Raw genomic sequence first — 63617 nt, 5'->3', positions numbered from 1 at the left:
TCTTAAAAAGAGCGTGGGCCGTAATTCGGAATCTAATACTTTATTCTTTTGGAGGTTATCTATCTTTTATTGCATATGTATGTAAGTCCAAACTAAGAGGGTGAATGCATGCTCACAGTGAGATAGATAGCAATCAAAAGAGATAGAAAGAGAACTTTATTCATTCCAGACAGAGGGAAATTCACTTATCCTGAATGCACAGAGCACAAGGGAGAGTGGTTTGCAATGAAATATGTTTTTTATTGTTTCATTTAGTTTAGTTTCATTTCATTTGTTGTTTGTTGATGAGTCTGAAAATTGTTTATGCTTATGAGCTGCCTACCAATACAATCATGTGACATGAGCCAGCATATACAGAACTACAACATTTGCCTGTATGAAAAAAAGATGTCAAATGTTCAAAATAACGATTTGGAAGAGGCAGATTATTGCATGAAAACCCTGCTCACGACCCCTGACCCCAGCTGGTTTTACAAAATATTCTTTTCAACCATCATGTGACATAAAGTTCTATAGTTCTAAAGATTAAGGTTGTGAGAATGGTTCTCATGCCATTTTTCAATTATGTCATTTTTCATGGGTATTAGTTTGAACAACATACTCATTATACTTCTTGAATTTGTCAACATTTCAAAATCAACCCATCGCTAAAGGAAACCATATTTAAGTACAATATACTTCAACATCTGTGACGTTAGGAGTCCACTTTATGAATCACAGACTTTCACAATATGGAGCAGTCTCTCCCAGGTTTGGAGGGGGGCAAGATGTTCAAAATCATCCTCCCCTTTTTTGGTACCAAGGTGATAAAGTTATGGCTTCTTATGGCTCCTTGCTGTTAATGAAACCAGGTGGATGACACTGTGCAGCACTGATGTAGATACTGAGTTCATAGCATGCCTACTGGCTAATGGATAACAATTCCCAGGAACGATCTCTGCTAACCTTCTGGGAATGACCAAATCACCAAATCTTTCAGATTGTGTGCATTTGACAGTTATTATCATCCATCAGGATCATCACCTTTTCTGGAATCATATTCCACATCTTGATTCTTAACTGCAAACATTCCTCATTCTAAGTCTACCAACTATTTGTGTTGTCTAAATTCATATTATTACCTTCTCAATGTTGACGTCTGCGAAAGAGGAGCAATACTCAATCCCCAGTGCTTTCTACAAAACACGAGCTACTTGTGCCCTCTAGTGGGAACTGAATGTAATGGAAAATGCTTTGATTGTAAGTTTTATTGCCCCTGCTGACTCATATGTGACAGCTTTTGCCATAAATAATGGCTTCTATATAAATGCAGTAGGTGCTGTGGTGTAATTATAATAATGTTTATGGTGTAATTATTATAAATCTAATGGTACTGGCTCTAAACAAATGCAGCTCAAAGCCATTTCAAGCATAGTCAATAGTCGTTTAATGCATTGTCAGAAAAGAACATACAGTGGTACAATGAAAACTCATCAATGTTCAAATACAACGAGACAGGCAAAGCGTTTGGTTTTGGTTATTATTATCAGTAATAATAAGCAGGTACAGTACACAGACATGTGGTTTTGCTTATTATTATTATCAATAATAATAAGCTGGTACAGTACACAGACATGTTTTGGTTATTATTATCAATAATAATAAGCAGGTACAGTACACAGACATGTGGTTTTGCTTATTATTATTATCAATAATAATAAGCTGGTACAGTACACAGACATGTTTTGGTTATTATTATCAATACTAATAAGCAGGTACAGTACACAGATATGTTTTGCTTATTATTATGAATAATAATAAGCAGGTACAGTACACAGACATGTGGTTTTGGTTATTATTATCAATAATAATAAGCAGGTACAGTACACAGATATGTTTTGGTTATTATTATCAATAATAATGATAAGCAGGTACAGTACACAGACATGTGGTTTTGGTTATTATTATCAATAATAATAAGCAGGTACAGTACACAGACATGTTTTGCTTATTATTATGAATAATAATAAGCAGGTACAGTACACAGATATGTGGTTTTGGTTATTATTATCAATAATAATAAGCAGGTACAGTACACAGATATGTTTTGCTTATTATTATGAATAATAATAAGCAGGTACAGTACACAGACATGTTCTGGTTATTATTATCAATAATAATAAGCAGGTACAGTACACAGATATGTGGTTTTGGTTATTATTATTGATAATAATAAGCAGGTACAGTACACAGACATGTTTTGCTTATTATTATGAATAATAATAAGCAGGTACAGTACACAGATATGTGGTTTTGGTTATTATTATCAATAATAATAAGCAGGTACAGTACACAGACATGTGGTTTTGGTTATTATTATGAATAATAATAAGCAGGTACAGTACACAGATATGTTTTGCTTATTATTATGAATAATAATAAGCAGGTACAGTACACAGACATGTTCTGGTTATTATTATCAATAATAATAAGCAGGTACAGTACACAGACATGTGGTTTTGGTTATTATTATCAATAATAATAAGCAGGTACAGTACACAGACATGTTTTGGTTATTATTATCAATAATAATAAGCAGGTACAGTACACAGACATGTTTTGGTTATTATTATCAATAATAATAAGCAGGTACAGTACACAGACATGTTGTTTTGGTTATTATTATCAATAATAATAAGCAGGTACAGTACACAGATATGTTGTTTTGGTTATTATTATCAATAATAATAAGCAGGTACAGTACACAGATATGTTGTTTTGGTTATTATTATGAATAATAATAAGCAGGTACAGTACACAGACATGTGGTTTTGGTTATTATTATCAATAATAATAAGCAGGTACAGTACACAGATATGTTGTTTTGGTTATTATTATCAATAATAATGATAAGCAGGTACAGTACACAGACATGTTTTGCTTATTATTATGAATAATAATAAGCAGGTACAGTACACAGATATGTTTTGGTTATTATTATGAATAATAATAAGCAGGTACAGTACACAGATATGTTTTGCTTATTATTATGAATAATAATAAGCAGGTACAGTACACAGACATGTGGTTTTGGTTATTATTATCAATAATAATAAGCAGGTACAGTACACAGATATGTTGTTTTGGTTATTATTATCAATAATAATGATAAGCAGGTACAGTACACAGACATGTTTTGCTTATTATTATCAATAATAATAAGCAGGTACAGTACACAGATATGTTTTGGTTATTATTATTATCAATAATAATAAGCAGGTACAGTACACAGACATGTTTTGGTTATTATTATCAATAATAATAAGCAGGTACAGTACACAGATATGTTTTGCTTATTATTATGAATAATAATAAGCAGGTACAGTACACAGATATGTTTTGCTTATTATTATGAATAATAATAAGCAGGTACAGTACACAGACATGTGGTTTTGGTTATTATTATCAATAATAATAAGCAGGTACAGTACACAGATATGTTGTTTTGGTTATTATTATCAATAATAATGATAAGCAGGTACAGTACACAGACATGTTTTGCTTATTATTATGAATAATAATAAGCAGGTACAGTACACAGACATGTGGTTTTGGTTATTATTATCAATAATAATAATAAGCAGGTACAGTACACAGATATGTTTTGGTTATTATTATCAATAATAATAATAAGCAGGTACAGTACACAGACATGTGGTTTTGGTTATTATTATCAATAATAATAATAAGCAGGTACAGTACACAGACATGTTTTGGTTATTATTATCAATAATAATAATAAGCAGGTACAGTACACAGACATGTGGTTTTGGTTATTATTATCAATAATAATAATAAGCAGGTACAGTACACAGACATGTTTTGGTTATTATTATCAATAATAATAATAAGCAGGTACAGTACACAGACATGTGGTTTTGGTTATTATTATCAATAATAATAATAAGCAGGTACAGTACACAGATATGTTGTTTTGGTTATTATTATCAATAATAATAATAAGCAGGTACAGTACACAGACATGTTTTGCTTATTATTATGAATAATAATAAGCAGGTACAGTACACAGATATGTTGTTTTGGTTATTATTATCAATAATAATAATAAGCAGGTACAGTACACAGACATGTGGTTTTGGTTATTATTATCAATAATAATAATAAGCAGGTACAGTACACAGATATGTTGTTTTGGTTATTATTATCAATAATAATAATAAGCAGGTACAGTACACAGACATGTTTTGGTTATTATTATCAATAATAATAAGCAGGTACAGTACACAGACATGTTTTGGTTATTATTATGAATAATAATAATAAGCAGGTACAGTACACAGACATGTTCTGGTTATTATTATGAATAATAATAATAAGCAGGTACAGTACACAGACATGTGGTTTTGGTTATTATTATCAATAATAATAAGCAGGTACGGTACACAGACATGTTTTGGTTATTATTATCAATAATAATAAGCAGGTACAGTACACAGACATGTTCTGGTTATTATTATCAATAATAATAAGCAGGTACAGTACACAGACATGTACAGTACACATACATGTTTTGGTTATTATTATGAATAATAATAAGCAGGTACAGTACACAGACATGTTTTGGTTATTATTATGAATAATAATAATAATAAGCAGGTACAGTACACAGACATGTTTTGGTTATTATTATCAATAATAATAATAAGCAGGTACAGTACACAGACATGTTTTGGTTATTATTATCAATAATAATAATAAGCAGGTACAGTACACAGACATGTTCTGGTTATTATTATGAATAATAATAAGCAGGTACAGTACACAGACATGTGGTTTTGGTTATTATTATCAATAATAATAATAAGCAGGTACAGTACACAGATATGTTGTTTTGGTTATTATTATCAATAATAATAAGCAGGTACAGTACACAGACATGTTTTGGTTATTATTATGAATAATAATAATAAGCAGGTACAGTACACAGACATGTTTTGGTTATTATTATCAATAATAATAATAAGCAGGTACAGTACACAGATATGTTGTTTTGGTTATTATTATCAATAATAATAATAAGCAGGTACAGTACACAGACATGTTTTGCTTATTATTATGAATAATAATAAGCAGGTACAGTACACAGACATGTGGTTTTGGTTATTATTATCAATAATAATAATAAGCAGGTACAGTACACAGATATGTTGTTTTGGTTATTATTATCAATAATAATAATAAGCAGGTACAGTACACAGACATGTGGTTTTGGTTATTATTATCAATAATAATAAGCAGGTACAGTACACAGACATGTTTTGGTTATTATTATGAATAATAATAATAAGCAGGTACAGTACACAGACATGTTCTGGTTATTATTATCAATAATAATAAGCAGGTACAGTACACAGACATGTTTTGGTTATTATTATTGATAATAATAAGCAGGTACAGTACACAGACATGTTTTGGTTATTATTATCAATAATAATAAGCAGGTACAGTACACAGACATGTTTTGGTTATTATTATCAATAATAATAAGCAGGTACAGTACACAGACATGTTTTGGTTATTATTATGAATAATAATAATAAGCAGGTACAGTACACAGACATGTTTTGGTTATTATTATCAATAATAATAATAAGCAGGTACAGTACACAGACATGTTTTGGTTATTATTATGAATAATAATAAGCAGGTACAGTACACAGACATGTTTTGGTTATTATTATTGATAATAATAAGCAGGTACAGTACACAGACATGTTTTGGTTATTATTATTGATAATAATAAGCAGGTACAGTACACAGACATGTTTTGGTTATTATTATCAATAATAATAAGCAGGTACAGTACACAGACATGTTCTGGTTATTATTATTGATAATAATAAGCAGGTACAGTACACAGACATGTTTTGGTTATTATTATTGATAATAATAAGCAGGTACAGTACACAGACATGTTTTGGTTATTATTATGAATAATAATAAGCAGGTACAGTACACAGACATGTTCTGGTTATTATTATTGATAATAATAAGCAGGTACAGTACACAGACATGTTTTGGTTATTATTATCAATAATAATAAGCAGGTACAGTACACAGACATGTTCTGGTTATTATTATCAATAATAATAAGCAGGTACAGTACACAGACATGTTTTGGTTATTATTATTGATAATAATAAGCAGGTACAGTACACAGACATGTTTTGGTTATTATTATTGATAATAATAAGCAGGTACAGTACACAGACATGTTTTGGTTATTATTATGAATAATAATAAGCAGGTACAGTACACAGACATGTTCTGGTTATTATTATCAATAATAATAAGCAGGTACAGTACACAGACATGTTTTGGTTATTATTATTGATAATAATAAGCAGGTACAGTACACAGATATGTTTTGGTTATTATTATTGATAATAATAAGCAGGTACAGTACACAGACATGTTTTGGTTATTATTATTGATAATAATAAGCAGGTACAGTACACAGACATGTTTTGGTTATTATTATTGATAATAATAAGCAGGTACAGTACACAGACATGTTTTGGTTATTATTATGAATAATAATAAGCAGGTACAGTACACAGATATGTTTTGGTTATTATTATCAATAATAATAATAAGCAGGTACAGTACACAGACATGTTCTGGTTATTATTATTGATAATAATAAGCAGGTACAGTACACAGACATGTTTTGGTTATTATTATCAATAATAATAAGCAGGTACAGTACACAGACATGTTCTGGTTATTATTATCAATAATAATAAGCAGGTACAGTACACAGACATGTTTTGGTTATTATTATTGATAATAATAAGCAGGTACAGTACACAGACATGTTTTGGTTATTATTATTGATAATAATAAGCAGGTACAGTACACAGACATGTTTTGGTTATTATTATGAATAATAATAAGCAGGTACAGTACACAGACATGTTCTGGTTATTATTATCAATAATAATAAGCAGGTACAGTACACAGACATGTTTTGGTTATTATTATTGATAATAATAAGCAGGTACAGTACACAGATATGTTTTGGTTATTATTATTGATAATAATAAGCAGGTACAGTACACAGACATGTTTTGGTTATTATTATCAATAATAATAAGCAGGTACAGTACACAGACATGTTTTGGTTATTATTATTGATAATAATAAGCAGGTACAGTACACAGACATGTTTTGGTTATTATTATGAATAATAATAAGCAGGTACAGTACACAGATATGTTTTGGTTATTATTATTGATAATAATAAGCAGGTACAGTACACAGACATGTTTTGGTTATTATTATCAATAATAATAAGCAGGTACAGTACACAGACATGTTTTGGTTATTATTATGAATAATAATAAGCAGGTACAGTACACAGACATGTTTTGGTTATTATTATGAATAATAATAAGCAGGTACAGTACACAGACATGTTTTGGTTATTATTATCAATAATAATAAGCAGGTACAGTACACAGACATGTGGCATTTAGTGGAGCCACATTGATTTAACAGAGCAGTGCAATAAGCAGACAGTTGTGCAGAAGAGGAGTCAGAAAGCAGAGGTCATTCCGGGGTCAAAGGTTACGGTGATGTCATACAGCAGGGTCGTTCTTGAAGCTGTCCGGGTAAAGCAGGAAACCGGAGAAGGTGCTGTCATCCTCACTGCTGGAGTACACACCGTTCCAGTCCCTCAGGGTCTCCAGCCACACCTGGTCGCCCTCAAATAGGTGCATCAGGGCCAGGTTGGAGCCCTGATCAATGTCCTGGCCGTACAGCGAGTCCCGCGTCCGCAGCTTCCGTATCCCATTCACCACCAGGGCGGCGCGCAGGGGCCGGTTCCGCACGGTGATGTGGTACGTGAACAAGTAGACCCCCGAGAAGGTGACGTTGAACTTGGCGATCGTCGTGTCCCAGTGCCCCTCCCCATTGTAAAATATCTTATCGAACTTCACCGGCGCGCCTGGCGGGGGGAAGGACTTGCTCGGGAACAAGCCCACGCTGAAGGCGGAACGTAGTGGCTCCATGATCTCACCAGCCATGCCTTTAGGGCCTCGCAGCCCGCGTACGCCTTTCCCACCTTTCCCCCCCGGCTTCCCTGGTAGGCCCCTCCCACCCAGGGCACCTGGGGGCCCTCTGGCCCCGGTACCCCCCTTACCTCCCGGAGGGCCTCTCACTCCCGGTGCACCGTTGGTTCCATTCGCTCCGGCTGTGCCTTGCTGAGGTAAACACTCTCCCTTTTCACCATTCTCCCCCGCTCTCCCAGGGGGACCCTCTATCCCAGGGCTCCCGTTAGTCCCACGCTCTCCAGGGTCTCCTTTTTCTCCTGGGTCGCCCTTCAACCCGTCTTCCCCTCTGAGGCCTGCCTCACCTGTGTGAAGACGTTCTGTTGTCTTAGCAAACAAACCAAGCAAAATCATTGACTTTTCAAACGGTGATGCACAGTCTCATCATCGCTTTCATTCTAAAAAAGAAAATCTAATTCAGAATATGCAACTGAAACAGATGATGATTTAACACTGACTGACTGTCTAATCAAGCATATGGCTATAGCTAGCACTGGTAGCATACCTTTGTCTCCTGGAGTAGGAACACCAGGCAGTCCTTGATCACCTTTGTCACCTGTTGAACATGAAAGTATGCATGACACATTGGAAATATAATGATGCTTATAGGATTGTGTGCATCACCACCTCATTATGGGTGGAACAATGACACCCAGAAGGTATTTACTAGTGTTGGAGTCGAGACCACCTAACCCGAGACCGAGACAAGACCGAGGGGGGGGGGGGGGGGCGAGACCGAGACAAGACCAAGACAGAGGGCGGGCGAGGCCAAGACCACGACCAAGACCATTTATACGCGACCATTTAACCTTTAGACGGGGCGGCTGTAGCTCAGGAGGTAGAGCGGGTCGTCCACTAATCACTTTGGATAAAAGAGGCTCCTCCAGTCTCCATGTCGAAGTGTCCTTGGGCAAGATACTGAACCCCAAATTGCTCCTGATGGTGTGCCAGCACCCTGCGTGGCAGCCTGCCGTCATCGGTGTGTGAATGGGTGAATGTAGCTACTGACTGTAAAGCGCTTTGGATAAAAGCGCTATATAAATGCAGGCCATTTACCCTTTAGACTAGTGCTCTGCTAACAACTACATAAATCATTACATGTATTTACTATCTAGGAATGATAGTCAAATATAAATGGCTGTACAGTGTACTGTATACTCAGTGACAGAATGATAGTCAAATATAAATGGCTGTACAGTGTACTGTATACTCAGTGACAGAATGCAATCCTTTGATCTGAAACCCTTTCATATCACTGACCTTCAGAAAGGCTCGATAAAGTGCACAGAATGAAAAACACCTGATGACCTATGACTCCGCCCCCTTTGTGGTTTGTCTCCAGCCACCTTGTTGACCTGTGTTGTCTTCCTTTGTGCATGAACGTGAGGGGAGGGGCTACAGCGTTAGAAACTTTCAAACTGCAAGCTTATTGGCTGCGATTGAAGGAGGGATTTTTACACCCAATCACAGTAAAAAAATATATATATATACACAGGCAAGGAATGATGTCACTGCAGTTGTGGTCTCGGCTGGTCTTGAAATAAAATCCAGAGTCCGGCTCGCCCGAGACCGAGACCGATGGAGGGCGATTCCGAGACGAGACCGAGACCATCAAAATGTGGTCTTGAGACCGGTCTCGAGACCAAGACCAGTCTCAAGTAGTCCAACACTAGTATTTACACAACGCAGTGACCTTTTATCAATCCACAAAAGAAACAGATCAGCAGCAGCTGTACACCACGGTGCTGCTGCCGTGTGCCGTTGTACCTTTTTCACCATTGAGTCCGGGGGCTCCCAGAAGGCCTTCTATGCCTTCAGCACCTGCGGGCCCCAGCTCCCCCTTCTCCCCCTGCATGCCTGGGATACACAGAAGAGTAGAAGAAGGCACAACAACACTTCAATGCTTCAAATGTGTTTCTTAGACAAATAGAAATAAATACATATACATTAAGTTAAGTTATCAAGTGAAGTGATCCTTTATTTATCCCCATGGGGAAATTCATCCTCTGCATTTGACCCATCCTCTACTAGGAGCCTTCCTAGAACTAGGAGCAGTGGGCAGCCGCAGTGCAGCGCCCGGGGACCAACTCCAGTTCTTTCACCGGTGCCTTGGTCAGGGGCACTGACAGGAGTATTAACCCTAACATACATGTCTTTGATGGTGGGAGGAAACCAGAGGACCCGGAGAAAACCCACACGAACACAGGGAGAACATGCAAACTCCACACGGAAAGGACGTGGGACGGACCGGGGGTTCGAACCCGGGACCTTCTTGCTGTGAGGCAACAGTGCTAACCACTGAGCCACCGTGCCGTCATTGTCAAGTTGATCCTATGTATGCATTTTTTCTCCAAAGCCTTTGCCTTTCCATCAAGACTACTTCATAAAGAATGTCAAATATAAGATAGTTTAACACTTTCACTGCATCATTCCACTTTTGATTCTAAAATGTAAATACTACTACTACTATTACTACTCAGCTCCCCCCACAGTCTCTGGTCAACTGCCTCCACGCCATAAAAACCTGGATGACAACCAACCTACTCAAACTCAACAGCAGTAAAACTCATGGTTGTGGCCCCCAAGCCACTGCTCCGGAAGGTTGGAGATCTCCTCCTCCACGTAGAGGGCTCCACCATCTCCTGAAGTTCGCAACCTGGGCATCATCATTGACTCCACCCTTTCCTTCCAGTCCCACATCAAATCCATCACCAAGTCCGCCTTCTACCACCTCAAAAACATCTTCCGTCTCCATCCCTCACTCTCAGACTCCGTGGGAGAAACCCTCATCCATGTATTCATCACCTCCCGGCTGGACTACTGTAATGGAGTCCTGTCCGGGGTTTCCAGCAAAGCCCTGGACAGGCTCCAGTACGTGCAGAACTCAGCTGCCAGGGTTCTCACTCACACCAAGCTCTGGCAGCACATCACCCCCACCCTCATCCACCTGCACTGGCTCCCGGTCAAGTTCCGCATCCTGTACAAACTCCTCCTCCTTCTCACTTACAAATCCCAAATGCACTCGCCCCCCAAGACCTGTCCGACCTCCTTCACCAACACACTCCATCCCGGAACCTGCGGTCTTCAGACGCAGGTCTGCTATCCATCCCCCGTACCAGACTCAAAACCTTTGGGGACAGAGCCTTCAGCGTGGCTGACCCCACCCTCTGGAACGCTCTCCCTGCCGAAATCCGTAATGCCCCGACCCTGAACAGTTTCAAAACACACCTCAACACACATCTTTTTTCCATGGCCTTTCAAAACACACCTCAACACACATCTTTTTTCCATGGCCTTTCAAAACACACCTCAACACACATCTTTTTTCCATGGCCTTTCAAAACACACCTCAAAACACATCTCTTTTCCATTGCCTTTCCACATGAGTTAGTTCAGTTTAGTTCAACCATCCCTGTTGTTTGTTTTGTTTGTTTTTCCTCCCCCTCTCTCCTCTATCTGTATCCCACTCTTGTGAAGCGACCTTCGGTTTTATGAAAGGCGCTATATAAATTAAAGTTATTATTATTATTATTATTATTATTATTATTACTACTACTACTATTACTACTATTACTACTACTACTACTACTACTATTACTACTACTACTACTACTACTACTACTACTACTACTACTACTACTACTACTACTACTACTACTACTACTATTACTGCTATTACTACTATTACTACTAATAATAATAAATACATGTCTCCGAACTTTTGACTGGTAGTTTAGGTTATATATATATTTTAAATGCTCATAGAGACGTGCACTGCACTTGTTCTTTTCTTATCACCATCGTCCTAAATAATGCCGGCCTGTCTTTACCTGGAAGGCCCCTCTCCCCTGGTGGTCCAGGCGGACCATTGAGTCCCATGGGCCCCACAGGGCCTACCTGTGGCGGGCAGCAATCGCAAAAGTTGAAGAAGCATTCATTGTAGTCGAGGGTAAAATTCCCAAGGTTGCCCCCGGGGGGAGGCACGGCATCTGTGGGGAAGTCCGTGGGGAAGGTGTCGGTGGGGTAGGTGGTGCTGTCTGTGGGGGGCAGGGAGTAGGCATCCATCATGGCGTCAGTGGTCTCTGTGTGCATGGAAGGGGTTGCGGTGGTCCGCTTGGCTCGAGGAGGCTTGGTCGTTTGGGGTTTGGCCGGCCAGCGAGTGCTTTTGGCACAGGAGGTCAGGGTGGCGAGAAGGACCACAAGCAGAGTGGTCAACAGGAAGAGCAGGCGAAGGTACGTCATGCTGAGGGGTTGGCGCAGTGTAGATCTGCTGTGGGGAGGGGAGGGGGGGGGGGGGGGGGGGGGGCCGGGAGTTAGTACAGATTAGATAAAAACCACCACCACTATATTACTTCTTACTACTACAGTACTTTGTACTGGTTGACAGTGTCACTGATTTTTTTTTAGCAAATGTGATTCCTGAATTGCTACATACCGATGATGATGTTGATTAGATACCTTTCTCAGCACGATCCATGCTGTCCCTCATACTAGCTCCAGATAGTCAAAAACCAACCAGTACAAGGTCAAAGGTCATGCTCCTGTAAGCTGACTGAGGCTCACTGACATGTCATCCACAGTGCAATCAAAGCCTCAGTCAGCTTCAGTCAGCTTCAGTCAGCTTGCACAGCCAGGAGTGTGACCCCATTGGCCTTGTATTGGTTTGTGGCTAACTATCTACGGTGGGGGGTACGGTGGCGCAGTCGGGGGGTACGGTGGCGCAGTCGGTAGCGCTGTCGCCTCACAGTCAGAAGGTCCTGAGTTCGATTCTCGCCTGGGACACTGTGAGCGCTGTGGTTGTGTTCCCCCCCATATCTTCAGTGCCCACTGCCCAGGTGGGTTATCTCGTCGTAAGGGCCTTTCTCTCTGTGTGGAGTTTGCATGTTCTCCCCGTGCTCCCCCAGGGGGTTCCTCCGTATATAACCCCCCCCACTAAAAACATGCAGAAGATCAGATCGTCATCGTCATCCGACCAGTGACGACAACATCCAAAGTTGGTCCCCGGGCGCTGTACGAGAAAGCGACCACTGCTCCTGGCCTGCCCCCCCGGAGGAAAGGACATGCCTGGATGGGTTAAATGCAGAGGACACTTTTCACCGGCCACCGTCAGCATGAGTGTGTTGTGGCCGCATGCATGTGTTGTGGTGTTCGTGTGACAATAAAAGACGGGCTTGTCCGTTACGAGAGTTTTAATCTGGAGCTAGTATGGGTTACAGCATAACAGCATGGGTAGGTAGGTATAGTAACAGCATGGGTTGTGCTGGGAAAAGAATCTACTAATGATCATTGGTAAGTAGCAAATAAGTTAAGTTATTAAGTTATTTTAAGTTAAGTTATCCTTTATTTATCTCCATGTGGAAATTCATCATCTGCATTTGACCCATCCTCTACTAGGAACCTTCCTAGAACTAGGACCAGTGGGCAGCCACAGTGCAGCGCCCGGGGACCAACTCCAGCTCTTTCACCAGTGCCTTGGTCAGGACCACTGACAGGAGTCTTTTGTTTTTTTTGTAAATAAAGTTTTTATTTATTTACACACATAGACAGCATAAACATAAACAAACATTTTTACTTTCACTTATACATTTCCAGGCCTGTAATAAATGAACATACTTGGTTCCGTGATATATTCACAACAAAAAATAAATAAAATAATTAAAGCAATATAATGTAATATAGCCACATCACAGTGTCCCAGTCGTGCTATGAGCAAAGAAGCGGCCCCATGCAATTTTGAAATCCTCATTTCTATCATTGACTCTTGCCAACATACTGACAGAAGTCTTAAGGCCCAATTATACTCCATTTTCATCCGTAAATAAGGGCGTCCGTTTCAAACGGTGTAATCGTCACTGCCCACATACTTCCATGCGTCTTTCACGTTGGTATCATGTTAAGCAATACATCCACCAGTGGGCAGTAGAGAGTCAAATGTATGAGTGTGTATGTGGTTCTGGTCCATTTCATGCGTATCCGTAAGCTTTCAGATGACGGACAGAAAACGGACGAAATGAACGCAGAGTACGGACAGAAGGCTCTGTCCGTCTTCGTCTCCGTCTTTAACGTTGAGTATAATTGGGCCTTTAACCCTAACATACATGTCTTTGATGGTGGGAGGAAACCGGAGCACCCGGAGAAAACCCACACAAACACGGGGAGAACATATGCAAACTCCACACAGAAAGGACCTGGGACGGACCGGGGTTCGAACACGGGACCTTTTTTGCTGTGAGGCATCAGTACTAACCACCGAGCCACCAATAGGGCTAGGGTTCCAAAAATCTGAACTATCCCTTTAATGTCATGCATTTTGCCTGTTCTTTTACGCTACACGAAGCTGGTCTTCTTCACTTTGTAATCTTTTTAATGTCTGTTTCTTTGATCTATTTGATGTGAAGCACTTTGCATGGCTTCTGTGTAGCAATGTGCTCTACAAATCAACTCCAACTGGCCACTACAATGAAAACAGCTGATGAAAGAGAACGTGACAGGTGCAGCTTACCTGCTGATGTTTGACGGTGCTGCCTCTTCACTCCATCCCCCAGTTGGTGATGGATGCAGGCTTCTCCTTTCCTTATATTGCTCCCGGTAGTCCCACTTCCCCGCCGTCAAGCCCACGAGAGAACAAGGGACAGAAAACACCGGGGTCACGAGGGGTCAGGTGGCTTGGCAAGAACATATTAGGTGACTCCTGGGGGATAGGGATTAAAGCAGGTTGCATACAAGGGATAGGGAAATAATGCAGGTTGGATAGGGAATAAAGCAGGTTGCATACAAGGCTAGACTCATTCATTCTTTGTGATATTGGATCTGATTCCAGATCAGGGCCCGAGAGCACAAACATGGCTGCCGCGTCGCACACATGCTGGCTTTGTACACAAACAGGAACAACAACAAAGCTCACAGAGATGTATATGCATAATGTGGAGCCACGCACACATCGCGCAAACTCAAACGCATTGTGAGTAGCCTAATGGATAACGTCTCGCATGAGAGTGGCTAAAGAGTGCAATGCCTTGTCGTGAGTACACCGTTTGGCGTCACTTCAAACCCAAAAATGTGCCCGCCACAAACCCAGCGGGAGCAGGATCGATGTCCCCAAACAGGCCGCATCGCAACATTGATCTAAGCGCTCACCTCCTTCATCTAACAAACTCAAAGAGTCCCGTAAACCCAACAATGCATAGAAACCAAAGCCAGCGCCGGCAAACTTCAAATGTCTCAGAACGCATTGTAAGGTAGGATATAGACAGATCTTTGACATGAACTCTGAATGGCTGCTGATTTGAACCTCCTCTGGTTTATTGCTGAGGTTCCACGCAAAAACTGAGCAGGCCAGGAAAGATGGGGAAGAGAGTTGATCAAGTGAAGTGAAGTTCTCCTTTATTTATTTATTTATTTATTTATTTATTTATTTATTTATTTATTTATTTATTTATTTATTTATCCCCGTGGGGAAATTCATCCTCTGCATTTGACCCATCCTCTACTAGGAACCTTCCTAGAAGAATTAGAAGCAGTGGGCTGTGGGCAGCTGCAGTTTGATTGCCAGTCAGGCAATTGCTGAATTGATTGCTTCATCAGCGGCAGTGAGTGACTATTAACATTAACATAGCCTACATGTCTTTGACAGGAGTATTAACCCTAACATACATGTCTTTGACAGGAGTATTAACCCTAACATACATGTCTTTGACAGGAGTATTAACCCTAACATACATGTCTTTGACAGGAGTATTAACCCTAACATACATGTCTTTGACAGGAGTATTAACCCAAACATCCATGTCTTTGACAGGAGTATTAACCCTAACATACATGTCTTTTAGAAGAGTATTAACCCTAACATACATGTCTTTGACAGGAGTATTAACCCTAACATACATGTCTTTGACAGGAGTATTAACCCTAACATCCATGTATTTGACAGGAGTATTAACCCTAACATACAGTACATGTCTTTGACAGGAGTATTAACCCTAACATACAGTAGCCTACATGCCTTTGACAGGAATATTAACCCTAACATACAGTACATGCCTTTGACAGGAGTATTAACCCTAACATACAGTACATGCCTTTGACAGGAGTATTAACCCTAACATACAGTACATGCCTTTGACAGGAGTATTAACCCTAACATACAGTACATGCCTTTGACAGGAGTATTAACCCTAACATACAGTACATGCCTTTGACAGGAGTATTAACCCTAACATACAGTACATGCCTTTGACAGGAGTATTAACCCTAACATACAGTACATGCCTTTGACAGGAGTATTAACCCTAACATACAGTACATGCCTTTGACAGGAGTATTAACCCTAACATACAGTACATGCCTTTGACAGGAGTATTAACCCTAACATACAGTACATGCCTTTGACAGGAGTATTAACCCTAACATACAGTACATGCCTTTGACAAGAGTATTAACCCTAACATACAGTACATGCCTTTGACAGGAGTATTAACCCTAACATACAGTACATGCCTTTGACAGGAGTATTAACCCTAACATACAGTACATGCCTTTGACAGGAGTATTAACCCTAACATACAGTACATGCCTTTGACAGGAGTATTAACCCTAACATACAGTACATGCCTTTGACAGGAGTATTAACCCTAACATACAGTACATGCCTTTGACAGGAGTATTAACCCTAACATACAGTACATGCCTTTGACAGGAGTATTAACCCTAACATACAGTACATGCCTTTGACAAGAGTATTAACCCTAACATACAGTACATGCCTTTGACAAGAGTATTAACCCTAACATAACATACAGTACATGCCTTTGACAAGAGTATTAACCCTAACATACAGTACATGCCTTTGACAGGAGTATTAATCCTAACATACAGTACATGCCTTTGACAAGAGTATTAACCCTAACATACAGTACATGCCTTTGACAGGAGTATTAACCCTAACATACAGTACATGCCTTTGACAAGAGTATTAACCCTAACATCCATGTCTTTGACAGGAGTATTAACCCTAACATCCATGTCTTTGACAGGAGTATTAACCCTAACATACATGTATTTTAGAAGAGTATTAACCCTAACATACATGTCTTTGACAGGAGTATTAACCCTAACATACATGTCTTTGACAGGAGTATTAACCCTAACATCCATGTATTTGACAGGAGTATTAACCCTAACATACAGTACATGTCTTTGACAGGAGTATTAACCCTAACATACAGTAGCCTACATGCCTTTGACAGGAATATTAACCCTAACATACAGTACATACCTTTGACAGGAGTATTAACCCTAACATACAGTACATGCCTTTGACAGGAGTATTAACCCTAACATACAGTAGCCTACATGCCTTTGACAGGAGTATTAACCCTAACATACAGTACATGCCTTTGACAGGAGTATTAACCCTAACATACAGTACATGCCTTTGGCAGGAGTATTAACCCTAACATACAGTACATGCCTTTGACAAGAGTATTAACCCTAACATACAGTAGCCTACATGCCTTTGACAGGAGTATTAACCCTAACATACAGTACATGCCTTTGACAGGAGTATTAACCCTAACATACAGTACATGCCTTTGACAGGAGTATTAACCCTAACATACAGTACATGCCTTTGACAAGAGTATTAACCCTAACATACAGTACATGCCTTTGACAGGAGTATTAACCCTAACATACAGTAGCCTACATGCCTTTGACAGGAGTATTAACCCTAACATACAGTACATGCCTTTGACAGGAGTATTAACCCTAACATACAGTAGCCTACATGCCTTTGACAGGAGTATTAACCCTAACATACAGTAGCCTACATGCCTTTGACAAGAGTATTAACCCTAACATACAGTACATGCCTTTGACAGGAGTATTAACCCTAACATACAGTAGCCTACATGCCTTTGACAGGAGTATTAACCCTAACATACAGTAGCCTACATGCCTTTGACAAGAGTATTAACCCTAACATACAGTACATGCCTTTGACAGGAGTATTAACCCTAACATACAGTACATGCCTTTGACAAGAGTATTAACCCTAACATACAGTACATGCCTTTGACAAGAGTATTAACCCTAACATACAGTACATGCCTTTGACAGGAGTATTGACCCTAACATACAGTACATGCCTTTGACAAGAGTATTAACCCTAACATACAGTACATGCCTTTGACAGGAGTATTAACCCTAACATACAGTACATGCCTTTGACAAGAGTATTAACCCTAACATACAGTACATGCCTTTGACAGGAGTATTAACCCTAACATACAGTACATGCCTTTGACAAGAGTATTAACCCTAACATACAGTACATGCCTTTGACAAGAGTATTAACCCTAACATACAGTACATGCCTTTGACAGGAGTATTAACCCTAACATACAGTACATGCCTTTGACAAGAGTATTAACCCTAACATACAGTACATGCCTTTGACAGGAGTATTAACCCTAACATACAGTACATGCCTTTGACAGGAGTATTAACCCTAACATACAGTACATGCCTTTGACAAGAGTATTAACCCTAACATACAGTACATGCCTTTGACAAGAGTATTAACCCTAACATACAGTACATGCCTTTGACAGGAGTATTAACCCTAACATACAGTACATGTCTTTGACAAGAGTATTAACCCTAACATACAGTACATGCCTTTGACAAGAGTATTAACCCTAACATACAGTACATGCCTTTGACAAGAGTATTAACCCTAACATACAGTACATGCCTTTGACAGGAGTATTAACCCTAACATACAGTACATGCCTTTGACAAGAGTATTAACCCTAACATACAGTACATGCCTTTGACAAGAGTATTAACCCTAACATACAGTACATGCCTTTGACAAGAGTATTAACCCTAACATACAGTACATGCCTTTGACAGGAGTATTAACCCTAACATACAGTACATGCCTTTGACAAGAGTATTAACCCTAACATACAGTACATGCCTTTGACAGGAGTATTAACCCTAACATACAGTACATGCCTTTGACAAGAGTATTAACCCTAACATACAGTACATGTCTTTGACAGGAGTATTAACCCTAACATACATGTCTTTTAGAAGAGTATTAACCCTAACATACATGTATTTGACAGGAGTATTAACCCTAACATACAGTACATGCCTTTGACAGGAGTATTAACCCTAACATACAGTACATGCCTTTGACAGGAGTATAACCTAACATACAGTACATGCCTTTGACAGGAGTATTAACCCTAACATACAGTACATGCCTTTGACAGGAGTATTAACCCTAACATACATGTGATGGTGGAAGGAAACCGGAGCACTCGGAGAAAACCTGCATGAACACGGGGAGAACATGCAAACTCCACACAGAAAGGACATGGGCCGGACCAGGGTTCGAACCCGGGACCTTCTTGGTGTGAGCTAACAGTGCTTAAGTCCACTGAGCCACAGTGATATGGTAAAAATGATGGGTGAAAAATAGGGCTGTCAGCGTTAACGCATTAAGGCTCATTTATACTCCATTTTCATATGAAAATAAATGCGTCCGTTTCAAACGGTGTAATCGTCACTGCCCACATACTTCCATGCGTCTTTCACGTTGGTAGCATGTTAAGCAATACATCCACCAGTGGGCAGTAGAGAGTCAAATGTATGAGTGTGTGTGTGGTTTTGCTCTGTTTCATGCGTATCCGTAAGCTTTCAGATGACGGACAGAAAACGCACGAAATGAACGCAGAGTACGGACAGAAGGCTCTGTCTGTCTCTGTCTCCGTCTCCGTCTCCGTCTCCGTCTCCGTCTTTAATGTAGAGTATAATTGGTAACAAGTAACGCCTTATTTTTTAAATCGCGTTAATCGCATGCTGCTATTTTGTCCTTTCGTCGCACCCGTACTTGTCTTTTACTTTAAAAAACGAAGGCATTCTGGGTATTGTCTTGGTGACGTGTGTTGAAGCAAATGAATTCTCTGTAGCATTTGACATAACGCAGCTCTAATATGTATTGATTTTACTTCTTTGAATTCTTGTATTTTATATTAGTATTTTTATGGAAAATTCCTCTTTTAGTTCAATAGCTTCCATGATGCAGTGACACTAAAATACTAAAAACCAATATAAAGAGCAGCTGTGTCGATTTGTCCATACTAATCATTTCTGGTATTTATTCAGAGTCACCGCCTCACATTACATGGAAATTCTATTCATTATAATCTATAGATTATTATTATTAAAAGTCATGGAAAAGTTTAGAAATTGTATCCATGAAAATGTGTGGGAGCTCTGTTAACTCTGATCTGTGGTGGAGGGGGGATTTAGACTGTTATGTATGTACTGTATGTAGATGTTTTTGTGCTTTGTTGTGTTGTCCTGTGTTTATGTATCACAAAAAACACAATAAAAATGTATCCCAAATATTGCTATCTGTGCTCAATGTTTTAGTCCACATGGCAACAATGGCCCTGTTTGAAACCGTTCCCTACTGCACAAATAGTGGACTATAATACATCAGACACACAACATGTGCCCGCCCCCTTTTCTGGGAAAAAGCAAAAGACACTCGTCAAAGACTTGAATGTAAAATAGCAGAACAAAACAACACCAAAAGAAAACCACCTGTCTAACTACACCTAAACCCAGATGTTTGGTGGTGTAGCCTGACACCTATAGGGTACTGAACAGGCCTTCTCTTATTGGCTGGTCTCTTTCCCCTGTGATGTCACCCTCTTGTCACAGTGAAATGGACAAGAGTGATTGATGAATGGTTCATTATGCAGACTCAGAGGAAACCCAGCTTCCCAGTTTGAGTTCTATGATTGTTTGACTCATCTTAAAATGTAGACTATTCATTATTATATTAATAGAGAAGAAAAAAAACTCAAATTGTGCATTTCTGGAAATCAGGAACAAGGAGAAGCACTTTTGATGTTCATGTTGGAGCTATGTCATTAGCATATAGCAGTTCAAATATCTTGGATTTACTTTTGATGAACATTTTACGTTTGAAGAGGGCATGTGTGTTGGCCGACACTGCTGCTAGAGCCCTGGGTTCAGTAATCTAGACAATATACTGAGGGAAGCATTTGATCAAACTCAGACAAGTGAGTCTGGGTGACAGAATGGACACTATTATGTTGAGTATTTTGGGTGGACGTCGTTTTGTTTTTCACACTGAAGAGAATATTTAAGTAACTGTTAAAATCCAGAAGGTGGCGGTAATGCACAAAATGCTGTTTGCCAACTGCCATTAAACATAAGAAGAAGAAGATCTATGGTTGAAGCTCCGTTAGCAGTAGCCTAGCGTATTGTTTCCACGTTATACTGTCAGAAGTGTAATTTACAAACAGAAGACTCGTAAGTGCGGGTGATATTATCGCGAGTATATAAAGTGGAAGCGGGGCTCCGTTAACTCAGAGGAAGAAGAAGACTTAATGGACTCAGATGAATGGTTTAGCTGTGAAGCTAACGTTAGCTGCGAAGCTATTTATTGGAGCTTAGAAAGGTAAAGTTGGTCACAGTTCAGGAGGAAAAATTCCTGTGTGAACATTAAAATGTCTAAAGTCCAGAAGCTGAGAGCTGTGGTGAAGCTGTGTCGGGTGCAGTGGCCGTTACACAGAGAAGCCTTGACTCCAGACCTCCAGCAGCTGTTGGTTAAAGAAGAGGTTCCCGGTGAGCAGCAGGAATGGAGCCCCAGTCTGCACCAGGATGACCCAGAGCCCCCACATTACATTAAAGAGGAACAGGAGGACCCAGAGCCCCCACATGATATTAAAGAGGATCAGGAGGACCCAGAGCCCCCACATGATATTAAAGAGGAACAGGAGGACCCAGAGCCCCCAAACATTAAAGAGGAACAGGAGGACCCAGAGCCCCCAAACATTAAAGAGGAACAGGAGGACCCAGAGCCCCCACATGATATTAAAGAGATACAGGAGGACCCAGAGCCCCCAAACATTAAAGAGGAACAGGAGGACCCAGAGCGCCCACATGATATTAAAGAGCAACAGGAGGACCCAGAGCCTCCACATTATATTAAAGAGGAACAGGAGGACCCAGAGCCTCCACACATTAAAGAGGAACAGGAGGAACTCTGGATCAGCCAGGGGGGAGAGCAGCTTCAACGGCATAAAGCACACTTGAAGACACACATGATAATCCACACAGGAGATACACAATTTAATTGCCCTTTCTGTGGTAAAGGTTTTGGTCGTAAAGGAACCTTGAGGAGACACATGATAGTCCACACGGGAGATAAACAATTTAATTGCTCTCTCTGTGGTAAAGGTTTTGGTCATAAACCACACTTGAAGACACACATGATAATCCACACAGGAGATAAACAATTTATTTGCTCAGTCTGTGGTAAAGGTTTTGGTCGTAAAGGAACCTTGAGGAGACACATGATAGTCCACACGGGAGATAAACAATTTAATTGCTCTCTCTGTGGTAAAGGTTTTGGTCATAAACCACACTTGAAGACACACATGATAATCCACACAGGAGATACACAATTTAATTGCTCAGTCTGTGGTAAAGGTTTTGGTAGTGAAGGAAACTTGAAGAAACACATGATAGTCCACACAGGAGATAAACCATGTATTTGCTCAGTCTGTGGTAAAGGTTTTGGTAGTGAAGGAAACTTGAAGAAACACATGATAGTCCACACAGGAGATAAACCATGTATTTGCTCAGTCTGTGGTAAAGGTTTTGGTCGTGAAGGAGACTTGAAGAGACACATGATAGTCCACACAGGAGATAAACAATTTAATTGCTCTCTCTGTGGTAAAGGTTTTGGTCATAAAGCACACTTGAAGACACACATGATAATCCACACAGGAGATAAACAATTTATTTGCTCAGTCTGTGGTAAAGGTTTTGGTTATAAAGAAACCTTGAAGAAACACATGATAGTCCACACAGGAGATAAACCATGTATTTGCTCAGTCTGTGGTAAAGGTTTTGGTCGTGAAGGAAACTTGAAGAGACACATGATAGTCCACACAGGAGATAAACAATTTAATTGCTCTCTCTGTGGTAAAGGTTTTGGTCATAAAGCACACTTGAAGACACACATGATAATCCACACAGGAGATAAACAATTTATTTGCTCAGTCTGTGGTAAAGGTTTTGGTCAGAAAGGAAACTTGAAGAAACACATGATAATCCACACAGGAGATGAACAATTTATTTGTTCAGTCTGTGGTAAAGGTTTTGGTAGTGAAGGAAACTTGAAGAGACACATGATAATCCACACAGGAGATAAACCATGTATTATTTGCTCAGTCTGTGGTAAAGGTTTTGGTCGTAAAGAAACCTTGAAGACACACATGATAATCCACACAGGAGATAAACCATGTATTTGCTCAGTCTGTGGTAAAGGTTTTGGTCAGAAAGGAAACTTGAAGAAACACATGATAGTCCACACAAGAGAGTAAACAATTTATTTGCTCAGTCTGTGGTAAAGGTTTTGGTAGTGAAGGAAACTTGAAGAGACACATGATAATCCACACAGGAGATGAACAATTTATTTGCTCAGTCTGTGGTAAAGGTTTTGGTAGTGAAGGAAACTTGAAGAGACACATGATAATCCACACAGGAGATAAACCATGTATTATTTGCTCAGTCTGTGGTAAAGGTTTTGGTCGTAAAGAAACCTTGAAGACACACATGATAATCCACACAGGAGATGAACAATTTAATTGCTCAGTCTGTGGTAAAGGTTTTGGTCATAAAGGAAACTTGAAGAGACACATGATAGTCCACACAGATGGGTAAAGTCCTTGAACGTTTAGGAAAAGTCATAACATTTTGTTGTGTGTAATGAAATTGTTGCAGTAATCTTCCTGTGGATAACCTTCCATGGAATAAGGGCAAATGTATTCTCTGTAGCATTTGACATAACGCAGCTCTAATATGTATTGATTTTATTTCTTTGAAATTCTTGTATTTTATATTAGTATTTTTATGGAAAATTCCTCTTTTAGTTCAATAGCTTCCACGATGCAGTGACACTAAAATACTAAAAACCAAAAGAGCAGCTGTGTTGATTTGTCTATACTAATAATTTCTGGTATTTATTCAGAGTCACCGCCTCACATTACATGGAAATTCTATTCATTATAATCTATGAATTATTATTATTAAAAGTCATGGAAAAGTTTAGAAATTGTATCCATGAAAATGTGTGGGTGCTCTGTTAACTGATCTGTGGTGGAGGGGGGATTTAGACTGTTATGTACTGTATGTAGATGTTTTTGTGCTTTGTTGTGTTGTCCTGTGTTTATGTATCACAAAAAACACAATAAAAATGTATCCCAAATATTGCTATCTGTGCTCAATGTTTTAGTCCACATGGAAACAATGGCCCTGTTTGAAACCGTTCCCTACTGCACAAATAGTGGACTATAATACATCAGACACACAACATGTGCCCGCCCCCTTTTCTGGGAAAAAGCAAAAGACACTCGTCAAAGACTTGAATGTAAAATAGCAGAACAAAACAACACCAAAAGAAAACCACCTGTCTAACTACACCTAAACCCAGATGTTTGGTGGTGTAGCCTGACACCTATAGGGTACTGAACAGGCCTTCTCTTATTGGCTGGTCTCTTTCCCCTGTGATGTCACCCTCTTGTCACAGTGTAATGGACAAGAGTGATTGATGAATGGTTCATTATGCAGACTCAGAGGAAACCCAGCTTCCCAGTTTGAGTTCTATGATTGTTTGACTCATCTTAAAATGTAGACTACTAATTATTATATTAATAGAGAGAAGAAGACAAAAACCTCAAATTGTGCGTTTCTGGAAATCAGGAACAAGGAGAAGCACTTTTGATATTCATGTTGGAGCTATGTCATTAGCATATAGCAGTTCATATAAATATATTGGGTTTACTTTTGATGAACATTTTACGTTTGAAGAGGGCATGTGTGTTGGCCGACACTGCTGCTAGAGCCCTGGGTTCAGTAATCTAGACAATATACTGAGGGAAGCATTTGATCAAACTCAGACAAGTGAGTCTGGGTGACAGAATGGACACTATTATGTTTGGGAGTATTTTGGGTGGACGTCGTTTTGTTTTTCACACTGAAGAGAATATTTAGGTAACTGTTAAAATCCAGAAGGTGGCGGTAATGCACAAAATGCTGTTTGCCAACTGCCATTAAATATCAGAAGAAGAAGATCTACGGTTGAAAGAAGCTCCGTTAGCAGTAGCCTAGCGTATTGTGTCCACGTTATACTGTCAGAAGTGTAATTTACAAACAGAAGACTCGTATGTGCGGGTGATATTATCGCGAGTATATAAAGTGGAAGCGGGGCTCCGTTAACTCAGAGGAAGAAGAAGACTTAATGGACTCAGATGAATGGTTTAGCTGTGAAGCTAACGTTAGCTGCGAAGCTATTTATTGGAGCTTAGAAAGGTAAAGTTGGTCACAGTTGAGGAGGAAAAGTTCCTGTGTTCACTGTGTGAACATTAAAATGTCTAAAGTCCAGAAGCTGAGAGCTGTGGTGAAGCTGTGTCGGGTGCAGTGGCCGTTACACAGAGAAGCCTTGACTCCAGACCTCCAGCAGCTGTTGGTTAAAGAAGAGGTTCCCGCTGAGCAGCAGGAGTGGAGCCCTAGTCTGCACCAGGAGGACCCAGAGCCCCCACATGATATTAAAGAGGATCAGGAGGACCCAGAGCCCCCAAACATTAAAGAGGAACAGGAGGACCCAGAGCCCCCAAACATTAAAGAGGAACAGGAGGACCCAGAGCCCCCAAACATTAAAGAGGAACAGGAGGACCCAGAGCCTCCACATGATATTAAAGAGGAACAGGAGGACCCAGAGCCCCCACATGATATTAAAGAGGAACAGGAGGACCCAGAGCCTCCACATGATATTAAAGAGGAACAGGAGGACCCAGAGCCCCCACATTATATTAAAGAGGAACAGGAGGACCCAGAGCCTCCACACATTAAAGAGGAACAGGAGGAACTCTGGATCAGCCAGGGGGGAGAGCAGCTTCAACGGCATAAAGCACACTTGAAGACACACATGATAATCCACACAGGAGATACACAATTGAATTGCCCTTTCTGTGGTAAAGGTTTTGGTCGTAAAGGAACCTTGAGGAGACACATGATAATCCACACAGGAGATAAACCATGTATTATTTGCTCAGTCTGTGGTAAAGGTTTTGGTCGTAAAGAAACCTTGAAGACACACATGATAATCCACACAGGAGATACACAATTTAATTGCTCAGTCTGTGGTAAAGGTTTTGGTAGTGAAGGAACCTTGAAGAGACACATGATAATCCACACAGGAGATAAACCATGTATTTGCTCAGTCTGTGGTAAAGGTTTTGGTCGTGAAGAAACCTTGAAGACACACATGATAATCCACACAGGAGATAAACCATGTATTTGCTCAGTCTGTGGTAAAGGTTTTGGTCGTGAAGGAAACTTGAAGAGACACATGATAGTCCACACAGGAGATAAACAATTTAATTGCTCTCTCTGTGGTAAAGGTTTTGGTCATAAAGCACACTTGAAGACACACATGATAATCCACACAGGAGATAAACAATTTATTTGCTCAGTCTGTGGTAAAGGTTTTGGTCAGAAAGTAAACTTGAAGAAACACATGATAGTCCACACAAGAGAGTAAACAATTTATTTGCTCAGTCTGTGGTAAAGGTTTTGGTCGTAAAGGAAACTTGAAGAGACACATGATAGTCCACACAGGAGATAAACAATTTAATTGCTCAGTCTGTGGTAAAGATTTTGGTTTTAATCAACACTTGAAGAGACACATGATAGTCCACACAGATGGGTAAAGTCCTTGAACGTTTAGGAAAAGTCATAACATTTTGTTGTGTGTAATGAAATTGTTGCAGTAATCTTCCTGTGGATAACCTTCCATCGAATGTAACATAAGGGCAAATGTATTCTCTGTAGCTGTTGACATAACGTAGCTCTAATATGTATTGATTTTACTTCTTTGAATTCTTGTATTTTATATTTGTATTTTTATGGAAAATTCCTCTTTTAGTTCAATAGCTTCCACGATGCAGTGACACTAAAATACTAAAAACCAATATAAAGAGCAGCTGTGTTGATTTGTCTATACTAATAATTTCTGGTATTTATTCAGAGTCACCGCCTCACATTACATGGAAATTCTATTCATTATAATCTATGAATTATTATTATTAAAAGTCATGGAAAAGTTTAGAAATTGTATCCATGAAAATGTGTGGGAGCTCTGTTAACTCTGATCTGTGGTGGAGGGGGGATTTAGACTGTTATGTATGTACTGTATGTAGATGTTTTTGTGCTTTGTTGTGTTGTCCTGTGTTTATGTATCACAAAAAACACAATAAAAATGTATCCCAAATATTGCTATCTGTGCTCAATATTTTAGTCCACATGGAAACAATGGCCCTGTTTGAAACCGTTCCCTACTGCACAAATAGTGGACTATAATACATCAGACACACACACATGTGCCCACCCCCTTTTCTGGGAAAAAGCAAAAGACACTCGTCAAAGACTTGAATGTAAAATAGCAGAACAAAACAACACCAAAAGAAAACCACCTGTCTAACTACACCTAAACCCAGATGTTTGGTGGTGTAGCCTGACACCTATAGGGTACTGAACAGGCCTTCTCTTATTGGCTGGTCTCTTTCCCCTGTGATGTCACCCTCTTGTCACAGTGTAATGGACAAGAGTGATTGATGAATGGTTCATTATGCAGACTCAGAGGAAACCCAGCTTCCCAGTTTGAGTTCTATGATTGTTTGACTCATCTTAAAATGTAGACTACTAATTATTATATTAATAGAGAGAAGAAGAAAAAACCCTCAAATTGTGCATTTCTGGAAATCGGGAACAAGGAGAAGCACTTTTGATGTTCATGCTGGAGCTATGTCATTAGCATATAGCAGTTCATATAAATATATTGGATTTACTTTTGATGAACATTTTACGTTTGAAGAGGGCATGTGTGTTGGCCGACACTGCTGCTAGAGCCCTGGGTTCAGTAATCTAGACAATATACTGAGGGAAGCATTTGATCAAACTCAGACAAGTGAGTCTGGGTGACAGAATGGACACTATTATGTTTGGGAGTATTTTGGGTGGACGTCGTTTTGTTTTTCACACTGAAGAGAATATTTAAGTAACTGTTAAAATCCAGTAGGTGGCGGTAATGCACAAAATGCTGTTTGCCAAGAAGAAGAAGAAGAAGAAGAAGAAGAAGAAGAAGAAGAAGAAGAAGAAGAAGAAGAAGCCATTAAATATCAGAAGAAGAAGATCTATGGTTGAAGCTCCGTTAGCAGTAGCCTAGCGTATTGTTTCCACGTTATACTGTCAGAAGTGTAATTTACAAACAGAAGACTCGTAAGTGCGGGTAATATTATCGCGAGTATATAAAGTGGAAGCGGGGCTCCGTTAACGCAGAGGAAGAAGAAGACTTAATGGACTCAGATGAATGGTTTAGCTGTGAAGCTAACGTTAGCTGCGAAGCTATTTATTGGAGCTTAGAAAGGTAAAGTTGGTCACAGTTCAGGAGGAAAAGTTCCTGTGTGAACATTAAAATGTCTAAAGTCCAGAAGCTGAGAGCTGTGGTGAAGCTGTGTCGGGTGCAGTGGCCGTTACACAGAGAAGCCTTGACTCCAGACCTCCAGCAGCTGTTGGTTAAAGAAGAGGTTCCCGCTGAGCAGCAGGAGTGGAGCCCCAGTCTGCACCAGGATGACCCAGAGCCCCCACATGATATTAAAGAGGAACAGGAGGACCCAGAGCCCCCAAACATTAAAGAGGAACAGGAGGACCCAGAGCCCCCACATGATATTAAAGAGGAACAGGAGGACCCAGAGCCCCCACATTATATTAAAGAGGAACAGGAGGACCCAGAGCCCCCAAACATTAAAGAGGAACAGGAGGAACTCTGGATCAGCCAGGGGGGAGAGCAGCTTCAACGGCATAAAGCACTCTTGAAGACACACATGATAATCCACACAGGAGATACACAATTTAATTGCCCTTTCTGTGGTAAAGGTTTTGGTCGTAAAGGAACCTTGAGGAGACACATGCTAGTCCACACGGGAGATACACAATTTAATTGCTCTCTCTGTGGTAAAGGTTTTGGTCATAAACCACACTTGAAGACACACATGATAGTCCACACAGGAGATAAACAATTTATTTGCTCAGTCTGTGGCAAAGGTTTTGGTCATAAAAAACACTTGAAGAGACACATGATAGTCCACACAGGAGATAAACAATTTATTTGCTCAGTCTGTGGTAAAGGTTTTGGTCATAAAGAAACCTTGAAGAAACACATGATAATCCACACAGGAGATAAACCATGTATTTGCTCAGTCTGTGGTAAAGGTTTTGGTCGTAAAGAAACCTTGAAGACACACATGATAATCCACACAGGAGATAAACCATGTATTTGCTCAGTCTGTGGTAAAGGTTTTGGTCGTAAAGGAAACTTGAATAGACACATGATAGTCCACACAGGAGATAAACATTTTATTTGCTCAGTCTGTGGTAAAGGTTTTGGTCATGAAGGATACTTGAAGAAACACATGATAGCCCACACAGGAGATAAACAATTTAATTGCTCTCTCTGTGGTAAAGGTTTTGGTCATAAAGCACACTTGAAGACACACATGATAGTCCACACAGGAGATAAACAATTTATTTGCTCAGTCTGTGGTAAAGGTTTTGGTCGTAAAGAAACTTTGAAGACACACATGATAATCCACACAGGAGATAAACCATGTATTTGCTCAGTCTGTGGTAAAGGTTTTGGTCGTGAAGGAGACTTGAAGAGACACATGATAGTCCACAGGAGATATACAATTTAATTGCTCAGTCTGTGGTAAAGGTTTTGGTCATAAAGGAAAGTTGGAGACACACATGATAATCCACACAGGAGATAAACAATTTAATTGCTCAGTCTGTGGTAAAGGTTTTGGTTTTAATCAACACTTGAAGAGACACATGATAGTCCACACAGATGGGTAAAGTCCTTGAACGTTTAGGAAAAGTCATAACATTTTGTTGTGTGTAATGAAATTGTTGCAGTAATCTTCCTGTGGATAACCTTCCATGGAATGTAACATAAGGGCAAATGTATTATCTGTAGCTGTTGACATAACGTAGCTCTAATATGTATTGATTTTATTTCTTTGAAATTCTTGTATTTTATATTAGTATTTTTATGGAAAATTCCTCTTTTAGTTCAATAGCTTCCACGATGCAGTGACACTAAAATACTAAAATCCAATATAAAGAGCAGCTGTGTTGATTTGTCTATACTAATAATTTCTGGTATTTATTCAGAGTCTCCGCCTCCCATTACATGGAAATTCTATTCATTATAATCTATGAATTATTATTAAAAGTCATGGAAAAGTTTAGAAATTGTATCCATGAAAATGTGTGGGAGCTCTGTTAACTCTGATCTGTGGTGGAGGGGGTAGACTGTTATGAATGAATGAATGAATGAAACCTTTATTGCCCCTCAGGGAATTTGTTATGCACAGGGAGAGCCCAAAAAGAACACAGGCACACATAAAGCACAACATATAAAAATAAAAATATATAAGCATAGAATACATACATCATAAAAAAGCATAAAATTGCATGATCAATAAGGCACAAGGTGCAAGGTGCAAATTCAAAGTGCTAAGAAATCAGCTATGAGCTAAAGCTTGTTAAGCAGCTGAATGCTGCGTGGGACGAAGGATGTAATGCCTCGTTTGGTTTTCATCCTGGGCATACAGTACCTTCGCCCTGAAGGTAAGAGTGCATACTCAGACCATAGGGGGTGCAGTGGATCACCTATGATCTTTTCCGCCAATTTCCTGGTGTTCTGATCTGACATGATGGTAATATTGCACATTGGTTCACCAGTTATCTTACCTCCTAGTTTAGCGACCCTGTCTAATTTATTTTTGTTCTGTACACTTAGTGCTCCACCCCAACACTGAATACAGAAAGTCAGAACACTCTGGATGCAGGTCTTATAGAACATGTACTGTATGTAGATGTTTTTGTGCTTTGTTGTGTTGTTGTGTTGTCCTGTGTTTATGTATCACAAAAAACACAATAAAAATTGATCCCAAATATTGCTATCTGTGCTCAATGTTTTAGTCCACATGGAAACAATGGCCATGTTTGAAACCGTTCCCTACTGCACAAATAGTGGACTATAATACATCAGACACACAACATGTGCCCGCCCCCTTTTCTGGGAAAAAGCAAAAGACACTCGCCAAAGACTTGAATGTAAAATAGCAGAACAAAACAACACCAAAAGAAAACCACCTGTCTAACTACACCTAAACCCAGATGTTTGGTGGTGTAGCCTGACACCTATAGGGTACTGAACAGGCCTTCTCTTATTGGCTTCTTCTTCTTCTTCTTCTTCTGTTTGGTTTTACGGCGGTTGGCATCCAAAATGTTGCATTACCGCCATCTACTGAACTAAACCTTAACTTATCTGAATAGACCCTTCTCACGGGGTCATTTTGTGTCGAAATCACAGGGTAAACACAGGTGCAGGCAAAACACTAATGAGGGTTTCCAACTTCCAATCATGGAAATTGGAAACCCTCATTAGTGTGTTGCTTGCACCTGTGTTTACCCTGCCATTACGACACAAAATGGCCCCCGTGAGAAGGGTCTATCGACTGGATTTTGATGTCTTCATCATATTGGAATCTATTTACAATGTTCATCATGTATCCACCCATAGTGCTCCCATTCACATTATTATGTCCATTCTACGACTCAGTCGGGGGGAACTCATCCCTCAGCGCCTTCTCGATCTCCTCTCCAGAAATGTCAACAACATTCAAGAACCTTCTAGCTGCATCCATCATCATCTTAATCTTTTCCTTTTTTCCTTTTATTTTGATTGATTGATTTATTCGATGAATGACAAAAAGTAAAGCACATCATACACAAAAATATAAAGGCCACTCATACATCACCATCAAGGATAAAAACACAATAAAGTCCGAGGACTTGTTTCCATTGTGGTCCTTGGTCTCGGACAGACGACTCAGACCAACATAAAAACAGACATAACAACAAAGAAACATAAAACTACTTCCAACCTATAGACTATTAAAAAAAACAATTTAAGATGTTAAAACAGTTTTACCAAAAGCAATATAAAAGACATTTGAAACAGGACCCAATCCCGAAAATAAAGAACACATTAAAAAGGCTAAAAAACCAATCTGACTAAAATAAATAAAATAACTTTAAACAGGCTATAAATTAACAATACTCAAAAATATTTACATTTACATACCCGAACCAGTCATGAACCAGATTTTGAGAGCGGTTTTAAAGCTGCTCAAGGTGTCAATCAGCTTCAGGCTGTCCGGAAGGCTGTTCCACAACAGCCCGGCTGAGTATTTGAAAGAGTTTTTGTTCATACAGCTCTTAAATTTAATGGGGACAACATTGTGGGAGCTCCCTCTGGTGGAGTAGTTATGAACGTCATTTACCTTGATGAAATAATTTTGGAGATATTTTGGGACCATATTATGCAAGATCTTATGGACCAGGCACAGCATGATTTGGTTCACTCTTTCCTCCACTCTGAACCATCTGAGGCTGGAAAAATGGCCAGGCAGGAGGTGGGTTCTGGGATGGAGAGAGTGTAACAGCCGTACTAGTTTGTTTTGTGATATTTGAAGTTTATTTTTGAGGGCCTTGGTGATGCCGGTGAACCAGGAAGTACATGCATAATCAAAGTGACATTGTATCAAAGCGCCCGCCAGAATTTTTAGAGTACTTACGTCTAGGAAGGAGGAAAGTCTGGCCAGGAATCTAACCTTCTGATTTATTTTGGAGATGGTTTTTAAAGCCATACTCTCTCCCGATACTTTACTGTCCAGGATACAGCCGAGATATGTAATTTCCTCCTTGCTTTCGACGGTCACATTGTCGACTGTGATGGTGAAGCCAGGGGATTTTTTAAGTTTGGCGTTAGAGCCAAACAGAATTGACTCGGTTTTTCCTAGATGGAGTGATAATTTATTATCTACCAGCCATGTACTTACTTTCTGGAGTTCATTGCTAAGGATAAGTTCTACCTCCTTTTTCTCTTTGTGGGAGACCAGGAGAGCCGAGTCGTCCGCAAAGAGAAACAGGTCGCAGTCACATGCCGACTTCATATCATTTACATAAATAAGGAAAAAGAGTGGATCCAATATGCTCCCTTGGGGCACCCCGCACCGTAGGGGGAGAGGGGAGGACAGGGTACCGTTCACATCGGTAACCTGCTCTCTTCCCTTTAAATAAGACCCCACCCATTTGAGGGAGGTGCCATTAAATCCCAAGGACCTGAGCTTGTACAGGAGTGCACCTGTGACCTGTTCCGCACAATTAATTACCATGGCCATGAATGTCAAAAATCCTTTCTTGTCCACACAAATGTTTCGTTCAATTCCACCAGTTCCACTCTTCTGCTCCGACTCATTTTGCACTTCCACTTTTTCCTTTCTCTCAATCTCCCTGCACTTAACAGCCTCAGCATACGACACTCCTTTCTCTTCTCTGATCCTGCTCACTTCATTCTCCTTAACTCTCCGTGGACACTGCACTGACCCTGTGTTGTGACTCCCCTCACAGTGCAGACATTTTGCCTCATCTTTACATTTCTCCCTCCTGCACTCCTTTCCACCACACCGTCCACTTCTCCTTTCTCCTCTGCACACTGCAGCAACATGACCATACTCCTGACACGAATAACACCTGAGAGGAGCCCTCTCCACTTTCACTGGACCCTTTCCAAGTTGGAAACACCTCACTATACAAGATTTGAACATACATACATCTAGAACTTCCTCCTCCTGCTTCTTCGTCACACAATCAATAATAACTATCCCACCTCTCGTTATCTTGACAGACTTCACTGCTCCAAACACTTCTTTCACAAGCTTTCCCACCTCATGTGGATTACTAAACACCCCATCGATTTCTCTACACGCTTTCATTCCAACCACCCAAGGCCCCGACCCGTCTTTTTTCACTTTCTTAATATTCTGAGCAGACCCGCTCGAGACACTCGACACACTCTTCCTCTTATTCTCCAGACACCTCGAATCTTCATTTGATTCTCCCTCCAAATCACTCTCTTCAGACGCCATTTCCGCCATCATGCTCCTCAAACGCCGTCCCTTGCGCGTCATCCGCACCGTCCCCCTCTCTTATTGGCTGGTCTCTTTCCCCTGTGATATCACCCTCTTGTCACAGTGTAATGGACAAGAGTGATTGATGAATGGTTCATTATGCAGACTCAGAGGAAACCCAGCTTCCCAGTTTGAGTTCTATGATTGTTTGACTCATCTTAAAATGTAGACTACTAATTATTATATTAATAGAGAGAAGAAGAAAAAACCCTCAAATTGTGCATTCCTGGAAATCAGGAACAAGGAGAAGCACTTTTGATGTTCATGTTGGAGCTATGTCATTAGCATAGCAGTTCATATAAATATCTTGGATTTACTTTTGATGAACATTTTACGTTTGAAGAGGGCATGTGTGTTGGCCGACACTGCTGCTAGAGCCCTGGGTTCAGTAATCTAGATTCTAGACAATACTGAGGGAAGCATTTGATCAAACTCAGACAAGTGAGTCTGGGTGACAGAATGGACACTATTATGTTTGGGAGTATTTTGGGTGGACGTCGTTTTGTTTTTCACACTGAAGAGAATATTTAAGTAACTGTTAAAATCCAGAAGGTGGCGGTAATGCACAAAATGCTGTTTGCCAACTGCCATTAAATATCAGAAGAAGAAGATCTATGGTTGAAGCTCCGTTAGCAGTAGCCTAGCGTATTATTTCCACGTTATACTGTCAGAAGTGTAATTTACAAACAGAAGACTCGTAAGTGCGGGTGATATTATCGCGAGTATATAAAGTGGAAGCGGGGCTCCGTTAACTCAGAGGAAGAAGAAGACTTAATGGACTCAGATGAATGGTTTAGCTGTGAAGCTAACGTTAGCTGCGAAGCTATTTATTGGAGCTTAGAAAGGTAAAGTTGGTCACAGTTGAGCAGGAAAAGTTCCTGTGTTCACCGTGTGAACATTAAAATGTCTAAAGTCCAAAAGCTGAGAGCTGTGGTGAAGCTGTGTCGGGTGCAGTGGCCGTTACACAGAGAAGCCTTGACTCCAGACCTCCAGCAGCTGTTGGTTAAAGAAGAGGTTCCCGCTGAGCAGCAGGAGTGGAGCCCCAGTCTGCACCAGGATGACCCAGAGCCCCCACATGATATTAAAGAGGAACAGGAGGACCCAGAGCCCCCAAACATTAAAGAGGAACAGGAGGACCCAGAGCGCCCACATGATATTAAAGAGGAACAGGAGGACCCGGAGCCCCCAAACATTAAAGAGGAACAGGAGGACCCAGAGCCTCCACATTATATTAAAGAGGAACAGGAGGACCCAGAGCCCCCACATTATATTAAAGAGGAACAGGAGGACCCAGAGCCTCCACACATTAAAGAGGAACAGGAGGAACTCTGGATCAGCCAGGGGGGAGAGCAGCTTCAACGGCCGGAGGAGGCTGATGATATCACCAAGTTCCCATTTTCTTTTGTCCCTGTTAAGAGTGAATATGAGGAACCTCAGTCCTTCCAGCTTCATCAAAGCCAAACTGAGGAGAAGAGAGAGGCAGAGCCTCTAGCCAGCAGCTCAACTGAACAGATGAAAACAGAAGCTGATGGAGAGGACTGTGGAGTATCAGAACCAGCTAGTAATTCACAACCAACTAGTGATGACAAGACTTCAGACTCTTCTGAGACTGAAGACAATGATGATGAAAGCATGGAAACTAGTGAACCTCAGTCAGGTTTAGACTCACAGAAAAAGAGTGAAGTTCCAAGGAAGAAACACTTCAGCTGCTCAGTTTGCGGCAAAAGATTTGGTAAACAAGCACACTTGAAGAGACACATGATAGTCCACACAGGTGTGAAACAATTTAACTGCTCAGTCTGTGGTAAAGGTTTTTGTTATAAAGAATCCTTGAAGACACACATGATAATCCACACAGGAGATACACAATTTAATTGCTCAGTCTGTGGTAAAGGTTTTGGTCGTAAAGGAAAGTTGGAGACACATATGATAGTCCACACAGGTGTGAAACAATTTAACTGCTCAGTCTGTGGTAAAGGTTTTGGTCGTAAAGACTACTTGAAGACACACATGATAATCCACACCCGAGATAGACAATTTATTTGCTCAGTCTGTGGTAAAGGTTTTGGTCAGAAAGGAAGCTTGAAGACACACATGATAATCCACACAGGAGATAAACCATGTATTTGCTCAGTCTGTGGTAACGGTTTTGGTCGTGAAGGAAACTTGAAGAGACACATGATAATCCACACAGGAGATAAACAATTGAATTGCTCTTTCTGTGGTAAAGGTTTTGGTCATAAAGCACACTTGAAGAGACACATGATAATCCACACAGGAGATAAACAATTTAATTGCTCTTTCTGTGGTAAAGGTTTTGGTCATAAAGCACACTTGAAGGCACACATGATAATCCACACAGGAGATAAACAATTTATTTGCTCAGTCTGTGGTAAAGGTTTTGGTCGTAAAGGAACCTTGACGACACACATGATAATCCACACAGGAGATAAACCATGTATTTGCTCAGTCTGTCGTAAAGGTTTTGGTCATAAAGCACACTTGAAGACACACATGATAGTCCACACAGGAGATAAACAATTTATTTGCTCAGTCTGTGGTAAAGGTTTTGGTCATAAAGAAACCTTGAAGACTCACATGATAATCCACACAGGAGATTAACAATTTAATTGCTCAGTCTGTGGTAAAGGTTTTGGTCGTAAAGACTACTTGAAGACACACAGGAGATGAACAATTTAATTGCTCAGTCTGTGATAAAGGTTTTGGTCATAAAGGAAACTTGAAGAGACACATGATAGTCCACACAGATGGGTAAAGTCCTTGAACGTTTAGGAAAAGTCAGAACATTTTGTTGTGTGTAATGAAATTGTTGCAGTAATCTTCCTGTGGATAACCTTCCATGGAATGTAACATAAGGGCAAATGTATTCTCTGTAGCTGTTGACATAACGTAGCTCTAATATGTATTGATTTTACTTCTTTGAAATTCTTGTATTTTATATTAGTATTTTTATGGAAAATTCCTCTTTTAGTTCAATAGCTTCCATGATGCAGTGACACTAAAATACTAAAAACCAATATAAAGAGCAGCTGTGTCGATTTGTCCATACTAATAATTTCTGGTATTTATTCAGAGTCACCACCTCACATTACATGGAAATTCTATTCATTATAATCTATGACTTATTATTATTAAAAGTCATGGAAAAGTTTAGAAATTGTATCCATGAAAATGTGTGGGAGCTCTGTTAACTCTGATCTGTGGTGGAGGGGGGATTTAGACTGTTATGTATGTACTGTATGTAGATGTTTTTGTGCTTTGTTGTGTTGTCCTGTGTTTATGTATCACAAAAAACACAATAAAGATGTATCCCAAATATTGCTATCTGTGCTCAATGTTTTAGTCCACATGGCAACAATGGCCCTGTTTGAAACCGTTCCCTACTGCACAAATAGTGGACTATAATACATCAGACACACAACATGTGCCCGCCCCCTTTTCTGGGAAAAAGCAAAAGACACTCGTCAAAGACTTGAATGTAAAATAGCAGAACAAAACAACACCAAAAGAAAACCACCTGTCTAACTACACCTAAACCCAGATGTTTGGTGGTGTAGCCTGACACCTATAGGGTACTGAACAGGCCTTCTCTTATTGGCTGGTCTCTTTCCCCTGTGATGTCACCCTCTTGTCACAGTGTAATGGACAAGAGTGATTGATGAATGGTTCATTATGCAGACTCAGAGGAAACCCAGCTTCCCAGTTTGAGTTCTATGATTGTTTGACTCATCTTAAAATGTAGACTATTCATTATTATATTAATAGAGAGAAGAAGAAAAAACCCTCAAATTGTGCATTTCTGGAAATCAGGAACAAGGAGAAGCACTTTTGATATTCATGTTGGAGCTATGTCATTAGCATATAGCAGTTCATATAAATATCTTGGATTTACTTTTGATGAACATTTTACGTTTGAAGAGGGCATGTGTGTTGGCCGACACTGCTGCTAGAGCCCTGGGTTCAGTAATCTAGACAATATACTGAGGGAAGCATTTGATCAAACTCAGACAAGTGAGTCTGGGTGACAGAATAGACACTATTATGTTTGGGAGTATTTTGGGTGGACGTCGTTTTGTTTTTCACACTGAAGAGAATATTTAAGTAACTGTTAAAATCCAGAAGGTGGCGGTAATGCACAAAATGCTGTTTGCCAACTGCAATATCAGAAGAAGATCTATGGTTGAAGCCCGTGGTTGAAGCTCCGTTAGCAGTAGCCTAGCGTATTGTTTCCACGTTATACTGTCAGAAGTGTAATTTACAAACAGAAGACTCGTAAGTGCGGGTGATATTATCGCGAGTATATAAAGTGGAAGCGGGGCTCCGTTAACTCAGAGGAAGCAGAAGACTTAATGGACTCAGATGAATGGTTTAGCTGTGAAGCTAACGTTAGCTGCGAAGCTATTTATTGGAGCTTAGAAAGGTAAAGTTGGTCACAGTTCTGGAGGAAAAGTTCCTGTGTTCACTGTGTGAACATTAAAATGTCTAAAGTCCAGAAGCTGAGAGCTGTGTTGAGGCTGTGTCGGGTGCAGTGGCCGTTACACAGAGAAGCCTTGACTCCAGACCTCCAGCAGCTGTTGGTTAAAGAAGAGGTTCCCGCTGAGCAGCAGGAGTGGAGCCCCAGTCTGCACCAGGAGGACCCAGAGCCCCCACATTACATTAAAGAGGAACAGGAGGACCCAGAGCCCCCACATGATCTTAAAGAGGAACTGGAGGACCCAGAGCCCCCACATGATATTAAAGAGGAACAGGAGGACCCAGAGCCCCCACATGATATTAAAGAGGAACAGGAGGACCCAGAGCCCCCAAACATTAAAGAGGAACAGGAGGACCCAGAGCCTCCACACATTAAAGAGGAACAGGAGGACCCAGAGCCTCCACACATTAAAGAGGAACAGGAGGACCCAGAGCCCCCAAACATTAAAGAGGAACAGGAGGACCCAGAGCTCCCACACATTAAAGAGGAACAGGAGGACCCAGAGCCTCCACACATTAAAGAGGAACAGGAGGAACTCTGGATCAGCCAGGGGGGAGAGCAGCTTCAACGGCCCGAGGAGGCTGATGATATCACCAAGTTCCCATTTTCTGTTGTCTCTGTTAAGAGTGAATATGAGGAAGAGAAACCTCAGTCCTTCCAGCTTCATCAAAGCCAAACTGAGGAGAAGAGAGAGGCAGAGCCTCTAGCCAGCAGCTCAACTGAACAGATGAAAACAGAAGCTGATGGAGAGGACTGTGGAGTATCAGAACCAGCTAGTAATTCACAACCAACTAGTGATGACAAGACTTCAGACTCTTCTGAGACTGAAGACAATGATGATGAAAGCATGGAAACTAGTGAACCTCAGTCAGGTTTAGACTCACAGAAAAAGAGTGAAGTTCCAAGGAAGAAACACTTCAGCTGCTCAGTTTGCGGTAAAAGATTTGGTGATGAAGCACACTTGAAGAGACACATGATAATCCACACAGGAGATAAACAATTTATTTGCTCAGTCTGTGGTAAAGGTTTTAGTCGTGAAGGAAACTTGAAGACACACATGATAATCCACACAGGAGATAAACAATTTATTTGCTCAGTCTGTGGTAAAGGTTTTAGTCGTGAAGGAAACTTGAAGACACACATGATAATCCACACAGGAGATAAACAATTTATTTGCTCTCTCTGTGGTAAAGGTTTTGGTCGTAAAGGACAGTTGGAGACACACATGATAATCCACACAGGAGATAAACAATGTATTTGCTCAGTCTGTGGTAAAGGTTTTGGTCGTGAAGGAAACTTGAAGACACACATGATAATCCACACAGGAGAGAAACAATGTATTTGCTCAGTCTGTGGTAAAGGTTTTGGTCATAAAGCACACTTGAAGACACACATGATAATCCACACAGGAGATACACAATTTAATTGCTCTCTCTGTGGTAAAGGTTTTGGTCATAAAGCACACTTGAAGACACACATGATAGTCCACACAGGAGATAAACATTTTATTTGCTCAGTCTGTGGTAAAGGTTTTGGTCATGAAGGAAACTTGAAGAGACACATGATAATCCACACAGGAGATAAACCATGTATTTGCTCAGTCTGTGGTAAAGGTTTTGGTCGTGAAGGAAACTTGAAGACACACATGATAATCCACACAGGAGATACACAATTTAATTGCTCTCTCTGTGGTAAAGGTTTTGGTCATAAAGCACACTTGAAGACACACATGATAGTCCACACAGGAGATAAACATTTTATTTGCTCAGTCTGTGGTAAAGGTTTTGGTCATGAAGGAAACTTGAAGACACACATGATAATCCACACAGGAGATAAGGAATTTAATTGCACAGTCTGTGGTAAAGGTTTTGGTCGTAAAGGAACCTTGAAGAGACACATGATAGTCCACATAGGAGATAAACAATTTAATTGCTCAGTCTGTGGTAAAGGTTTTGGTCATAAAGGAGACTTGAAGAGACACATGAAAATCCACACAGGAGATAAACAATTTATTTGCTCAGTCTGTGGTAAAGGTTTTGGTCATGAACGAAACTTGAAGAGACACATGATAGTCCACACAGGAGATAAACAATTTAATTTCTCAGTCTGTGGTAAAGGTTTTGGTCATAATGGAGACTTTAAGAAACACATGATAGTCCACACAGGAGATAAACAATTTAATTGCTCAGTCTGTGGTAGCGGTTTTGGTTTGAATCAACACTTGAAGAGACACATGTTATACCACACAGATGGGTAAAGTCCTTGAACGTTTAGGAAAAGTCATAACATTTTGTTGTGTGTAATGAAATTGTTGCAGTAATCATCCTGTGGATAACCTTCCATGGAATGTAACATGAGGGCAAATGTATTCTCTGTAGCATTTGACATAACGCAGCTCTAATATGTATTGATTTTTCCTTCTTTGAAATTCTTGTATTTTATATTAGTATTTTTATGGAAAATTCCTCTTTTAGTTCAATAGTTTCCATGATGCAGTGACACTAAAATACTAAAAACCAATATAAAGAGCAGCTGTGTCGATTTGTCCATACTAATCATTTCTGGTATTTTTTCAGTCACCGCCTCACATTACATGGAAATTCTATTCATTATAATCTATGAATTATTATTATTAAAAGTCATGGAAAAGTTTAGAAATTGTATCCATGAAAATGTGTGGGAGCTCTGTTAACTCTGATCTGTGGTGGAGGGGGGATTTAGACTGTTATGTATGTACTATATGTAGATGTTTTTGTGCTTTGTTGTGTTGTCCTGTGTTTATGTATCACAAAAAACACAATAAAAATGTATCCCAAATATTGCTATCTGTGCTCAATGTTTTAGTCCACATGGCAACAATGGCCCTGTTTGAAACCGTTCCCTACTGCACAAATAGTGGACTATAATACATCAGACACACAACATGTGCCCGCCCCCTTTTCTGGGAAAAAGCAAAAGACACTCGTCAAACACTTGAATGTAAAATAGCAGAACAAAACAACACCAAAAGAAAACCACCTGTCTAACTACACCTAAACCCAGATGTTTGGTGGTGTAGCCTGACACCTATAGGGTACTGAACAGGCCTTCTCTTATTGGCTGGTCTCTTTCCCCTGTGATGTCACCCTCTTGTCACAGTGTAATGGACAAGAGTGATTGATGAATGGTTCATTATGCAGACTCAGAGGAAACCCAGCTTCCCAGTTTGAGTTCTATGATTGTTTAACTCATCTTAAAATGTAGACTATTCATTATTATATTAATAGAGAGAATTAGACAAAAAACCTCAAATTGTGCGTTTCTGGAAATCGGGAACAAGGAGAAGCACTTTTGATGTTCATGTTGGAGCTATGCCATTAGCATATAGCAGTTCATATAAATATCTTGGATTTACTTTTGATGAACATTTTACGTTTGAAGAGGGCATGTGTGTTGGCCGACACTGCTGCTAGAGCCCTGGGTTCAGTAATCTAGACAATATACTGAGGGAAGCATTTAATCAAACTCAGACAAGTGAGTCTGGGTGACAGAATGGACACTATTATGTTTTGGAGTATTTTGGGTGGACGTCGTTTTGTTTTTCACACTGAAGAGAATATTTAAGTAACTGTTAAAATCCAGAAGGTGGCGGTAATGCACAAAATGCTGTTTGCCAACTGCCATTAAATATCAGAAGAAGAAGATCTATGGTTGAAGCTCTGTTAGCAGTAGCCTAGCGTATTGTTTCCACGTTATACTGTCAGAAGTGTAATTTACAAACAGAAGACTCGTAAGTGCGGGTAATATTATCGCGAGTATATAAAGTGGAAGCGGGGCTCCGTTAACTCAGAGGAAGAAGAAGACTTAATGGACTCAGATGAATGGTTTAGCTGTGAAGCTAACGTTAGCTGCGAAGCTATTTATTGGAGCTTAGAAAGGTAAAGTTGGTCACAGTTGAGCAGGAAAAGTTCCTGTGTTCACCGTGTGAACATTAAAATGTCTAAAGTCCAAAAGCTGAGAGCTGTGGTGAAGCTGTGTCGGGTGCAGTGGCCGTTACACAGAGAAGCCTTGACTCCAGACCTCCAGCAGCTGTTGGTTAAAGAAGAGGTTCCCGCTGAGCAGCAGGAGTGGAGCCCCAGTCTGCACCAGGATGACCCAGAGCCCCCACATGATATTAAAGAGGAACAGGAGGACCCAGAGCCCCCAAACATTAAAGAGGAACAGGAGGACCCAGAGCCTCCACATTATATTAAAGAGGAACAGGAGGACCCAGAGCCCCCACATTATATTAAAGAGGAACAGGAGGACCCAGAGCCTCCACACATTAAAGAGGAACAGGAGGAACTCTGGATCAGCCAGGGGGGAGAGCAGCTTCAACGGCCGGAGGAGGCTGATGATATCACCAAGTTCCCATTTTCTGTTGTCCCTGTTAAGAGTGAATATGAGGAACCTCAGTCCTTCCAGCTTCATCAAAGCCAAACTGAGGAGAAGAGAGAGGCAGAGCCTCTAGCCAGCAGCTCAACTGAACAGATGAAAACAGAAGCTGATGGAGAGGACTGTGGAGTATCAGAACCAGCTAGTAATTCACAACCAACTAGTGATGACAAGACTTCAGACTCTTCTGAGACTGAAGACAATGATGATGAAAGCATGGAAACTAGTGAACCTCAGTCAGGTTTAGACTCACAGAAAAAGAGTGAAGTTCCAAGGAAGAAACACTTCAGCTGCTCAGTTTGCGGTAAAATATTTGGTAATGAATCACACTTGAAGAGACACATGATAGTCCACACAGGTGTGAAACAATTTAACTGCTCAGTCTGTGGTAAAGGTTTTTGTTATAAAGAATCCTTGAGGAGACACATGATAGTCCACACGGGAGATAAACAATTTAATTGCTCTCTCTGTGGTAAAGGTTTTGGTTGTAAAGGAACCTTGAGGAGACACATGATAATCCACACAGGAGATAAACCATGTATTATTTGCTCAGTCTGTGGTAAAGGTTTTGGTCGTAAAGAATCCTTGAGGAGACACATGATAATCCACACAGGAGATACACAATTTAATTGCTCCGTCTGTGGTAAAGGTTTTGGTAGTGAAGGAACCTTGAAGAGACACATGATAATCCACACAGGAGATAAACCATGTATTATTTGCTCAGTCTGTGGTAAAGGTTTTGGTTATAAAGAAACCTTGAAGACACACATGATAATCCACACAGGAGATAAACCATGTATTTGCTCAGTCTGTGGTAACGGTTTTGGTCGTGAAGGAACCTTGAAGAGACACATGATAATCCACACAGGAGATAAACAATTTAATTGCTCAGTCTGTGGTAACGGTTTTGGTTTGAATCAACACTTGAAGAGACACATGTTAGTCCACACAGATGGGTAAAGTCCTTGAACGTTTAGGAAAAGTCATAACATTTTGTTGTGTGTAATGAAATTGTTGCAGTAATCTTCCTGTGGATAACCTTCCATGGAATGTAACATAAGGGCAAATGTATTCTCTGTAGCTGTTGACATAACATAGCTCTAATATGTATTGATTTTATTTCTTTGAAATTCTTGTATTTTATATTAGTATTTTTATGGAAAATTCCTCTTTTAGTTCAATAGCTTCCACGATGCAGTGACACTAAAATACTAAAAACCAATATAAAGAGCAGCTGTGTCGATTTGTCCATACTAATAATTTCTGGTATTTATTCAGAGTCACCGCCTCACATTACATGGAAATTCTATTCATTATAATCTATGAATTATTATTATTAAAAGTCATGGAAAAGTTTAGAAATTGTATCCATGAAAATGTGTGGGAGCTCTGTTAACTCTGATCTGTGGTGGAGGGGGGATTTAGACTTATGTATGTACTGTATGTAGATGTTTTTGTGCTTTGTTGTGTTGTCCTGTGTTTATGTATCACAAAAAACACAATAAAAATGTATCTCAAATATTGCTATCTGTGCTCAATGTTTTAGTCCACATGGAAACAATGGCCCTGTTTGAAACCGTTACCTACTGCACAAATAGTGGACTATAATACATCAGACACACAACATGTGCCCGCCCCCTTTTGATTGATGAATGGTTCATTATGCAGACTCAGAGGAAACCCAGCTTCCCAGTTTGAGTTATATGATTGTTTGACTCTTCTTAAAATGTAGACTACTAATTATTATATTAATAGAGAGAAGAAGAAAAAACCCTCAAATTGTGCATTTCTGGAAATCGGGAACAAGGAGAAGCACTTTTGATGTTCATGCTGGAGCTATGTCATTAGCATATAGCAGTTCATATAAATATATTGGATTTACTTTTGATGAACATTTTACGTTTGAAGAGGGCATGTGTGTTGGCCGACACTGCTGCTAGAGCCCTGGGTTCAGTAATAAGTCAAGTGAAAACTTGTCCAAACCTTGGTTATGCTACATTTTCAAAGTTTTATGATGCATGTGTGTCACCAGTTTATGTTTTATGCAGCTGGAGTTTGGGGAAGGAAGGAATTTTGCAAGGTGAATGCCATCCAAAACCGTGCAATCTGCTGCTTTTTGGCTTTTCAAGGGGACATGTGTTGGGAGCCAATTGTTTGATCAAACAAAAAGATGAAATGTTTGTGGAACGTCTATCTAATATGCCAGAGAGTAGAGTAGCAAAACAAGTGTTTAACGGGGATAAAGCACGTAACTATCCAAGGTGTATAATGATATTCATGTGGTTTTCAGGGAAGCTGACCAGCAATTTATTTTCAGAAACACTTTACGTTCTAGTGATGATCACTATATTAAACAGAGGTTATTTCTTGACAATCAAGAAAAATTGATTAATCACAAGTGGCTCATACCAAAACTCAGAACATATATCCAAATTAAAAATACGTATATCCAGAACCTTACGTTCCATTACGACTGGATACATCCAGAAGATCTCTATGTGCCCAGTTGACAACTGGTACCCTCCCTCTGGCACCCCCATCACAAATAATAGATAAGGAATAATAAATAATTGCATTTTAGAGTGTGAGACGTTTGGGTTCCTAGATTGGAGTGGCTGTGACTCCATGACCCATACAGTGTTGTCATGTGAAACAAGCCAAGAGTTTTGTTGATAATTAAACTTCAAACGCACATTTTCAGACTTTTCTGGTTCACTGCAGCCACAAACAAACAAATCTCCTCCAGGTAATCCAATCAATGCCCCAGGTGCACCACTAGGGGGTCTGCAGACCCCCTGCCAAATGTCCCCACCACTTTCCAAATTAAACCTATGCTCTTGATTGTGACAATCAACGGCCTTGATTGTCACATTTTTGTAACAAAAGTTAAGAGGAAAAAATGTAATCAAGGGTAGTGAGAGCGAGAAGGACAGAAAGCTAAGACAGACAGACAAACAAACAGCAGACAGACAGACAGACAGACAGACAGACAGACAAACAAACAACAGACAAACAGCAGACAGACAGACAGACAGACAGACAGACAGACAGACAGACAGACAGACACAAACAACAGACAAATAACAGACAGACAGACAGACAGAGACAGACAGACAGACAGACAGACAGAGACAGACAGACAGACAGACAGACAGACAGACAGAATAGGGTAGGTAGGTCTGTGTTGAGCCCAAGCCAGCAGTGCAAAGGTATTAGCTCATTAATGAACTCATGTCATGACTGTGAAAACAAACAAGTAGGTTTTGAGTCTAGATTAAAAAAATTCAACTGAAGTAGCTTCCCTGACTCAGCAGCTTGTTCCAGAGATAGGGAGCTCAGGAGAAGGCTAATGGATTTTTTCTTGATTCTAGGAACAGTAAGGTAGCCTGCATCTTGAGAACGGAGGGCACGAGGGGGAATGTAAGGGATGATGTCAGAAAGATATGATGGTGCAAGCCCATGTAAGAATTAAAATGCTAACAGGAGCACCTTCAAGTCAGATCTGGCTTGAATTGGGAGCCAGACTGACTGGGCAGTGGCAGTGGGAGTAGGATTGGATGAATGTGATCAAAATAAATGTTCTAGTTCTAGTTCTCATTTAGGCCTAAGTAAAATGAGTACAAACACACGTTATCAATACACAGTTTCCAATGCCGAGCCATTATTCACATGGAAGTGCCAAAGTTTTTAGCTCAGACACAGCCTTCTTCGGCTGTTTCATTTTGGGTTTCGACTGCTCCACAGCGCCGCCGCCGGAAGTATCGGTTCTGGAGCATATACTGCACTGTTTACAATTGTGCATTTATTTTCTATTCAAGATACATTTTGTAGACAGACATTGTTACCTCCTGTCTACATTGCACTTCTATTGAATTGAAAATAAATCTAAAATTCAAGATCACAAAGTACATTTATTTGCATTCATTTGATTCCCAATCACGACACACTGGTAAGAATGATTAATATCTAATTAAAAATGCTTTGAAATGCAAAATAATGACATTTTAAACATACAAAGATGCGATTAATCAATCGCCATTAAGAAAATGAATGGTTTGACAGCCCTAGTGAAAAACAGAAGGACCACGAGACGAGACCACCCTCCAACTGTCTAATGGAAGAGTTCAAAGTTGTATTTGTCAGAGAAGCGGTTCACATGTGCTTGGACTAATACACGCTGAGAAGGCGTTCGTTTCTTGAAGCCATGACTGAGCTGAGCAGACTGTGGTGCTAGTTGTGACATCACAACATCACAATATACTTTACAGATGTTATACAATGACACTTTATCTTATGAAGTATACCTTGTCTTATGTACTACTTGTGGGAATTATATTGTGAGTTCTTCTCTGATGGTGCACAGCATGGTGCCACATCATAGCTAGAAGATTTCCAACTGAATCTGTGCTAAGCAAAGCAGGCTTGAATGGGAACAGGCTCAAATGGTTCCTGTCTTCCACCAAAGGCTGCTTGTTTTGAGCCCCTCAGTCGAGTCTTTGGTCACAAGCTGGAAATTGCCCTCCAGGTGTTCAAACATTCAGTGTAAATACTGAGGCTGATTCACACTGGCAAACACTGTCAGTGGTGTATTACTCCTCAGAGCCACCTGGGGGCAGTGTCTCTGCTTGAATAATTAGTGCATTGACTTTCAACAGCTAACATCTAAACTGAGGCCTGGTCTGCAATGGTGCAGCAATAAAATGATAGAAGATACACTCTTCTGTTATTGTTTATTGAATTGTATTGTAGATTCAAGATTCAAGATTCAAGATTTTTATTGTCACTCCATGGTACAAGTATCACGTGTGAAATTCTTGTGCTGTGGACTCCGTTTACGACATAGTACAAATAGGCAAAAAGCAAAGAGCAATAGGCAATAAGAAATAGGCATCAATAAGCAATACTAAGCAGCAATAGGCAATGAGGCAGAATAGCGATAAGACAAGTCAGTGGCTTATTCATTGCACATACAGTAGGTGCAATGAATACACAGGTGTATAGTGATGTCACAATGCCTTCTTGTGTGTGTGTGTGTGTGTGTGTGTGTGTGTGTGCCCCATTATGATATAACTGATGACATCATCAGTGTGTGTGTGTGTGTGTGTGTGTGTGTGTGTGTGTGTGCCACCCTATGACATCACTGATCAGTCCTGTCACAATGTCTCCTTGTGTGTGCGTGACTTTACTGATTAGTCTTGTCACAATTCCTTGTGTGTGTGTGTGTGTGTGTGTGTGTGTGTGTGTGTGTGTGTGTGTGCACGTGCGGGCGTGCCCTTATAACACCACTTTTGACATCATCGCTGATGACATCATCACTGATGACAACACACATTAGCTAATTAGCCCAATTAAAAATGTATGTATGTATGTATGTATGTATGTATGTATGTATGTATGTATGTATGTATGTATGTATGTATGTATGTATGTATGTATGTATGTAGCCTATGTATGTATGTATGTATGTATGTAGGGTATGTATGTATGTATGTAGGCTATGTATGTAGGTAGGCCTGTGATAGTAAATTGTACTATCACAGGCCTATGTGTAATTGTGTATTACTTCCTCATGTATTGTATTAATTGTACTGCATTGCATTGGATTGCATTGCATTGCATTGCATTGCATTGCATTGTATTGTATTGTATTGTATTCTAAGATTTCGTGCCACGACACTACGACATTACGAGTTTGCAGCTGCGCACTCACCGCCGGTCCCACTTCAAGAATGGACCAGAGTCAAGCTAATCACAATAAAGAGAACGTCCTCTCAACTCTCCAACTTTCAACATAAAAGCTTATATTATTTATTTATTTATTTATTTATTTATTTATTTATTTATTTATTTATTGTAGTAGCCTACAAGGTAGAAAGGGGAAAATCATAAAGACATGCATCTCTGATTTAATGCGTTAAGTCTTGGTGTTTTTTGTTTTGTTTTTGGCAGCTAGCCCTCTGCCTGACATGGGGTTCTACTAGCCTAGAAAGGATTAGAAAGGGTTGTGCTACCACTACGGTTTAAAATAGACGTTTTAAATAGACAATCAATCCTTCAATGTATTGGTATTTTTGTGCCCAATAATTTAATTATTAAATAATATTATTTCAGTTGGAATCAGGAAATCCCATGCACCGTGGCTACTGGCTACATACATAATATCATATTTAATCATCATGTGTGTCTATTTAATAGCTATAAATCCCACATTTTAACCAATTGTGATTCCACTGGCTGTTATTTTGCTCATGGCCTATAAATCTACATTCTTTTCGAATTCTGAGCTTTTATTTTGAAGGCAAACTGGCATCCGGTTTTATTCTGACTGCCACAGTGCCACTGTGGCTAGTTTGACAGCTCGATAATAGAGCTGTGTGTGTGTGTGTGTGTGTGTGTGTGTGTGTGCCAAGAAATGTGGTGTTGATGCGGAGCAGGGGACGGAGTCTGAATAGGCGCATACATACCGGAGATCTCGCAGGGAAGAAAGAAACCGGGTCAGCGGAAAAGAAAGGAAAGGAGGCCACTGTACCGAGCGCCACATCGTCGACTATCGGCCCCGTTGCCTCCAGACAGACAGACAGCCAGCCAGCCGCTCCCCGGGGTGGCTCTCCTCCTCTCGTCTACTCCCCAAAAACCATCACAGTTAAACCGCCTTGCAGTTTGGAGAGCGACCAGGGGATCGCAGCGCCAAGAGAGCGGACCGAGTCGATGAAGAAGGTGGCCTGCGCGCTTTTGTCCTGCGCTCCTCGGCCTGGTGCCTGCCATTCCGTATACGGTTTGTATACGGTACGTAGGCCTGCGAGGATCCCTTTAAATGCTGAAATATAAACCTTTTATCAGACATTTTGCCTGCTGCCTGCCTGCCCTGCCTGTCAAACCGATTCCTTTGTTGTTCCTTCATTGAGCGGATGGAGTGAGATCACTGCACGCTGCACGGGGAGAAAGAGGGAGACAGAGCGCAGTTTGAGGGTGCGTGTGATGATAGGAGACACAATGACGCTCTTGTCTCTTCTGGGTCGGATCATGCGTTATTTTCTCCTCAGGCCGGAGACATTGTTCCTACTCTGCATCAGTCTGGCGCTGTGGAGCTATTTCTTTCACACCGACGAGGTGAAGACCATCGTCAAGTCCTCCCGGGACGCCGTGAAGATGGTGAAGGGGAAAGTGGCCGAGATGATGCAGAACGAGCGGCTGGGAGGCCTCAGCATCCTGGACGCGGAGTTCTCCAAGACCTGGCACTTCAAGAACAACAACGTGGCGGTGTACTCCATCCAGGGCCGGCGGGACCACATGGAGGACCGCTTCGAGGTGCTCACCGACATCGCCAACAAGACGCACCCGTCGGTGTTCGGGATATTTGACGGGCACGGCGGAGAGGTAAGCACAGGCTAGTATATCACAGCAGGCCCGCGTTATTATCACAGTGCGCGTCTCACCTGTCCACTCCAGACCACCGCACAGACCTGCTCCCAAGCCGGAGGTGCAATGCGATAGGTGGAGGTGTGCTGCTGCTGCCAGCATCACGTGGATCCAAGCAGGTAACGTTACGTTAGGGGAGAGAGTCTTCATTCAAATAATGGTAAATCCACATGTCCCAACTCCACAACATATTGTGACACCTCTTACAAAAAGACCTGTAGTATCTAAAATCTTAAACACGATCATACATTTGAGAAGGAGCCTTGCACAGCAGCAAACCTATAAACTGCATATTATACCACCATATAAAAAAGATCTAGCAAATTATTTTATTGATATAGGAGAAAATGTACAATAAGGTCACTATAAACTCACGATTGAGTACCACAGATAAGTCCCTATAGTAGGCGTTCTTTAGGAGTGATATTCCATTAGGTAACGCATCATAAATGCATTGCTGAATGGTATATTCACTCCACATTGAAACATAATATGCCCTTCCCCTCTGCAGTATTGTCTTCTTTTGTGTGTAAACACCTCCTCAGTTCAACACCGACCCGAGTCATGGAGATGACTTGGGCATGCTCACAAAGAGTGTGTGTGTGTGTGTGTGTGTGTGTGTGTGTGTGTGTGTGTGTGTGTGTGTGTGTGTGTGTGTGTGTGTGTGTGTGTGTGTGTGTGTGTGTGTGTGTGTGTGGAGGGGGAGGGGGGAGTGCTGAGTGATGGGTCTGAAGGTTTTGTCTTCTTTGGTCCACTCCCCTTGTCAAGGGTCAGTGGATTCTCATGGCTGCTGCCTGCAGAGCCATCTGTCACCACCACTGTCCCCAGTGGCTCCAGCTGAGCGGTGCACATTCAGCTGAATGACACGGCTTAGGTCTGCGATGAACAACCTTCAGCTTGTCTCCACACATCTCAGACCATCCACTCTCATTATTACTTCATTAGTACTGTGTAAGAAGGCAGGTTTAGTTTACAAGTCAACCTCAAGAGACTCATACAAACAACCAGAGAAAGATGAAAACACACACATGTTCCTTTGCCTTGCTGTGCATCTTGTATTTTCAGTATATTTGGGGACATTTTCCACCACAGTTGTCTGCCATTGCAGGAGGTAAAAGGGGAAAGAGACATTATTCATTGATAGTCTTGAAGTAAGAAAAGTAATCTATTACAGCATGTCAAGGTTTATGTTACCAAGTAGAAAAGATGTGCTGAGAAGAGGCCTTGGCTGCTTTAGAATCAGCGGATCATCTTATTCATCTCTCTCCTGTTTCTAAATATAGCTGAATCGTTTGGTTTGACCAAGTAAAATTATTTTTATAAGCATTTTACTAAACGTCTATGGGAAAATAAAATCTCTGAAAATGAAATCTCTTGGTGCGCGTGCCTAACCTGGAAGAGGGCATGACTTTGGCTCTCTGTTGATGGCCAAAGAGTCTGCAGAGTCACAGCAGACTAGAGGCAGATTCAGCTATATTTAGGAACAGGAGAGACCATAGAACATTTCACTCAGACCAAAATGTAACAAAATAAATAAATAGCAAGGTTAAAAATATATATTTTTTCAATGTTGTTTTTTAAGTTTGGGTCTGAGCGAAATGTTCTATGGCAGTGATTTTTTTTACGGTGCACCTGAACGCAACATGCAAGATACCCACTGAATAAGTGTCCAAATCTTAATGTAATTCTGGCCAATACTCACACTTCTGTTATAGCATTTCAGTCTGGAATATGGAATATCTTTCAATAATCTATGATTTAGCTGCTAAATTGTCATTGTCATTGTCATTGTAATAGTCTGCTCGCTACCCAGGCACTTATGTACTTAACCTAACTAACTATCCGGTGTGCACAACATTGTCAGACTAATCTCCGTCTGACACCTACAATCCGCTACAGAAAAATGTATATTGTTTGTTTATTAACTGGCCCCTGGCCTTCTATCATTTCACGAAAGTGGCCCCTGGGCAAAGCAAGTTGAGTATCCCTGTTCTATGGTCTCTGCTGTTTCTAAATATAGCTGAATCGCTTGTTTCACCACGTAAAACTATTTTTATAAGCATTTCACGAAATGTCTATGGGAAAATAAATGGTGGATGAAATCTCTTGGTGCGCGTGTCTCACCCGGAAGTGGGTGTGACTTTGGCTCTTTATACACTCTGCCTTGACCCCTCCTGAGATACTATCTGAGATACTATCTGAGATACTATCTGAGATACTATCTCTCAGTGAGCTAGTGAACAAACACCCACAAAAACCCCAATCATCAAAGGGATGGGAGACTCTAGAAATCAGGCAGCATTTTATTTATTTTCTTTATGTGACTGTCAAAGCTGTTGAAGTTGTGTCAAAGCTGTTGAAGTTGTGGGAAAAGCATGTCGAGGTCTGTGACTGTCAAAGCTATTGAAGTTGTGGGAAAAGCATGTCGAGGTCTGTGACTGTCAAAGCTACAAAGCTGTTGAAGTTGTGTCAAAGCTGTTGAAGTTGTGGGGGAAAAGCATGTCGAGGTCAAAGCTATTGAAGTTGTGGGGGAAAAGCATGTCGAGGTCAAAGCTATTGAAGTTGTGGGAAAAGCATGTCGAGGTCCAAGCACAGATTTATCTCACACATTTTTTATGCTATTTGGCAGAACTGTAGGCCTCCACGCCCCCATAACATTAAATGAAGTGAAGCCACCAAACCAAATATGGACAGATATAGAGCAGCCTGTCTCTGGCGGAGCTGTGTGTTCTAGTCCTGGAAATATGCGGGACATTTTCTCAAACGTCTCTATTTTGGTCATGTTTGTGGCGGCGGTAGTAAGCAAAGTTCCAATATTATAAAAGTCAACAACACGCTGCACTGCTGCTCTTTCAACTTGACTCACAGACTACTTCCTGTTGAAGTAGGACTTTGCCATTTTGGGGTTTCCCTTCACAGGCATTCACATTAGTGTGCCATAGAAAATACATCAATATTGCATTTAACCCATTGATACCTGATGCAGCATTTGTGTGTATATCCCTTTAAGACCGCGAACCGCGAATGACGCGGTTCGCAATCAATGGGCCTAGAACGGTGAACAGGTTTGAATCCTATAATAAAATAATGCAAAGTCTCTGCGTGTGAGTGAGTGAGCAGAAATCGTGTTCGGCCACAGCTATGCTATTTTACGTGCGATCACGCTGAATCTTTCAGGAAGTGTAAAGAGCGCCCCCTGTGGGTGACCTAATGGAGCCAGATTTTTTTTTAATTAGGTCATTAGGGACGATTAATGACTGAACTTGCTGCACAATGGCTGCACAGCCTCCACCGGTCAGTAAGTAGATCTCATATTAAAGCTCAAATAGCCATCAGTTAGTCTAATGTGTCCCATTCACTCTTCATAGCCTCACACTGAACTCAGAGTGAATTTGTTTCGACTCGGTTATAAAGACTTGAGATTAAGATTAGTGTGTGTGTGTGTGTGTGTGTGTGTGTGTGTGTGTGTGTGTGCTTGTCTTGTCAGTTAGGAACAGGATCTCATTTGTCTCGGATGATCAACTTGATGACTGCTTTGATGGATGTATGCATGAATAGAATTGAGGCATTGTAAATCCGAAGAAAACACTCATATCAGACCACACCCCCTGCCACCTGCTTCAGACCACGCCCCCTGTCACCTGCTTCAGACACGCCCCCTGTCACCTGCTTCAGACCAGGGGGGGGGGAGTAGTTTGAAGAAGTAGCGAAATCGTAGTATAATAATAAATAATATTGAGGAGACCTGGAGACCAGCACATGCTTCCTCCGATACATGTGCAGTCGCCAGCCGCATCTTTTTTTTTACCCAGCGACCAGCGACCAGGGCTCATACCCTTAATCCGGCTTCCCACCTGCAGAGTAGATAGACACGGCTAATTGTGCCTGTATGGATGCCCCCGACCAAGCCGGAGGCAACACGGGGGCTCGAACCTGCAACCCTCGTTTTGGTAGGCAGGGAATCTACTGCCAAAATGTAATATTTCTGAACTCATGCACAGCCAGGACATTTCTGTACTTTACCTCGTCCATATCGCCCTGAGTCTCTCTCTCTCTCTGTCTCTCTCTCTCTCTCTCTGTCCCGTGTCTAATCCTCACTGTCGCCCCCTACAGGCAGCAGCTGACTATGTGAAGGCCCACCTGCCAGACTCCCTGAAGCAGCAGCTGCAGGCGTTTGAGCGAGAGAAGAGAGAGAGCTCTCACTCGTACGCCAGCATCCTGGAGCAGCGCATCCTGGCTGTGGACCGCGAGATGCTGGACAAGCTCTCAGCCAATCACGACGAAGCAGGTAAGAGGGAGGGGAGATCTGTGTGTGGGGGGGGGGGGTATCTGTGTGTGTGTGTGGGGGGGGGGGCTATTCAGTAAAAACAAGTTCGGTGATTCATTCATGTGCTGATGTACGGTCGTTTGAGAGTGAAAGCGCACTCAGTACTGCACATCATAGCGTTTCATTGCGACTTTTCACGGGCTGTTCTCACTATTACCATTGTACAATAGAGAGCCGCAGGAACGAGTCCGGAAATCATCGATGCTAACACTCCTGGTTCTTCACTGTTTTCGCCTATGGGAGTTTTGAATGGGTTTTTGGCGCGATGCTTCTAATAATCTCTCTGGGCAACGCTGGCTTAATCAAACGCGAACCAGTGTTTAGTAATATCATCTTCACACACGAGGACAACTTTTATGAGTTTTGAAGCTTTTACGTGCCGTTAAAAGGGCGGCTAGCTAGCAAACGGCTAAATGAGACTACACTGTTGTGTAGTCGATGGGGATATATACGTCAATAACGTCACCACCTCAAAGGACGAACACAAAAATTCTCTTTCCCTCACCTGGTTCATCCCCGTTCAGCCTGGGGTAATCAGTGCACACATCAACAACAGTCCAGGTTGAGTGCTGACGTGACATGGAAGCCTACACCCAGTGTGTAGTTCTGGATTAGCTTAGCTCCAGCTTTTTACTTCTAGGGCTCGCATTTACGCTACAAAACTCATGAAAGTGGTCCTCATGTGTGAAGATTATCCGACTGAACTCTGGTTCGCGTTTGATTAATCTTGCGTTGCCCAGAGACCGTATTTGAAGCATCGCGGCAAAAACCCATTCAAAAATCCCATAGACAGAAACAGTGAAGAACCAGGAAGTTCGGGACTTCCGCGTTCTGACTACAAAAATATGTCATCCCTGCGGCTCTCTATACATGCTGATCACTTGGCTGATCACTTTCTGAGTATAATAGCATCTGCCCCAGCGCAAGGTCCACACGGTGACTCGCGGAGACTCGCGGAGCTCCACCCCCACGAGTATAATGAGCCCTTTAGTAGGCATGTTACGTCGGACAGTATTTTCTATTGAAGTGAACCACTTGTTTCAGAGCTTGCTTTGGTAACGGGACAGGTTGTGTGAATGATGACGTTTGAAGCAGCAACTGATTCATTACTGCAGTGAATCACAGAACTGATTGGTTCATTGATGCAGTGAATCACAGAACTGATTGGTTCATTGATGCAGTGAATCACAGAACTGATTGATTCATTACTGCAGTGAATCACAGAACTGATTGGTTCATTGATGCAGTGAATCACAGAACTGATTGGTTCATTGATGCAGTGAATCACAGAACTGATTGATTCATTACTGCAGTGAATCACAGAACTGATTGGTTCATTGATGCAGTGAATCACAGAACTGATTGGTTCATTGATGCAGTGAATCACAGAACTGATTGGTTCATTGATGCAGTGAATCACAGAACTGATTGGTTCATTGATGTGTGCGTTTCTGATGCTACTGAATAAATCAAGTACTTTGGTTGCATCTGCCTCAAGGGACTTTCTGCTTCATTTGCAGTTAGGCAACAGTCACAACACAGTCTGACATCTCTCAGCATATGGAAGACAGGAAGGCAGATGGACCGGTTATACACTTATGACCTCTCTCTTACACAGGACTGTGTGTGTGTGTGTGTGTGTGTGTGTGTGTGTGTGTGTGTGTGTGTGTGTGTGTGTGTGTGTGTGTGTGTGTGTGTGTGTGTGTGTGTGTGTGTGTGTGTGTGTGTGTGTGTGTGTGTGTGTGTGTGTGTGTGTGTGTGTGTGTGTGTGTGTGTGTGTGAGGGATGTAACGATAACCGGTTTTATAACCGTGATAAAATTCCTTACGATAACCGTACCGTTTCAAATTTTCATTATCATTAAAACCGTGGTACTGTGATTACAGTGCTTTGAACAACATGGTAAATGCTGTCCATCATCAACCAAAGTTGGCAACAGTCTCCCAGATGCAAATGTGCAGCCTTGGAGAAATGATTTCAGTGAGTCTATCAATCCTTTTTGGGTCTGAGTTTTCAATATAAAACGTTGTAAAATGATTTCAGTGAGTCTCAGCACTTTTTGAACATTTTCAGCATTTTTTTATGAATACCGTGATAATACTAAATGCACTTTTGAGAAATCTCATGTACAGATTTATGTGTCGATTAGATGCCTCTGTGAACAGGGTTATTGTGGCCTTAACCAATCCTGCATTAAGCAACACCAGGTTTTATTCTCCGTTGTGGCGACATTGGAGAAAGAGCCTCTATGTTTTATGATGGCTTGTATTTATTTTATTGTTGTATTTGCATTTATAATGCATTTTTTATGTATTTTATGTCTTGTCTTGTTTTTTATATGGACCTGCGCTTGTGTCTGAAATAAAGTTTGAATTGAATAATACGATAACCGTGATAATTTTGGTCACGATAATCGTGATGTGAAATTGTCATACCGTTACATCTCTAGCATGTGTGTGTGTGTGTGTGTGTGTGTGTGTGTGTGTGTGTGTGTGTGTGTGTGTGTGTGTGTGTGTGTGTGTGTGTGTGTGCCAGGGGCTGTTTGAGATGTTTACACTGGGTCACTCTGCCCACTAGGAAAACTCCCCGTACTCCACATGGCCACTATGATCTCACCTTACTACCATTAGCGGTTTGCACCACTGATGTAGTGCCTTTTCCTTCCAAAACATCTGGACATCATCTTTTCCTTCCAAAACATCTGGACATCATCTTTTCCTTCCAAAACATCTGGACATCATCTTTTGGAAGTCGAGGCCACTGCTGTTTCTCGGCTAAACGGCACACTTCTGTTTAATTGACATGAGGGATTAACAGCCAGCTTTACTGTCAGTGCTGCGGCGTGGATTAGATGCATAGTGTACTGTATGTCACTATATTGATCATAGTGGGGACTAGAGGACATTAAAACAACATGTTATTATTGACAGACGTTATTGGAGCAGAGTAGCAGCTTGTCAGCCTTGTTACCATGTTGGCATCTTCATTCCTGGGGGTTTAGGATGTGTTTATGAAGATAGGATGTGTATATGAAGATAGAATGTGTTTATGAAGATAGAATGTGTATATGAAGATAGAATGTGTTTATGAAGATAGAATGTGTATATGAAGAGGGATGAAAAATGCTGTAAGATCTTGAAATGAAGTCATTCTCCCACCAAGAAGAACTTGTTGTTTCCTCCTTGTTGTCATTTAGCCTCGAGCTAATCAGCAAATACACTTTTTCCCCCTTCATCACGTTTTGTGGATGTGCTACTGTAAGCCTCAATCTGAATGTCCTGGCTTAGACTACCTGCAACTGTCCTGATGAGCTACGCCCCACTCGCCTGCTGCTGGTTACCCAGCAGGATCTGATCCCACACTGTCTGTTGGCACATCTGTTGTTCACTGAAATGTCAAAGCTACTCAACAGTTTCCTCTTCCCACCTCCCAGGCACAACATGTCTGGTGGCCCTGCTGTCAGACAGAGAGCTCACGGTGGCCAACGTCGGGGACTCGCGTGGCGTCTTGTGCGACAAGGATGGGAACGCCATCGCCCTGTCACATGACCACAAGCCGTACCAGCTGAAAGAGCGCAAGAGGATCAAGAGGGCAGGTACACGAGGGCAACATTGCAATATGGAGCATAGATATACTTGTAGTTTTGCAGTGTTTGAAAATTGGGGATTTGTTGCCATCTGTTGGCCTATTCTGGAACAGCATTATGTTAAATACAGTGCAGCACCAGACTTTAGTGTAAAAAAAATCGATACCAGCACCGCAGTGTTGACTTTCATGTGAACTTATAAAATTAGCTCAACTCTATTCAACATATCAGAGGTAATTTAGTGCTTTTGGTGGAAAAATAGATTCAACAACATTCATGCACGTGGTTGATTTTGCTTTGCTGATTGATTCTAAAGCGCCCGGCATGGTTTTGCGCAGCCACGACTTGGAGCCTTGCCGCCGACAGCGAGACTGTGCATACTGGAACGTAACTCGTTCAAAACACGTCCAAAACGTTATCGTGTCGTTTACCAAGAACTTGCAATCATGTCGGTGGGGGAACATTTTATTGTCCCTCCATTTCAAAACTCATTCCGGTGAGCCTGCAGAAGGCTTTGCTAGATGGGGGACAAGCGCGTTAAATGAGGAAATGGCATTTCCTCATTCCTCACAACAAAGAGTTGACGGCGCGAGACGGCGCAGAGTGACATTTTCGACGTGCTGCACGCCACCTACGCCCAGCTGCGCCGAGAGGACGCCCAGCTGCGGCGACCCCCTCGGCGCAGTCAGCGCGGTCGATTTCGCACGAGCATAATTTGCGCTTAAGTACATTTGTGAGCCAAACCGAGTCTTTTTGTTTCTACTAAATATCGCCTGAGTTCTATGAGTCTTTTTGTTTCTACTAAATATCGCCTGAGTTCTATGGCCACAAATAGAAACGACCATATGACCTCTGACCTCTCCACTCTACCAGGTGGCTTCATCAGTTTCAACGGATCCTGGAGAGTGCAGGGGATCCTGGCCATGTCCCGCTCTCTGGGCGACTACCCGCTGAAAAACCTCAACGTGGTCATCCCCGACCCCGACATCATGACCTTCGACCTGGACAAGCTCCAGCCCGAGTTCATGATCCTGGCGTCGGACGGCCTGTGGGACGCCTTCAGCAACGAGGAGGCGGTGCGCTTCGTCCGCGAGCGTCTGGACGAGCCGCACTACGGCGCCAAGAGCATCGTCCTCCAGTCCTTCTACCGCGGCTGCCCCGACAACATCACCGTCATGGTGGTGAAGTTCAAGAACAGAGCCGGCGGAAGCCACAAGTAAACAGAGGAAGACTGAACACTTGAGTTCTCTCTTATGACACGCACGCAGGTGAGGGCTTTGTTTTGTTCGAACATTACGAAATTGAAATACAGGCATTAAAACACAAATGCAAAATCCCATGTCCATCTGCTTTGAGAATGATAAACGCATTAAAATACATCGAGTTCAGACACGTACAGTCTGAACAGACGCCAAACACCTCTCCTTTATCATCAAAGGGGATTTCTCTTAACCAGCACACGTTCGACTGTGATCGATTTACTACTGTTTACTCTGCATGCACACGTGGTGCGGCTCCACTGGAGGGCGCTGCTGCAAAGGCAAAACAACAAAAAACCCAGTGCCTGCCTGAGACTCCCTGTGAGAGCACCGGCCAGCATGCTGCGTTTTCACCATGCTCTCAAATGTGCGTCTGTTTCATTTGTTATATTTCTCACTAGCGCCACCTAGTGGCCCCCTATTGCCTATTCAGTTCCAAGGAAGAGGAACCGCATGCACGTCAGCCAATAGGGTGAGGCCATCCCAGCGCATAAAAGGTGCGGCTCAGGATCTGGGGAGGGGATAGACCCTTCTCACGGGGGCCATTTTGTGTCGTAATGGCAGGGTAAACACAGGTGCAAGCAAAACACTAATGAGGGTTTCCAATTTCCATGATTGGAAGTTGGAAACCCTCATTAGTGTTTTGCCTGCACCTGTGTTTACCCTGCGATTTCGACACAAAATGGCCCCCGTGAGAAGGGTCTATCCAGAGGATCTATATCTTTATTCAGCATAACACACACACACACACGCACACACACGCACACACACACACACACACACACACACACACACACACACACACACACACACACACACACACACACACACACACACACAGAGTTCAGAAAAACAAACAATGCACTTTTGAGACTTATTTTTTTGGAATGACAAGTTATTATGCATCAGCCAATGTAGACACGGTATACCCTCAGTAATAGAAGACAGTTGTATGTAAACCCTGTTTTAGCACCCCCATCCTCCCCCCCCACCTCTGAGTAACGCAGTCTTCTGGGGCATTAATAACAGTGGTTGTACGCCATCTGTATCAGGGCATGTGCTTTGGCTTCTCCATGTTCATGAACAAAGTGCATGTGTATCCGTGGGACGCTGGCGTTTGACCTTTGACCTGGTGAGCACACACACACGCAACAGGAGGTGCAACAAGACCGGTGGCTCACACACCTCCGCTATGAGAACACTGAGGAAAAAAAAGACGACACATCATGTACTGTACAGTCGCAACAGGAATGCTACTAGCTAGAAATATGATATGCGCTTATGAAGGATTGCAGCTGGAGTCATGGACAGCAATGTTCCATTAATAAGGAAAGTCATGGTAGACCATACTTGATTAACTGCTGTTTTAAGTTCAACTGCCACTGTGTTCCATGATCTTTGCATCGGTTGAATTGAGAGAAAGCGACAACAAGCCTTTTTTTATTTCACAAAGTTACCTTAATGCCTTATTTATTGTTGAGTTTTTTATGCGTCAGGCTCGTTGCCAAATCAATATCTTCTTCATACATATTCAGTTGTTTGTCGTTGTCTTTCTGTACATGAGCATCGGTTTACAATTAAAAAATATATATATACCCATCACTTTAACTTGAGAATCAGTCCATCCATGCATATGCTATGAACTTCACTGATGTTGAGTTGATGCTCAGTGTGTAAGTTACTTTGCCAAACACAGTGTAAAAAAAAAATATGTATGAAAACTATCAGTATTAAAATTCATGTGAAATGCATTTCTCTCCTCTTGATATGTTGACATCTGTATTTATCATCTTGTAGCTATGTGTCTGCCCATTAAATTTGACTTTTAGTTGAGTTCAGATGTTGTATAACTGGCACAGCATTGCATACTCATAATATGACAGACCTTATGGGTTTCTATGTCGAACCAAGTATAGCCTTGAACCATTGCCAAACACACAATCTTCTCTATCTCAATGGTCATGTTCAGAGCTGCTATAACTTAGATTATGTTCAATTTCCAAATCATAATTATTGTAGTCATAGACTGTATAATGCCAATGTTATTGTTGCCTTTATTTTTTATTGGTAGGCTATTATGTATTTATCCACATCACTACAGCTTCACATTCACACCTGGAGGATGCAGTAGTCTTGAGCACCTGTAGCCTGGTGAGCTGGGTGTTAAATGCTTTGCTCAAGGGCACATCAACGCTCGATGTTGAGGAAGGGGAAAGCGGATCATTCATTCTCTGTGAGTCCCACCCACATGTTGGCTAGACAGGATAAAGCTAGCAACAATTTTTGGGTTATAGGTTGTTTTAGGGTTAGGGTTTGTTTAGGGTTAAAATCGCTAAACCGGAAGCCAACTTGTGGGAGATTGTTGCTCACTTCACGGAGATGGCATTTGCCTGGTCGCCCAACTGCCCACGTGATGACCGATAACCTGTGAGCAACAATCACTGAGCGCCGCGCTGCCGTGAGTTTGTTTACGGTTTACGGCAAGAGAACAAGAAAAAAAAATGCCCGTGACGTCTTCGAGTCGAGTGCTTCTGGGATGGGTGCCTGGACCACAAATAGTTATCCGCGCCGTAAGTGCAAGGCAACCCAACACCGCTGCAGGCTGGCGCGCCCGGGCCCACAGCCGGGGGCGCGCTAGTGATGGTCCGTGCCAGGTGGAGCGCCTCAGAATAGCACCCCACGGACATTGTAGGCGAATACATCGACTGCACTGGGGGACAGTTCCAAATGCCGGTCAGTGTTGCAACGCCAAACTGTCTGTGACTCAGCCAAGTGCGTCACTCAGTCTTGGCTTTACGGGAACTGTTTAACACTATAGGATTTTTTGGCACTTTATAAGTCAGATAAGGGCGCACGTAGCGCTCCAGTAGAAGGACGTGTTGACATACACACGTACTGACTGTTTTACACTTGGTTACACTTGTTTCACACTCGGATCCTTTACGCACAGGCTATTCGGATTGAGATCGCAAACAATGGGACAACACGGCTCCAAATCCTCCATAGAAGCGCGGGTGCTTTTCCAGCACCTTAGCGCACCGGACAGACGTACTTCAATGTACGAGAAAATTAATGCGCCCTCTTCACCTGCCTCCCCTATCCGCTTTCAGAAGAAAGTGACCAGTCAGTCGGCCTTTGCGCACACTGCGGGCAGCGCACTGGAGAAGACAAGACCCCATTCCTGCTGGCACCATAGATGCCGTGACACCGGAGGACTGGTGTACGTGATGGATAACCCGACCGGCGGCGTGTGGATGAAGCCGAGAGCGCAATGGACCAGATCCTGATAGAATAGAGCCATATATGCCTTATATATGCGAACGAGTCTACCTTCGCGAAAAGCCAAGCTCCCTGTGTCTGGATGCACCGGGACGGGACGAGTGTGCGTCCTCCAAGACCCTTGGACCTGATGGCGACCCGAGCAAGAAAGACACCGCTGATTTGGGTCCCTGCTGCGCCGAGCTGCGCCTCAGGGCGCGTTCACACTGCAGCGTGAGGGATCACCAAGGCGGATTTATTCTATGGACGAGTTGATCGGACTGATCACTGTAATTGATTGATTTAGACTCAGTCTGTTTAAAGAGACATTGATTTGTTGTTGGTGCATGAGAGAAGGCGGAGCCAACATATCAGAGGAACCCAGCTGATTCAGCTAAAGAGTGCCAATGTGTTTTCTTTGGAAACAATGATGAGATTGAGCTATTTTGTCTATTCATGTGCACTGAGACATTGCGTTTTGACTGGACTACGAGGCGTTTTGAAGAATGAAAGGTCCAAAATGCAGGTGCTGA

The 63617-nt window shown here is 41.4% G+C and overlaps 2 protein-coding genes across 4 annotated transcripts; one reads left to right on the top strand and one right to left on the bottom strand.

Moving 5' to 3' along the window:
* Positions 1-7640: 7640 nt before the first annotated feature.
* LOC310797414 (inner ear-specific collagen-like) lies at positions 7641-12353 on the bottom strand (the record flags this gene model as incomplete). Its single annotated transcript, XM_083659783.1, has 4 exons — positions 7641-8416; positions 8617-8667; positions 9879-9968; positions 11942-12353. 4 exons carry the CDS (start codon positions 12351-12353, stop codon positions 7641-7643), a joined length of 1329 nt encoding a protein of 442 aa, XP_083515909.1.
* A 37860-nt stretch (positions 12354-50213) lies between these two features.
* ppm1la (protein phosphatase, Mg2+/Mn2+ dependent, 1La) lies at positions 50214-60239 on the top strand (the record flags this gene model as incomplete). 3 transcript variants are annotated; one of them, XM_083659097.1, is made up of 4 exons in its annotated part: positions 50214-50543; positions 54768-54942; positions 58415-58576; positions 59441-60239. In XM_083659097.1, 4 exons carry the CDS (start codon positions 50214-50216, stop codon positions 59785-59787), a joined length of 1014 nt encoding a protein of 337 aa, XP_083515223.1. In that variant the 3' UTR covers positions 59788-60239. The 3 variants fall into 3 exon arrangements, with proteins under 3 accessions (XP_083515223.1, XP_083515222.1, XP_083515221.1); XM_083659096.1 differs by having other exon boundaries at positions 50214-50612; XM_083659095.1 differs by having other exon boundaries at positions 50214-50612; positions 54768-54966.
* Positions 60240-63617: the final 3378 nt, after the last annotated feature.

This window comes from Poromitra crassiceps, assembly GCF_964638095.1.
Source record: "Poromitra crassiceps genome assembly, chromosome: 23".
NCBI lineage: Eukaryota > Metazoa > Chordata > Actinopteri > Beryciformes > Melamphaidae > Poromitra > Poromitra crassiceps.
This window is presented reverse-complemented; position numbering and strand designations above follow the sequence as displayed.